At 43.3% G+C, this 64,675-nt stretch overlaps 2 protein-coding genes, 1 long non-coding RNA gene and 1 pseudogene across 4 annotated transcripts; 1 reads left to right on the forward strand and 3 right to left on the reverse strand.

Moving 5' to 3' along the window:
- The window catches only part of LOC135558091 (serine/threonine-protein kinase PRP4 homolog), a 28,865-nt pseudogene extending 16,278 nt beyond the window's left edge, over positions 1-12,587 (forward strand).
- Positions 12,588-29,109: 16,522 nt separating this feature from the next.
- LOC135558123 (uncharacterized) lies at positions 29,110-30,921 on the reverse strand. The gene is made up of 3 exons (XR_010458305.1): positions 30,910-30,921; positions 30,278-30,427; positions 29,110-29,203 (listed from the first exon to the last, which is right to left on the reverse strand). It is a non-coding gene; the product is annotated as an uncharacterized LOC135558123 (long non-coding RNA).
- A 5,810-nt stretch (positions 30,922-36,731) lies between these two features.
- On the reverse strand, positions 36,732-41,221 carry LOC135558353 (C-C chemokine receptor type 9-like). Its single transcript, XM_064992098.1, has 3 exons — positions 40,910-41,221; positions 40,775-40,819; positions 36,732-38,786 (listed from the first exon to the last, which is right to left on the reverse strand). Exons 2-3 carry the CDS (start codon positions 40,817-40,819, stop codon positions 37,725-37,727), a joined length of 1,107 nt encoding a protein of 368 aa, XP_064848170.1. The 5' UTR covers positions 40,910-41,221; the 3' UTR covers positions 36,732-37,724.
- A 7,753-nt stretch (positions 41,222-48,974) lies between these two features.
- On the reverse strand, positions 48,975-57,366 carry zgc:136930 (uncharacterized protein LOC563946 homolog). 2 transcript variants are annotated; one of them, XM_064992100.1, is made up of 9 exons: positions 56,461-57,366; positions 55,996-56,056; positions 55,748-55,843; positions 54,894-55,073; positions 54,311-54,436; positions 52,821-53,041; positions 52,418-52,464; positions 49,885-49,929; positions 48,975-49,191 (listed from the first exon to the last, which is right to left on the reverse strand). In XM_064992100.1, the coding sequence occupies exons 1-9, from the start codon at positions 57,294-57,296 to the stop codon at positions 49,136-49,138; spliced, it is 1,668 nt and encodes a 555-aa protein (XP_064848172.1). In that variant the 5' UTR covers positions 57,297-57,366; the 3' UTR covers positions 48,975-49,135. The 2 variants fall into 2 exon arrangements, with proteins under 2 accessions (XP_064848172.1, XP_064848173.1); XM_064992101.1 differs by having other exon boundaries at positions 52,383-52,464.
- Positions 57,367-64,675: the final 7,309 nt, after the last annotated feature.

Genomic DNA, 64,675 nt, shown 5'->3' on the forward strand with positions numbered 1-64,675 from the left:
TTGTTTACTTGCCCCAGGCAACAGGGAAACGCTTAAGGTCAATCCCTACTTATTCATAACCAATTAGCTAATACATTCAATGTCTTTTGCTATTTGACAGGACTCAATATCGGGGAGAAACTGGACAAGCGGTACAGTGTGTACGGCTACACGGGGCAGGGCGTGTTCAGCAACGTCATCCGAGCCCGTGACGTGGCCCGCGCCAGCCAGGAGGTTGCTATTAAGATCATTCGGAACAACGAGCTCATGTGAGTGTCGTTTACCAATAGCTAGTCTTGGACCCGGTTCTGTAGGCAGACAACATTTTGAAACTGGGGAGATACTACCTGCTGTTCATTGACTACAGCTCAGCGTTAAACACCAAGCTCATCACTAAGCTAAGGACCCTGGGATTAAAACCCCAGGTTGTTTATTTTATTTAGGATCCCCATTAGCTGATGCCAATGGCGACAGCTAGTCTTCCTGGGGTCTGACACATTACGAAAAATACATTAGAGAAAGTGGTGAGGGTAGGCGACAACACATCCGCCATGGGGGCCCCTCAGGGGTCCGTGCTTATTCCCCTCCTGTACTCCCTGTTCAGCCACTACTGCGTGGCCACGCAAAACACCCAACACCATTAAGTTTGCCGATGACACGATAGTGGTAGGCCTGGTCACAGATGATGAGCTGGAATATTGGGAGGAGGTCAGAGACCTGGCAGTGTGGTGCCTGGACAACAACCTCTCCCTCAACGTCAGCAAGACAAAGGAGCTGATTGTGGACTACAGGAAACCGAGCACGCTCCCATTCACATCGACGTGGCTGTATTGGAGCGGGTCGAGAGCTTCAAGTTACTGTGTCCACATCACAAAGGATCTATCATGGTCCACATACGCCAACAGTCGTGAAGAGGGCATGACAATGCCCCCCTCAGGAGGGTGAGTAGATTTTGCTTTGGCCCTCAGATCCTCAAAAGGTTCTACAGCTGCGCCATTGAGAGCATCTTGACTGGCTGCATCACCGCCTGGTATGGCAACTGCTTGGCATCCGACCACAAGGCGCCACCGAGGGTAGAGTGTACAGCCCAGTACAGTGCTCCTTGCCATCCAGGACCTCCTATACCAGGAGAAGGCCCTAAAAATTGTCAGACTCCAGCCACCCATGTCCTATTGTCTCTGCTACCACACGGCAAGCAGTACCGATGCACCAAGTCTGGAACCAACTGTTCCCTGAACAGCTTCTTCTACCACCAAGCCATAAGACTGGTTAATAATTAGTTTGGTTTGGTTAACTATTTAACTATCTGCGTTGACCATTTTTTATTTTGCACTCTTTTTTTGACTCATAACTTACACTGCTGTTACTGTATCTGTCACTGTGTTCCTAGTTACATATCTACCTCAGCTACTATTGTGGGTAGATATTGTACAGGCTTTTTGTTATAGCCCTGCTCAAACACACCATATTCCACTAACCTGTACTTATTAATATCTGAGTCAGGTGTGTCAGAGCAGGGCTGGAACCAAAACCCTGTCCACCCAATAGCTCTCCAGGGGGACCTGTACTACTGGCACACCAGTGTGTCCATGACTTTAGACTCATCGAAGTGGTCTCTTTGTCCCAAAAGGCAGAAGACTGGGCTCAAGGAGCTGGAGTTCCTGAAGAAACTCAATGATGCCGACCCTGACGACAAGTTCCACTGCCTGCGCCTCTTCCGACACTTCTACCACAAGCAGCACCTCTGCCTGGTCTTCGAGCCTCTCAGGTACCACCCTCCCGGTTACTGGCACCCCTAGATTGAGAACAGTGTTTCCCTTCTCATTGTATAGGCAGGGTGGGCCTAGGGCTGTTACGGTCACGAAAGGTTGTCAGCCGGTGATTGTCAAGCAGATAACTGTCGGTTTCACGGTAATTGACTTAATTAATGAACACATTTAGCATCTCCTGGTTTCAAGTCATTGATGCAGATCTTTTGAACATCTACATTTTAAAAAGTATAATCAATTAATTTAATATAGCCTACACCTTCACAATAAAGCCATTTTTTATTTATTTTAGACCGGTTTTATGAAGCATGATTTGAAGAACTTGTAGTCTATTTCAGAACAGAATAGCGTACTCTGAGTTGTCCTGATGTGGCTATGCCAAAAGGCTGTGGGCTTCGCTAGTTCATTTAGCAGACAAGATTTGCTTAGAATTCCGTAGTTAAGAATAAAATTGAACAAAGCTGAATAAAATAAAGGATATTTTCTCCAAACGATTGGAGGGAATGCTGAGTTGTGTTGAGCGGTTAACAAAGAAATAGGTATTCTTATACATTAATAACTCTAAATTAAGCATAATTTTAGTTGTTCTACAAATGTCGGGCTATATGTTTTGATTTTTAATAAATTTTAATGCTGCATGATCATCTTTTTAGTAGAGGCCATCACTCTGTTTTCTTGCACAATTGCATAGCCTGTAGAGATGTTGCGCAACATAAGCTCATGGGCTCTTATTAAGTGTTTAATTAGATGTTCTATTACATTTACATTGATGTCAGGGTGATTTAGAGGGACAATAGAGTGCTGGGTACCAGGCAGTTCGAAAGTTTGGTAGGCTACTAATGACCAGCAGCGGCATCAGAGCTTGGAGAAACCTTGACTCAACGAGGTAATTACCGCCGGTGTGGCGGCAATACGGTGATCACCGCAACACCCCAAGGTGGGCCCCTTGCGCATAGGTTTGCTCTCCCTGTGTTAAAGAATGTGGTTTCAATTGATCATTTTTTGTTGTAAAAGCCTTAGCTGCTGGAGATGGAGTCTGAAGAGAGGTGGTCTTATTGACGCAAAAGGCTGTTTTGAAGTCTGAGGGAGTCTGCTGCTCTCTGTCCTGGGGATGGGGGAAATCGATATGGAATGGTGGTATTATTTTTGCCCATTTTATATCAATACTGTGACTCCCAAGTATCGATTTCTTTTCTTTTGCTGGGCAGTTAACGTTAGCTAGCACTAGTCGGCTGTACTTGCAAAATACTTCCAGTATTTCTCATCCTATAGCTTGTTCTTTTTAAACACTAGAACCGCCTGGCCTTTCGTCCTACAGGTACCCGCTAGAGAACGTTGCCGGTCATCTCCTTTAGCATCAGATGCATATCAACCCACAAGGTGCTGAAACATAAGCACCAACGCGTGATAAATAGTGCATCAACTATTGTGAAGGATTAGTTGCATGAAGAGATATTTGTGGAACTATATCAATTTTAAACCAAAAATAACAACAATAGTTATTTGTTTTTTTTATAGTCATGGATATGTTTTGTCCTAGAAAAAAAAAGCATAGGCCTATAGCCTATTTTAGTTTCCCTTAAAATGGATTACAGTAATGTTTTTAATTGTAATAGCATATTCATAAGTTTAATGTTATTTGTTTTTGCCTTGTAGCCAAAGCAATGCTGCTGTGTGGGGGGTCATGTGCTGAATGCAGGGGCCGCATGTATATTCTTTGAAAATGTGACATTAGAGCTGCACCTCTTGAATTATGAGAGTTATTTGACAGAGGTAAATGTCATAGAAACGGCAGAATATGCTCTTTCTGATACTGTATAGAAATCAAAATGTGTTTGTTTTTTCTGCATGTGACTCTGAAGAAGGATTTGTCATTCTCCATTCTATGCATTTGTAAATGACAAGATTGGGCCATTTTCTTCATGTACAATTTGACAACTGATAGGCCTAATATTGTCACTCGTCAGATTGTCTGTCATGTGTGAAATTAGTTTCGGTATCGTTTATTGTGTAGTTTCGATGGGCCAGCTGTGCCGTCTGACTGGCATCGTTTTTACTTCCTGTTCATCAACTTAGAGTCCAGGATATGTTTTGCATTATTCTAAAGGCCTACTGCAACAAACAGCATTTCATGCAATTAATTTGATTAGTAATAGAGTTATAGTAAATAAAAATGTATTGTAAAAGGTTTTTATTTTTTTAATTGTTTACATAAAATAGAATGGTAGCAAGCCTCAAGGTGCGCGTTCAAATTATTATCATGAGTGCTAACGCTGATCAATAGGCATAACACACACACTCATTATTACACTATAGTTGTTCTAAATCAAATCAACCTCTTCACCCTCATCATCCAGTTAGGCCGAATTTAAATTCAATTGTGTGAAGTAAAGTGCACAATTATCGCCCATTGAGAGAGAGAGAGAGAGAGAGTAAAATAAAAATATAGTCTTGGGTAAAATTAGGTAAATAGGATCAATACTTTTCTGTTTGTGGTTTTTTATTTTTTATTTCGACAATAGAGTAATGTAAAATACAAAAGTATCGTGAGGTTGCTGGCAATTTCCAGTCTAAGGTGTTTTACCTCTGAGTAGATATTGTTTTGTTGTAACCAGCATCTCAAATCCAGACTGATTACTAAACTGTCTGAAATGGCTCCATACTCATAGTGAACTTCTTCTTCTTCCGTGATCATATTTTTTTCACCTACACGTGTTTTAGCAGACGATATGCTTGTGTTTCTAGCTTGTAACCAAGCATCTCAAATCAGTATTTTTAGGGTGCCATTTTGGGCTAATATTGTATGTGGTGACTGAATTAGGTGCTAAACTGTCTGAAATGGCTCCATATTCCCTACATAGTGAACTTCACCTTCTTCTTCTGTGGTTAGACAAGTAGTGCGCTAAAATCGATCATATTTTATTGGTCACCTACACAGTCTCTTGTTTTAGCAGACGTTATTAGCCCCCAGAGAGAGCGGGTGGAACGTAAATGCTTGTGTTTCTAGCTCCAACAGTGCAGTAATATCTAACAACGGTTAGCCCCCACAACAACACAGCCCCCACATCTAAAAGAATGGATATATAAATATTTAGCCCCAGAGAGAGACGGTCACCTCTAACCCACCGTAGCACATCATGTCGGACAGTATTTAGTCACCTGACCCATAGGGTAGCCCCCAGCCAGTGCAGTCACCTTTGGGTCACCTAACCCACCGTAGCCCCCAGAGAGAGACAGTCACCTGTAACCCACCGTAGCCCCCAGAGAGACAGTCACCTGTAACCCACCGTGTCACCTCTAACCCACCGTAGCCCCAGAGAGAGACAGTCACCTCTAACCCACCGTAGCCCCCAGAGAGAGACAGTCACCTCTAACCCACCGTAGCCCCCAGAGAGACGGTCACCTGTAACCCACCGTAGCCCCCAGAGAGAGACAGTCACCTGTAACCCGTAGCCCCCAGAGAGACAGTCACCTGTAACCCACCGTAGCCCCCAGAGAGAGACAGTCACCTCTAACCCACCGTAGCCCCCAGAGAGAGAAGTCACCTCTAACCCACCGTAGCCCCAAAGACGTAGCCCCCAGAGAGGGTCACCCTAACCCACCATAGCCCCCAGAGGCGGTCCCCAGAGAGAGACAGTCACCTCTAACCCACCGTAGCCCCAGCCAGCAGTCACCTCTAACCCACCGTCTTCCTGGTCACCTGTAACCCACCGTAGCCCCCAGAGAGAAGCTGCTAACCCACCGTAGCCCCCAGAGAACGTCACCTCTAACCCAAGCCCCAGTCACCTTAACCCACCGTAGCCCCCAGAGAGACAGTCGGTCACCTGTAACCCACCGTAGCCCCCAAACCTAACCCACCGTAGCCCCCAGAAGACGGTCACCTCTAACCCACCGTAGCCCCCAGAGAGACAGTCACCTGTAACCCACCGTAGCCCCCAGAGAGAGACAGTCACCTGTAACCCACCGTAGCCCCCAGAGAGACAGTCACCTCTAACCCACCGTAGCCCCCAGAGAGAGACAGTCACCTCTAACCCACCGTAGCCCCCAGAGAGAGACAGTCACCTGTAACCCACCGTAGCCCCCAGAGAGAGACAGTCACCTCTAACCCACCGTAGCCCCCAGAGAGACAGTCACCTCTAACCCACCGTAGCCCCCAGAGAGACAGTCACCTGTAACCCACCATAGCCCCCAGAGAGAGACAGAGAGACAGTCACCTCTAACCCACCGTAGCCCCCAGAGAGACAGTCACCCACCCAGAGAGAGACAGTCACCTCTAACCCACCGTAGCCCCCAGAGAGAGAGACAGTCACCTCTAACCCACCGTAGCCCCAGAGAGAGACAGTCACCTCTAACCCACCGTAGCCCCCAGAGAGAGACAGTCAGTAACCCACCGTAGCCCCAGAGAGAGACAGTCTAACCCACCGTAGCCCCCAGAGAGAGACAGTCACCTCTAACCCACCGTAGCTCCAGAGAGAGAGACAGTCACCTCTAACCCACCGTAGCCCCCAGAGTCACCTGTAACCCACCGAGTCACCTCTAACCCACCGTAGCCCCCAGAGAGTCACCTCTAACCCACCGTAGCCCCCAGAGAGAGAGACAGTCACCTGTAACCCACCGTAGCCCCCAGAGAGAGACGGTCACCTGTAACCCACCGTAGCCCCCAGAGAGAGACAGTCACCTCTAACCCACCGTAGCCCAGAGAGAGAGACAGTCACCTGTAACCCACCGTAGCCCCCAGAGAGAGACAGTCACCTCTAACCCACCGTAGCCCCCAGAGAGAGACAGTCACCTCTAACCCACCGTAGCCCCCAGAGAGAGACAGTCACCTCTAACCCACCGTAGCCCCCAGAGAGAGACAGTCACCTCTAACCCACCGTAGCCCCCAGAGAGAGACAGTCACCTGTAACCCACCGTAGCCCCCAGAGAGAGACAGTCACCTCTAACCCACCGTAGCCCCCAGAGAGAGAGTCACCTCTAACCCACCGTAGCCCCAGAGAGAGACTGTCACCTTAACCCACCGTAGCCCCCAGAGAGACATAACCCACCGTTAACCCACCGTAGCCCCCAGAGGAGAAGTACCTCTAACCCACCGTAGCCCCCAGAGAGAGTCACCTCCTCTAACCCACCGTAGCCCCAGAGACGGTTTATAGCCCCCAGAGAGAGAGGTTAACCCACCGTAGACGGTCATAACCCACCGTTCACCTGTAAACAATCCATCATGATATGATGCCCCCCTTGTTGACAGTCACCTTATGAGCCCCCAGAGAGAGACAGTCACCTCTAACCCACCGTAGCCCCCGGACAGATAACTAGCCCCCAGAGACAGTCAGTTTAACCCCCGTAGCCCCCAGAGAGAGACAGTCACCTCTGTAGCCCCCAGAGAGAGACAGATCAGGGTCACCTCTAACTCTAGTCACCTCTAACCCAGTTTCTCCCGGTCACATTAACAAACACCGGCCCCCAGAGTGGAGTCACTCAGTTCAGTCTAATAGCCCCCAGAGAGATAACCTGTAACCCAGTTTTGATCAGTCACCCACCCAGTGTGAACAATGTGCTGTTTGACAGAGCTAATTGAACCCACCCAGTGTGAACAATGTGCTGTTTGACAGAGCTAATTGAACCCACCCAGTGTGAACAATGTGCTGTTTGACAGAGCTAATTGAACCCACCCAGTGTGAACAATGTGCTGTTTGACAGAGCTAATTGAACCCACCCAGTGTGAACAATGTGCTGTTTGACAGAGCTAATTGAACCCACCCAGTGTGAACAATGTGCTGTTTGACAGAGCTAATTGAACCCACCCAGTGTGAACAATGTGCTGTTTGACAGAGCTAATTGAACCCACCCAGTGTGAACAATGTGCTGTTCAGCTGTTTTAAACCTGTTGGTTGGAGTTTTTATATAGGTCAAGTGGCATATATATATATTTTTTTTTAATTGATTTGTTTTCAACAGGTGAACAGTCGAAAACCATCCTCAAGCTCTGCGACTTTGGTTCAGCGTCGCACGTGGCAGAGAATGACATCACTCCCTACCTGGTTAGCCGGTTCTACAGGGCGCGGAGATTAGTGAGACTCCTCTCTTCTTGTCTTTTCCTACTCTTCTCTTTTTGTGTTCTTCTCCTCCTGTTCTTTTTTTTTCTTATCCTGTCACGAGCCTTGACCCGGAGAGCTACTGGGTTCAGGCTTTTTCTCCAGCCCAGTTATATTAAACTGATCACCTGCTCATCAAGTCCTTGATTGGTTGAATTAGTGCAGCAGCTCTCCGCGACCAGTTGGAGAACACTGCTGTAGGTCTTAACTAGAAGGGAAAATATTCAACTGTCGTGTTTAGTACTCGCCAAACGGAATGAAAAACTGTGTAAAATAGGGGCCATCCCCATTATAAAACATTTTGAATCTTTTGAAAACGGTGTGCCCTTATGAACACAACGCTCATCAAACATACTAATTTTCCATAGTTTGACCCAAGTCTCCTAAAGCCTTTATCTGTCCTTGCAGTCATCGGGAAGCTTTACGACCACGCCATTGACATGTGGTCCGTTGGCTGCACTCTGTATGAGCTGTACACGGGCAAGATCCTTTTCCGGGGAAAACCAACAACCACATGATTAAGCTCGCCATGGACCTCAAGGGCAAGATGCCCAACAAGGTCAGACCAAAATCCACCAATCACAGAAACTCTCCCTTCACCCTGCTACGGGACATTGTACAGCAGAAAAACCATTTATTCAGAAGTGTTATTGAAATTCCAAACTTTTTTAAAATCTGAAGAATCTAAATTCTGAGTTTCTGGTTCGTTCCTGAATGGAATCATTTGAAATGGAATTGACCCTAACTATTTTCTTTCTATCCTGCACAGATGATCAGGAAAGGCGTGTTCAAGGACCAGCACTTTGACCAGAACCTCAACTTCCTGTACACCGAAGTAGACAGAGTTACTGAAAGGGTAGGAGGTTGTTGTTTTCTCTCATATTGTCTCAGTGGGAATGTTCATGGAGGATAGTAAGCTAAGCCATGTGTCTATTTTTAAGGACCCTACTTTTCTGAGGATGACTCGAAAACCTTGTGATCTGCAAAAAAAGTCAAACGAACCCCAAATGATGTGATGTATCGGTATATGTCCATCTCATCTCTATGGTGTCATTGCTCTTGCCTTCTGCCCTTACTCCTTTTCCACCCCACCCCCCCCTCTTTCTCCCTCTCTTTTTCTCCCTCTTTCTCTCCCCCTCTTTTCATTCTCCATTTCCTCCTATTCCAACCCCCCCTTCCATATCTCTGCTAATTTCCTCTCTACCATCTTTGTTTTCTTCACTCATTTCTCCTTTTAAAACTGTTTTTGTTTTCCTCTCGTTTTCTCTCCTTTTAAAACCGTTTTGTTTTCCTCTCTGGGTCTTTTTTGAACTCTGATCTCTTGCTCCGCCCCATCCAACTCCACGCCACTTATCTGTTCTGCTTCTCATCCCAACTCTTTCTCTCTCTCACTCTACCTCCTGCCCTCCCTCCATCGCTCTCCCCCCTCCCCCACTTGTTCTTCTTCTGTCCCACCCATTCACAGGAGAAGGTGACAGTGATGAGCACCATCAACCCCACCAAGGAGCTGCTGGCTGACATGGTGGGCTGCCAGCGTCTGCCCGAGGACCAACGCAAAAAGGTGGCCCAGCTCAAGGACCTGCTGGACCAGACACTTATGCTGGACCCGGCCAAGAGGATCAGCATCAACCAGGCCCTGCAGCACCCCTACATCCAGGAGAAGATCTTCTGACCACTTCGTACTGTATCCACTCAGTCATGCATTGATTGCTGCAACCAGTACTGAGTCCTTAGTTTGACTATGGTTGGACCCCCATCCCATCTGGCACTGCTGATGGAGAGGAAGTAGTATTATCTATCTTCCCCTGTTTGACACACACACACACACACACTCTCCCGTTTTTCATCGATCTTCTGGATTGTGTAAATAACCGTAGTAGGGCTCCAAGCAGAATGCCTGCTGCATAGCATATGTTCAGTTTCAGCCTACCTGCAAGTCAGATAGTTCTGTCTCATTATAAGCCCTCTATCTCATGGACAGTAAGCCACTCGAGTTGGACTTTCATCCAATCAGATCTTCCGTTTTTTGATTGGCCCCTTGCAGGTGACTGAAGGTGGATGATATTTTTTGCTGTAAAAAAAAACAATGTGAATTCTGATTGGGTTAAGTAAAATGTGAATTCTGATTGGGTTAGTCAAATGTGAATTCTGATTGGGTTAGTCAAATGTGAATTCTGATTGGGTTAGTCAAATGTGAATTCTGATTGGGTTAGTCAAATGTGAATTCTGATTGGGTTAGTCAAATGTGAATTCTGATTGGGTTAGTCAAATGTGAATTCTGATTGGGTTAGTCAAATGTGAATTCTGATTGGGTTAGTCAAATGTGAATTCTGATTGGGTTAGTCAAATGTGAATTCTGATTGGGTTAGTCAAATGTGAATTCTGATTGGGTTAGTCAAATGTGAATTCTGATTGGGTTAGTCAAATGTGAATTCTGATTGTTGGGAAGGGTTTTTGAGTTAACGGTCATTCATGAGTTGCCAAGGCAATGACAAGCAGGGAGGGTAACCCAGTACCCTTACCCTTTTGAGTGGGATGTTTGTACAGTGGGTTGACTAAACTCCTGCAACCTTGTCAGCTCCTTTGACTTACTGTTACCTGTGATGTGGTGCAGGGCCAGCATAAATGATGTCTATATCCGCGTCTCCCCCAGGTATTGAAAGCCCCCATCCACCCTGTCCCCACATCCTGGTGTCTGTGCAGGCCCTGGTCCGCATGCCCGTTCTGCTGCTGCCTGTAGGTCTGTCAGTGCCGAAAACCCAAACGGTTGGGGGGGTCCTTGGGTTCTACTTGAGCACACCTGCAGGGATGGCCCCTCATGTTTAAAGCAGGTTGTATACCACTTACAGTACATTGAAGGTAAGCTATCTCCCCCCCCCTCCTAAAAAACTAAACTCATCAACTCCAACTGGTTATTACCTCATGTTTTATTTTATTTTTATATTACACATGGTTTTAGCCAGATGTCCCTGTAGACATGGTTATGTCAAGAAATATGGTTTCTATAAGACAACTATATATTCCTTAAGCATAATTCAAATCACTATGGCAAAGCTGGATTTAAAAAATCCAAATCGGTCATGCATCTAAATTGTAGAGAGAAAATTGAGGAGGGGGGGGCTTTATCCAACAAGCTGTCACCTTCAGTGTACTTCTCTTAATGCAAAAGCTACATTTTATTTGCTCTACTGTGTAATGAATACCTTTCTTTTCCTGCGCTCCCTTTACGGTGTTACGATGTTAGAAACTGTGAGGATAGCAGTCTTGCTATGTACACAAAAGCATGTGTTAATTGTTTCTAGGTGTGTTCTCTAAAAATAATAATAATAATAAGGCTATGTAGGTGTTTTGTTTCCCTCTGTTATCTGTCATTGGTTTTCATGTTTTGTATGACCATGGTGTCTTTTGATACAGGGATATTCCTGCACTGAGCTTTGAGTCTGCTTGTTATGATCGGTAATTGCCTCTACTTTATTTGGTGTTATACATATATAATGATGATCTTATAGGACCAAAACAGAAATAAAACAGCCTAAATGAGTAGCTAATGCAGTATGTATGCCTTTTCCATAAAATGTCTTCCCTACATACAAATGCCAATGTTCAGGCCCCATAAAGTGTCAACAATGAACTGAAATGCGTTCTTTTTAAAGCTAATTCACCAAACCTAAGCTAAGAATACTTTGGTGTTCAGCGACTTTTAGGCTGGAATCCAAACTTGAGATCTGTGCGCCAAAACTTGACACGTACAGATCGAAAGTTAGAATTCGGCCCTCACGTGCTAGATTTAGTTCAAACCAAAGGAGCAGAAGAAGACAACATTTTGTGTGCTGTTTCACTGACTCTGATGTTTGTGCTGTTTTCCCCCACAATGATGTTTCCTGTGGTGGCTGAGAGCGAGACAAGAGTCCAGCACTTCCTTCTCCAGCCCGGGCTCCCCTTTCAGAGAGACAAGACCTCCACAAGGCCACTTATCAAGGTCATTTCTGATGGCATGTGTAGATACTAAAAGCCGTAAAGCTATAGAAATAAATAGTCGCAAACTCGTATAACTCCCAGCGACTCTATTTAGTTGTATAGCTTCCAGTTAATTTGCCGATAGTCAGCACACGAGTGTTCTCTGGGGATGCTCCAGCTTGTTATTAGATACTAGAAGCCAACAACACTGGGGTTGATGTAAAATACAATATGGCGAATTCATTTTGCTTACTGTTTTCCTGGGAAGGCATTTGTCATAGACGCTCACCCACACTCAACCATTAAAAAGTTGTGGTTCCAAATGTTTCCTCTCACAAGATGTTAAGGATTTATCGTTGTATTCGTCTACACGTGACAGACACTTTTTGGTTAACAAAGAGTCATTACAAGCTGCACATGTACCTGAGTGTGTTTTGATTACGCATATGGCTCTAAACTGGTTCCAGATTACCACCAGGCATCCGGTAGCTTGACTTGTAACTGTCAAAGTTGAACCACCAGGCGTCCGGTAGCTTGACTTGTAACTGTCAAAGTTGAACCACCAGGCGTCCGGTAGCTTGACTTGTAACTGTCAAAGTTTAACCACCAGGCGTCCGGTAGCTTGACTTGTAACTGTCAAAGTTGAACCACCAGGCGTCCGGTAGCTTGACTTGTAACTGTCAAAGTTGAACCATCAGGCGTCCGGTAGCTTGACTTGTAACTGTCAAAGTTGAACCAAGATACTTGTTCATTTGTTCTCTATATGTTCTAGGTGCCGCCCTTTTAGAGAAGAGTCTGCAAGGAACCTCCTCTGGACAAAGGTTTCTGTTCTGAAGAGAGTTACAGTATTTGTAAAGGTGGACTCGTCAATATGACAACATCATACAAAGCGGGGGAAATTCCTGCATACAGAAATCAACAACAGCATTCAAATCTTCTGAGACTGACGCTTGTGGCTTTTCTCCATGTGGGCAAAGCTCAAGGGAGGGTGCAAATTAGGAAGAGGCAAATGTCGCAGTCTTGGCAGATTTTTATTCCATCGTTGATGTCTAAGCAGGAAGACGGGGGGCATTGTATGATGATCCCATTTTGCTCAGTCAATTATTAGTCGACATGACATTTTTCAAATATGTTATCAGTAACTACTTCAGTTATTGTAACGAGTCGGTGTTAGACACGTTATCGTAACAGTCGGTGTTAGACACGTTATCGTAACAGTCGGTGTTAGACACGTTATCGTAACGAGTCGGTGTTAGACACGTTATCGTAACGAGTCGGTGTTAGACACGTTATCGTAACGCAGTCGGTGTTAGACACGTTATCGCAACGAAGTCGGTGTTAGACACGTTATCGTAACGAAGTCGGTGTTAGACACGTTATCGTAACGAGTCGGTGTTAGACACGTTATCGTAACGAGTCGGTGTTAGACACGTTATCGTAACGAGTCGGTGTTAGACACGTTGTTACCGTAACGAGTCGGTGTTAGACACGTTGTTACCGTAACGAGTCGGTGTTAGACACGTTGTCACCGTAACGAGTCACTATTACACGTTGTCACCGTAACGAGTCACTATTACACGTTGTCACCGTAACGAGTCACTATTACACGTTGTCATCGTAACGAGTCACTATTACACGTTGTCATCGTAACGAGTCACTATTACACGTTGTCATCGTAACGAGTCACTATTACACGTTGTCATCGTAACGAGTCACTATTACACGTTGTCATCGTAACGAGTCACTATTACACGTTGTCATCGTAACGAGTCACTATTACACGTTGTCATCGTAACGAGTCACTATTACGTTGTCATCGAACGAGTCACTATTACACGTTGTCATCGTAACAGTCACTATTACACGTTGTCATCGTAACGAGTCACTATTACACGTTGTCATCGTAACGAGTCACTATTACACGTTGTCATCGTAACGAGTCACTATTACACGTTGTCATCGTAACGAGTCACTATTACACGTTGTCATCGTAACGAGTCACTATTACACGTTGTCATCGTAACGCAGTCACTATTACACGTTGTCATCGTAACCAGTCACTATTACACGTTGTCATCGTGAACGAGTCGGGCGTTAGACACGTTGTCATCGTAACGAAAGTCGGCGTTAGACACGTTGTCATCGTAACAGTCGGCGTTAGACTGAGATTTGTTCATGAACTCGGATGTTTTGCTTATGGATTCTGAGAAAGTATATGGAAATCATGATAAATTGTATTTAGTTCGATTGAACTTTGGTTATAATGTGGCTAAATCTATGCCAAAGTGATCAACAATAAAGGTAATACTTTTTCTTGTTATTGATAAATATGGCCAGATTCATGTTATCACCTGGTAACATTGCAATTTTGTGTTTTGTTTTTCAGGGTAAGTCAGAACTTCTCTTCCCTGCCTTGGTTCCTTCAGTCTCCTCTTTCCGCTTTGGTGCCCATGTAAGACTTGAGACCAGGGAAGATGTTCCATGAATGAGCCCCTGTGGATATTTCTCAAATAGAAAATGTTAAAACAGAAATGTTTTATTTTTTTAATGTTATGTAACACATTTGTCTACATCCTTCACTTTATTCAATGTAATCTTGTACACTACTGTTTCCTTATGATATAACATCAATGTGCATGCTCTGTCCTTAATTGAGAACATAACCAACATGTGTTCATTTTTCATTTGGCATATTAATACAATAAACATAGGCACAGACTATCTGAAGATTTTGAGTTTCTTTGGTAACAGTTTACTTGGAGGCTGCCATAGCCTACATTAATCGTGTTGCCATAATGACAAGATGTCACAAAAACAATCATGACTTAGCCCGTCTGCTTAATGACAACTGACTAAAAACAAACATGACTCAACCATGGTTTGAATTTAAGGGGGTGCTAGAATATGAACTTAAACAGTCAGTGAGGACACCCTCAAAATAGTCAAGATTTTGACACCCCAAAGAGTTCGTATAATTTGAACCCTGAACAGAGTGTTATTTAGACATGCTAACTCCCACTAGTCAACTAGCATCCAGTACCTACGTAGATAACAGTGCCTGAACTTTGACATGTTATATCGTTATGACACCAAAGGGTTCAGGTAAGGTCTAACGAGATATGTTGTACATTCATTGACTGGCACACTAGTTCACTTAGCTGTCATGTTCTACTTTGAGAACTTTGGGCAGCGATCAGGAACCCCCTGGCAAAGGAAAAGGCTTTCTAAATGCACAGTCTGTGTAATCCCCAATGTGTTAAGCTTTTCTCAAGTCCCTGGCTTTAGTTGTCTTTGCAGAGCTTGGTGGTGACCCTCTGTGGGATGTCAATGTACCTTTCTTGCTCGCTTTGGCTTTTCTGATTTTGGTGCAACCTGTAGGTTTTGGTGTTGATCCCTCACCCCAAGACTGGACCCGGACAAGGGTCTCTGTCCTGTTTAGTTTGGCTGAGCTGGAACAAGGCCTCTTAAAGACTGTATGTGGCCTTGCACCCACCCTGATGCGATTCTGTTTGTAAGGAGCACAAGTCGGCCTAGTGCGTGAGTCTCGAGACAGGCTCAGTTCCGTAACACTGGACACAACTGAATCTGCTTTCCTCAAGCGAGAAGTGCTCCTGGTCAAGCTGACGGCCGTAGCCGGCCGACAACGGCCCGTTTTGGTCAGCTCTCGCTGTACTGTCGCCGCCTGCAGATCCTCCATCTCAGATAGTCTGCTTACGATGGCAACCAATGAAGGCTCTCGCATGTACAGGCTCTGGCGACTTTCCCAATCGGCCGTGCTGGGCAGACTCCGGGTCAGATCCAGCACTTTCAGAGATGCTGGGAGCACCTCCGCAAATGGCGACTGGGCCTCCGACTCCGAGAAGTGCAAGTTGGAGTCCAGGTCTAAGTCGAAAGGTTCAGGCCTCAACTGGAGCTCTACTTCGGGCGTAGCCCACTCGTGGGCCTGGGCGCCCCTTTCTCTTGGTCGGATAGATCGCTGGCGTCAGAGTGGATGTCCGCCGGTGTGCTGCTACCGTTTCGCTTTGACCCATCGGTACTGGTTCCTGACACAAGCCCTGCTCTGTCATTCATTGGGCCCCAACAGTAGAATGTCTTTACCCTCCTCTCCCCATTGCCCCTTCTCCTGTCCCTCGAATTGATAGTGTAAGCCGCCTGGACAGGTGTGATTTTCAACAGAGACTCACTGGAGCTTGTGTCCCGGCCCTCCCCTTGGTTATGTTTGGTGAAACTCGGGTGCCGTAGCCTGCTGTTGAGATGATGGATGTTGATTGTTGGACGTCTGTGGATCATCCTGCACTGGGCTCTCTGTGATTGGCTCTGGCTAAAGATAAAGAGGGAATAAAAATAAGTAGTATGGCGATCTTAATAAATAATGACATAAAACACGTATTTTAATTTCATCAAACTCCATAAACCTGAAAGGTGTTTTAATTTACACCTTTGGAAATACTGACAACCACGTGGTGTTTTTAAGTAATTTATCGAAGCAAACGGATACCTAAAAACTGTCTTAGTGAATTGACTATAGCCAAGGTAAATCATGTTTGGTTATATTTTGAGTGGAATATTCCCTTTTGATTATCAAGAAATGGGGGTGAAGTAACCTAATATTTGAGTTTGGATACACAACATTTAAAAAATTTTTTTTTTTATTGATTCCAATGAAAAGCTAGTCAATTTAAAGTTTGGTATTTTGGCGACGGCAGAACAAACAAGACACCAAATTCTGTCAGACGGGCTGGCATACATTTCTGATTGATTTTCCCTCCATCAAGGTAATGGCCGGCCCATTGTTTAATATCCCATTGTCCTCTATACAGGTGACTGGTATACAGAGGGTAATATTCCCACACTGAAGATCTCATTCAGCCCGTGAATAGCCCAGCTGTCACCAAGTTAGGGTAGTAAAGCAGGCATTTTAAAATATTTATCTACTTACACTGATGCAGACTCTGATGGGCTATGGCAGGTGGTCAGGTAGATACTTGAATTGAGTGTTGATGGAAATATCTAAGAAATTAAAAAGATGATTGTATTAAATGCATTTGAAAGTAATTTGTATTATTGAAAGCATTAAAAACAACAGTACGCAAAAGCAAAGTAATTTGTTGAAATGGTCACACACAACCGGTAACAATTCCTTGTCTGGAGACATCCAGAACCGTTAAAATGGATTAGACTTGCTCATACATGCTGTACATCTAATTGCTCTAAACTATAGTAAGTACTTTTACAGTTATCACCTTCTGTGCTCTGACGCCACTTGACATGTCCAAGTCCTCAAGTTGACGAATCAGATGAGAGATATAGAAGTCCTGTGGGCAATAAACAGTTCATTCATTATTTTCTAAATTAAAGCTGACAGTTAGACTTTGTCCATTTGAATTCGAGAGCAAGATCTGAGAAATAATAACTATTCATTCTTATTATTTTATAAAGCCCTACTTTAAATATGAGATTAGCATTAGATAAGTTTGGACAGCTGTTGTGCAATATAAAAAAAGCATGTTAAGTAAAGACTGACATATTGCACAAGTTTTAATTAAGGTCCCCAATGAGTTTTTCTCTAATTAATTAAACCATGTGATCTTTTTTCCCCATTTAGCTGAATATGCAATGGGGGAAGTTTCTCAAGGCAATGTACCTATCTATATAGGTTATGGAAAGCTACAATCACACTTTAGTAGCACTTCATTAACCTAGAAGGTAGGTATAATGACATAGTCCAATTGTAATTACACACAAAGTATGCCATCATTTGTTTTTCTTTTGGTAGCCTTTAGTATACATAGGCTACAAACAGCTCTTGTGTTTACAGGTGCATGGAGAGAGAACAAATATATAAATAAAATGGAAAGTCCATCACACTGATGTTGGATGCTTCACAAACTAAGATAGCACACCACCGTTTCAGTCAATAGACCTTTATTGGTCTTTGGATCTAAACATTTGTGAGATCCCTTTAATTATTTGTGGAGCATCCCATATCTTTTTTTATATATATATTACTGGCAACATTTTGACTACCAGTTTGCATCCTAATTTTGCACCCTAATTGTTAGCACACTGAGAAAATGTTTATCAGAATGAAGATTTAATTGTTTAAGATTAACGTTACACTGCCTTTAATTTGCTTTTATTGAAAAAGCGGAATGATGAGCCTGTTTTTTTGTCACTCACCTGGTGTATTTGGCCAGATACAGCTCCTAGAAAAATGAAAGCGCAACATTTCAGTTAAGACGGGCATAAGTCGGGTGAAAATAATTATTTCATAAAAATAAAGATAGGTTTAACCTACCTGGCGTCGAGAGATGCGTCTCCGCTAAACCGTGCCTACGAGCTGTTGACATGTACCGGTTTGACATGTTGAGGTTTGTCGTTTTGTCGGACTCTTGCCGTTTGATAATTGCAGTGAAACTGTTGGATTCCAGACGTCGTTAATATTTATTTGGACATGCACTTGACACGGACATGATCAGATATCTCTCTTTCTCTCCGTTATCATTTTACAACACAGTATATCAATTCATATATCTCTCTACCTGTAACAATAGGAGCTCGTTTTCTCTACTACACTCTCTGTCCTCGTAGCGTCATAGGTATAGCCTATTGACTTGTATTTCCCGAAAGATTTAGCCAGATACAATGTTACAACGCGTGCCCAAAAGTTATCTTAAATGATCTATGTGTGTTTTGTCTTTCTGTCATATGCGACACAGATGGGCTCCATTAGCTTGCTTCATGTCTCAAAAACGAAAATGGTGACTGAAACCATGGTAACACATGAACTATGGTAACTTCCCAGTCCTGGGAATGTAGCCTGTTTACTCCAGCCTCAAATAGATTAAAATCCCATTGGTGGTGTTGGAGGGCAAGTAGGAGCCACCTTTTCCTCTGCTCTAAAAATATATATATATCCCAAATGCCCCATGGCAATGATTGGGGACATTGCCCTGTGTAGGGTTCTGTCTTTCGGATTGAGACGTTAAACGGGTGTCCTGACTCTGTGGTCACCTAAAGATCCCATGGCACTTATAGTAAGAGTTGGGGTATTAACCCCGGTGTCCTGGCTAAATTCCCAAATCTGGCCCTCATACCATCACGGTCAGCTAGTCATCACCAGTTTACAATTGGCTCATTCATCCCCCCCTCCTCTCCCCTGTAAATATTCCCCAGGTCATTGCTGTAAATGAGAATGTGTTCTAAGTCAATTTACCTGGTAAAATAAGGATACAATTAAAAAATAAAGATAGGCTATTCCGTTTAGCCACACAACTATCTATACATTTTTCACATTTTGTGTTTTTCTTCAGAAATGAATGAGTAGAATCCTTAATGAAATTATATTAAAGCGGACTGTGTTTTGATGAAAAGCTTGGGGATGAGCCTGGAGATTTTTTGTATTATTATCATTAAAAAAAAATGTTAGTAATTTTGCAGACAGTCTTATCCAGAGCAATTTACAGGAGCAATTAGGGCTAAGTGCCTCGCGCAAGGGCACGTTGACAGTACAAGGGCACGTTGACAGTACAAGGGCACGTTGACAGTACAAGGGCACGTTGACAGTACAAGGGCACTTTGACAGTACAAGGCACATTGACAGTACAAGGGCACTTTGACAGTACAAGGGCACTTTGACAGTACAAGGGCACATTGACAGTACAAGGGCACATTGACAGTACAAGGGCACATTGACAGTACAAGGGCACTTTGACAGTACAAGGGCACTGACAAAACAAGGGCACTTTGACAGTACAAGGGGACATTGACAGTACAAGGGCACATTGACAGTACAAGGGCACTTTGACAGTACAAGGGCACATTGACAGTACAAGGGCACTTTGACAGTACAAGGGCACTTTGACAGTACAAGGGCACATTGACAGTACAAGGGCACATTGACAGTACAAGGGCACGTTGACAGTACAAGGGCACGTTGACAGTACAAGGGCACGTTGACAGTACAAGGGCACGTTGACAGTACAAGGCACATTGACAGTACAAGGGCACTTTGACAGTACTTGGGCACTTTGACAGTACAAGGGCACATTGACAGTACAAGGGCACATTGATAGTACAAGGGCACATTGACAGTACAAGGGCACATTGACAGTACAAGGGCACATTGACAGTACTTGGGCACATTGACAGTACAAGGGCACATTGACAGTACAAGGGCACTTTGACAGTACAAGGGCACTTTGACAGTACAAGGGCACGTTGACAGTACAAGGGCACGTTGACAGTACAAGGGCACGTTGACAGTACAAGGGCACGTTGACAGTACAAGGCACATTGACAGTACAAGGGCACATTGACAGTACAAGGGCACTTTGACAGTACAAGGGCACTTTGACAGTACAAGGGCACATTGACAGTACAAGGGCACATTGACAGTACAAGGGCACATTGACAGGGTACAAGGGCACTTTGACAGTACAAGGCACATTGACAGTACAAGGGCACTTTGACAGTACAAGGGCACATTGACAGTACAAGGGCACTTTGACAGTACAAGGGCACATTGACAGTACAAGGGCACTTTGACAGTACAAGGGCACTTTGACAGTACAAGGGCACATTGACAGTACAAGGGCACATTGACAGTACAAGGGCACATTGACAGTACAAGGGCACATTGACAGTACAAGGGCACATTGACAGTACAAGGGCACATTGACAGTACAAGGGCACATTGACAGTACAAGGGCACTTTGACAGTACAAGGGCACTTTGACAGTACTTTGACAGTACAAGGGCACTTTGACAGTACAAGGGCACATTGACAGTACAAGGGCACATTGACAGTACAAGGGCACATTGACAGTACAAGGGCACATTGACAGTACAAGGGCACATTGACAGTACAAGGGCACTTTGACAGTACAAGGGCACATTGACAGTACAAGGGCACATTGACAGTACAAGGGCACATTGACAGTACAAGGGCACATTGACAGATTTTTCACCTAGTCGACCAAGGGGATTTGTTACATTCCCCAGTTTCTGTGTTGTTTCTGTGTTTATTTCAGGAAATGGCTTTCTGGATTCTAAGCAGGTGATTTGTCCGCCCCTCCATGATTGGAGCTCTGAACCCTCCGTCTTGTCAGAGGAAACAGCAGTTTTCAATTACAGACTCCTTCTGCAGCTTGAAAAGCCAGTGTTCCATTGTTAGGAGAGATAGCTTCTTTGTGTGTCCTGTGTTTGGTTGTGGGTCTGTATATTTTGTTGTAAAGTGTTTTGTAGCCGGTCCTGCAGAGGTATGCTAATGTCAAAAGGACTGTTTTTGATTTTTGAAATTACTCACTTTACGTTAGTAATTATTCTGTTTTTGTTCCCGGGGGGAAGGGGAATGCACCTTAAGAGTGCTTAGGCAAGAGGCCTGCGGGCATACAGATAGCAGAGTACTATGTAGGTATATGCTGGGTGGACCACCCCCTGTATTTTGGTTAGCGCAACAGGTGGCATTAAGAATAGGTAAGATAAGAGAGGGGGCTCTTTTACTTTCTTTGCTTTGGTTCCATCCAGCCCATTTCCCCCAAATTGCTGTGTGAAGGAAGAATAAATTCCCTGTTAAAGGTAATATTCTCATCCTCTGTCATCTTTACCCGCACCTACAGTCACAAACCTCTTTCACTCCATTGGGAGTTGAGTGTAGCGGGGTGTTGCGTTCCCTCCAAGAGGCATACGTAACATGATTAAAATAATCAACCTTTCAGTTATTGGCCCAATGCTCTTAACTGCTAGGATACCTGCCACTCAAATTCATAGACTGCTATGGATGTAGAACTGACCGTTCATGATATCAAAATTATAGTTTTACCCATGTGTTGAGGCTATAGCCTACAGTGTTTGTTGACATTTATATTGTTTACAAACATTTGTTGTAAAACAAAGCTTGTATTTTCGGTTCTGATGGGATACTACAGTTGAACTAAGCTCATGAAACATTTCTTCAAGAATCAATTTATTTATTTTGGGTAACAGACACAAAATGTACAATGTCTACGCCAGAGGATATCACTTGAAAGTATTAATTAAAAGCTTGTTTCCAAAGTGGTCCTCGATGGTAAAAACAATAACACATAGGCAAAACAAAATAGCAAACAACCATAAATACATTAGTTTATGTTGACATTCTAATAAGTGGCACTATTCACTGTACTTCTCCCTAACCTTAAAAATCAACCATTAATTTCAAGTTAAAACTATCTAATCATTGCACATTGTACCGATCCTTCAAATAAATACACCAGACCAGCAGTAGGGGGCGCAAGAGGTAGTAGAGTGGTTTCTCTTACTGAGACAACATTTTCCAAATGAAAAACTTTTCCTGCTTTATAAAAGCTATTTCTACTTTTTTATTTGCTTGATCTCCAAAGGTAGGCTATTCCACAGACAAATACATGTTTACTCTTGGGATTTTCCTTGACATAACACTAGCTCTGGTATTGTAACTGGGTTGGTTATAGACAATATCAATGTAGTTTTTCATATAACCTGGGGCACAATCATTTAAGGGACATTCAGCATAAACCTGATAACATTACGTGGGATAACATTATTTTGCATGACCTGCATTCTCTTTTTCAGCTTTTTTGATAGCCCAATATACCAAGCAGAGCAGGCATAATCAAAATGACACTGAATCAAGGTTGAGACGAGCAGTTTCTTAACTTTGATGTTAAAATATCCAGTGTTACGATTTGTTCGCCATTTTAGAATGAATTTTAGCAGCAATCAGGTCTCCAGAAAGGGATTGATCTTGGGACAAACACCATGATAAATTACACTTGTTTTAGATTCAATATCCTTCCCTGCACAGTTTTGTCTTGTCAGCCCTAAGCAAGCAATCTATATTTTGTTCCAAACAAAATCAGTTTTTCCCAAATGTAGCGACAATTTGTTGTCAGTCAATCAATCTCTAACAAAATGCAATTCCGTACTCAAGATCTCTTCTGTTATCTGTATCCTTCCCTGACACCAGTATGACTGAGTCATCAACATAAAGCACGAGTTTGCACTGTATTATTGACTGTATGTTTGTTTTGTTTGCGTCGCACTGTTTTTCTTTATCTTGGCCAGGTCGCAGTTGTAAATGAGAACTTGTTCTCAACTAGCCTACCTGGTTAAATAAAAGTAAAATTTAAAAAACTATCTGGCATATCATTAACATATATATGAAATTAGAGTGGCCCTAAAATGGATCCCTGCGGTACTCCACAGGATATTTATTTGGCCTCTGACAGAACATCACCAACATTACATACTTGTGTTCTGTTGATCAGATAAGACCTAAACCAATTCACTGCTAAATGCTGACCATATTATCTCCCAAGAGAATTCTGCTCCATCATCGCCACGGCCATTTACATCCCACCTCAAGCCGAAACCTCGACGGCCCTCAAAGAACTTCACTGGACACCACATATCCTGAGGCTGCATTTATTGTATCTGTGGATTTTAACAAAGCAAATCTGAGGACTAGGCTGCCAAAGTTCTATCAATATATTGACTGTCCTCCTTGTGCTATGAACTCTCAACTATTGCTATTCAAACTTCCAGAATGCTTACAAGGCCCTCCCCCGCCCTCCTTTCGGCAAATCTGACCACGATTCCATCTTGCTCCTCCCGTCTTATAGGCAGAAACTCAAACAGGAAGTGCCCATGCTTCGTACGATTCAACGCTGGTCTGACCAATAGGAATCCACGTTTCATGATTGTTTTGATCACGTGGACTGAGATGTGTTCCGGGTAGCTAGTGAAATTAATCAAGACGCATACACGGATACTGTGACAGAGTTTATTAGGAAGTGTGTAGGAGATGTAGTACCCACTGTGACTATTAAAACCTACCGTAACCAGAAACCGTGGAGAGCCTCTTTAGCCCCAGGAAGCTAAATAACTTTGGCTTGTCACCTAAAACACTCACATACTTTTACAGATGCACAATTGAAAGCATCCTGTCAGGCTGTATCACCGCCTGGTTTGGCAACTGCACCGCCTGCAACTGCAAGGCTCTCCAGAAGGTGGTGCGGTCTGCCCAACGCGTTACCGGGGGCAAACTACCTGCCCTCCAGGACACCTACAGCACCCGATGTCACAGGAAGGCCAAAAGGATCATCATGGACATCAACCACCTGAGCCACTGCCTGTTCACCCCGCTATCATCCAGAAGGCGAGGTCAGTACAGGTGCATCAAAGCTGGCAAAGAGAGACTGAAAAACAGCTTCTATCTCAAGGCTAACACTTGCGCATTAGAGGTTGCTGCCTATAGGCATAAACTAGAAATCACTGACAATTTTAAGGAATGGAACACTAGTCACTTAGCCAAATATACGTTAGCCAAATACATTTAAACTCAGTGTTTCACAATTCCTGACATTTCATCCTAGTAAAAATTCCCTGTCTTAGGTCAGTTAGGATCACCACTTTGTTTTAAGAATGTGAAATGTCAGAATAGTAGAGAGAATGATTTATTTCAGCTTTTATTTATTTCATTACATTCCCAGTGGGTCAGAAGTTTAGATACACTCAACTAGTATTTGGTAGCTTTGCCTTTAAATTGTTTAACTTGGGTCAAACGTTTCGGGTAGTCTTCCGCAAGCTTCCCACAATAAATTGGGTCAGTTTTGGCCCATTCCTCCTGACAGAGCTGGTGTAACTGAGTCAGGTTTGTAGGCCTCCTTACTCGCACATGCTTTTTCCAGATCTGCCCACAAATTTTCTAAAGGTTTGAAGTTAGGGCTTTGTGATGGCCACTCCAATACCTTGACTTTGTTGTCCTTTAAGCCATTTTACCACAACTGTGGACGTATGCTTGGGGTCATTGTCCATTTGGAAGACCCATTTGCGACTCACTTTGTTTCATCAGACCAGAGGACATTTCTCCAAAAGTACGATCTTTGTACTCATGTGCAGTTGCAAACCATAGTCTGGCTTTTTTTATGGCAGTTTTGGAGCAGTGGCTTCTTCCTTGCTGAGCGGCCTTTCACGTTATGTCGATATAGAACTCGATTTACTGTGGATATAGATACTTTTGTACCTGTTTCCTCCAGCATCTTCACAAGATCCTTTGCTGTTGTTCTGGGATTGATTTGCACAGAACACGTCTCCTTTCTGAGATGTATGGCTGTGTGGTCCCATGGTGTTTATTCTCAGGTACTAGTGTTTGTACAGATGAACGTGGTACCTTCAGGTGTTTGGAATTTGCCCCCAAGGATGAACCAGACTTGTGGAGGTCTACATTTTTCTTCTGAGGTCTTGGCTGATTTATTTTGATTTTCCCATGATGTCAAGCAAAGAGGCACTGAGTTTGAAGGTAGGCCTTGAAATACATTCACAGGTACACTACACTACACGATCATTTTCTGTAATTTTCCAAGCTGTTTAAAGGCACAGTCAACTTAGTGTATGTAAACTTCTAACCCACTGGAATTGTGATACAGTTCATTATTAGTGAAATAATCTCTCTGTACACAAATGTTGGAAAAATTACTTGTGTCGTGCACAAAGTAGATGTCCTTATCGACTTGCCAAAACTATAGTTTGTTCACAAGAAATTTGTGGAGTGATTGAAAAACGAGTTTTAATGACTCCAACCTAAGTGTTTGTAAACTTCCGACTTCAACTGTATCTGGCATTATTCATCTCATATGTATATACTGTATTGTATACTATTCTACAGTATCTTAGTCACTTAATACTGTTAACATATCTTTCATTACTCATCTCATTTTTTTATTTCACCTTTATTTAACCAGGTAGGCTAGTTGAGAACAAGTTCTCATTTGCAACTGCGACCTGGCCAAGATAAAGCATAGCAGTGTGAACAGACAACAACACTGTAAGGGTTTCCCTCCTCTTCGTCTGAAGAGGAGGTGTAGCAGGGATCGGACCAAAACACAGCGTGGTAAGTGTCCATATCGTTTTCAATAACAAAAACACTGAACACTATGAAATACAAAAACAATAAACAAATACGTGAAATTACAAAACCGAAACAGTACCGTGTGATGTAAAAAACACAGACACGGAAACAAACACCCACAAACAAACAGTGAAACCCAGGATACCTACGTATGATTCTCAATCAGAGACAACTAATGACACCTGCCTCCGATTGAGAACCAAACTAGGCCGAAACATAGAAATCGCAAAATCATAGAAAAACAAACATAGACTGCACTCCCCAACTCACGCCCTGACCATACTAAATAATGACAAAACAAAGGAAATAAAGGTCAGAACGTGACAAACACGGAGTTACATATGGAGTAAACAATTAACAAGTCAATAACATAGTAGAAAAAAAATAATCTATATACATTTTGTGCAAAAGGCATGAGGAGGTAGGCAATAAATAGGCCATAGGAGTGAATAATTACAATTTAGCAGAGTAACACTGGAGTGATAAATGATCAGATGAACATGTGCAGGTAGAGATACTGGTGTGAAAAAGGGCAGAAAAGTAAATGAACTAAAAACTGTATGGGGATGAGGTAGGTAAATTCGGTGGGCTATATACACCGATGGACTATGTACAGCTGCAGCGATCGGTTAGCTGCCCACCAGTTCTGGTTTGTATGGAAGCAACCAGTTTCAAGATGTATTATGTAGAGTTAGGGGTTCAGTTTGTATATTAACGATATGAAAGATAATTGTTCTTGTCGCGGATGACTCTACACTTCTCACAAAAGTAAAACTATGTTGGAGAGCATACTTAGCACAGAGCTTACTAACATTAACAAATGGCTTGGAGTGTAACGGCTCTCGTTTGTAGAATGAAGAGTGGACCAAGGCGCAGCGTGGTAGGCGTGCATCGTAACTTTTGTGATGACGCCAAACAAATTAACAAAGTAAAAAAAAAAACGAAAGCGCACATTTCTGTCAGGCTACAGAAACTAGACAGAACACAAGATCCCACAAACTCAGTTGGAAAACAGGCTGCCTAAGTATGATTCCCAATCAGAGACAACGATAGACAGCTGCCTCTAATTGGGAACCATACCCGGCCAACAAACAAATCGAAAACTAGAATGCCCACCCAAATCACGCCCTGACCTAACCAAGGAGAGAAATAAACAGTCTCTCTAAGGTCAGGGTGTGACATGGAGATAATAAGCTATCTCTGCACTTTGGGAAAACTGAAGCAATTATTTTGGGATCCAGACCTAAATTGTGTTGGTCGTCTGAAATCAGGGTGGAGTTAGGGGGTGAGGTGCAGACTACTAAAACCTCTGTTAGCTACTTGGGACGTATCCTTGATGGAAGCTTGGGAGGTATGAGCATGACAAATAAGGTGCTAGGGAAGGTTAATTACAGGATGAAGTTTTTGGCTAGAAAGTCCAAGCTGCTTGATAAGGACTCCATGAAAGTGCTAGCTACTGCCCTCATTCAATGCCATTTTGACTATGCTAGTATTTCCTGGTTTGGGGGCTTATCTAAACTTATGAAGGGGAAGCTCCAGATAGCCCAGAATAAGCTGATCAGGGTAGTATTGAAGGTGAGTCCACGTACTCACATAGGCAGGAGCTGCTTTCAGGAATTAAACTGGCTGCCTGTTGAGGCTAGGGTGTCCCAGATTAGACTAGGTCTGGTTTACAGCAGTATTTATGGTCTTGTTCCAGAAATCTAAGTGATTACTTTCCTCGTGTTAGTGATGCACACACAGCACCAGATCAGGTGTTGCTGAGGTGTGCTTATACAGGTTCAGGAGTAATGCTGGGAAAGGTACGGTCTTGTATACTGGAGCCTCAGAATGGAATGAGTTGCCTCTGACTATAAAAACAACATCCTCTCTGGGCAGCTTTAAACATAAAGTAAAAACATGTTTGATGTCTTCTGTGCCCATATGAATAACCCTTATGATGTAACTGGAATGATGAGATAGATGTTCTTCTTCTATGTTTTTATTTTATTATTTCACTGCCATACCGTGTTCGATCTTGTCGAGCCATTCGACCATTTTAAAAAACAAGCGCACATAACACTTAAAAGCCATACATGCACATGAATAAAATCATGGAGGATAACACACAATAAAGTCCCAGACTTATTTCCATTGACACATCAAGAGGACCACAATGGAAATAAGACCCAGACTTTATTGTGTGTTATCCCCTCATAATACTAGAATGTGCCATGGCCGTCTCTGTTTTGGTGCACTACTCCAACAGGGCAATGAATGGGAAGGTATGGGATCCATTCTAAATATATGGGTTCCACCTATTGTCCATCTCTAAACTGTCAAGGCTGCTTCAGCCCCTCACTCTGATGCAGCATCCTTACATCTTATAGTGGATGTTAACTAAAGTATCATCTATTCGTGGCATGTTGTCCCAACCTGCACATATCCATTTAGGGATTGAATTGGGTTTAACTCATTTGAAGTGCATTACTTACTGTCTGTCTACCTAGTAAGTGAATAGTTGAGGTAAATGTATAGGCCTATAGCTGCATGAGGAATCACAATAAGAGAGACACTTGTTGAATCACAAGTTTAGAAACAGAGCCAGGTCGTGGACAAAATGGATGACAAAATTCAGTTTTTATTTGCTAACCAAGCAATGCGTAATGTCTCATCTTTCAAACAACTGAAGCAATATCAACACCATTCATCCAGAAAATGGATAGGGTTATGTTATTTTCTGACAAAATATAGCATTCTCAAATGCAATGTGTTTAGAATATTCAAATACAACCATTATCAGAAATTCATACATTGGGTGGATTGAAACTGACTGTGATGTGGAAATCTTTAATCCAACAAAGGCTTTGTCTTTGAGCCATGGGTTTTCTCTAACATTTTACAGGGTCCTGGTGTCGTTGTGAAGTCTGAGACTAAAGCTATATAAGGCAAAGCGTATCTGACAGGTATATACTACTCATCTGTCAACGGCTTCAACTGAGACACCTCATGCTCCAATCTATCGGTAGCTTCCACTCTTGGATGGCCTCTGTCAGGTTTAAAGGCACACACAAAGAAGTTATTCTGGCTACATGGTTTATCATTCCATTTGTCGGTTTCTGAGAAGATGATTAGAGATGGAGACATTAAATTAATAGTATTCTTAGAATATGTCATCATATGTCAGAAACAAAAATTAAAATGAAGCATTTTCTTGCCTCCCAACCCCACAACACCTTTTGGAATCAAATAAAAGGTCCCAGAATATTCTAGAAGTGCCAGCACTCAAGCATTAGAAATGTAAGGGTTTCACCAGCACAATTCCAACCACAATTCAAACCACAATTCCAACCACCATTCCAACCACAGACAGTTATCCCTTGCTTACCAAGCCAGTTCATCTCCATGCAACGTCCGTCACCGGATGGTTGCTTGGGGTCCTGAATCCAGGCAGAGAAATTCATATCAGACCCATCGACCCAGAGGAAGTTGCTAGCCTGTGGGAGAGAGAGAGCAGGACATATAACTGACCAAGCGAGGGGGTATAACTGCTGTTGCTCACCTGCTTTTGCTAATGATGGCCAATTTGAACAGTGAACACTACTTGTTTTGAGATTCATTTTAGTCAGTTCATATTAGTGATGGGCACCGATATGAAAAAGTAGATGTCAATACAGTTGCATTTTTCCCCCAAACAATATTGATATACAATGAGTGTACAAAACATTAGGAATACCTGCTCTTTCCATGACATAGACTGACCAGGTGAATCCAGGTTAAAGCTATGACCCATTATCGATGTCACTAGTTAAATATTCTTAAATCTGTATAGATGAAGGAAGGGAGACAGGCTAAAGAAGGATTTTTAAGCCTTGAGACAATTGATTCATGGATTGTGTATATGTGCCATTCAGAGGGTGAATGGGCAAGACAAAATATTTAGGTGCCTTTGAACAAGGTATGGTCGTAGGTGGCAGGTGCACCGGTTAGAGATTGTGAAGAAAAGTAACACTGCTTGGTTTTTCATGCTCAACAGTTTCCCGTGTGTATCAAGAATGGTCCATCTCCCAAAGGACATCCAGCCAACTTGACACAACTGTGGGAAGCATTGGAGTCAACATTTCCCTTGCCAGCATCCCTGTAGAATGCTTTCAAAACCAATATTAGGAAGGTGTTCCTAATGTTTTGTACGCTCAGTGTATTTCCTGGCTTTATGACAACCTTGCAACCACATGAATGTTCACTTTTCTGTTGACTTCCAGGGTTCTATGAAGTCTAGACAACGGCTTGCTGATTGCCCATTGGGCCAGGTGTGAATGTTCTAGGAGCTTAAACCCACTCAACCAGTTTCCATCCATTGTCGATGGCCCAATAACAGGCAATTATGTATGCTCAGTTGAGAGCCTGTGAAGATCTGTGAGGCACAATCTTTATGTCTTTTTACATAAAACTGTATGTTAACAGGAAGGGATAAACCAATATCACGATATGCCTTGCTCATATTGATACATCAAGCGATATCGATATCATGGATTTTGGTGCCCAACGCTAGTTATTATGATTATTAACACCTGTGAAGGGTCATTTACTGCATGACCACCGAGCCAGATGCGAGGGTTATGTCGGCTGCTCCACTGACTGAATTCATCCACAGCATTGTTGTCCTCAGCACTGTGGATTGATACCAGATGAGCACCAGACTTCACAGATTTGCAGTGATTCTATGTGATGTAGACATTAAGGAAACAAAGACAACACATTTAGAGTTGGATTAATTTGGATGACGCTTTGAGAGTTACTTATGGAGGTAAAATCACACAGCATACAGTAGATATAGACCCAGTGGGCACACACTTGTTAAATCAAATCAAAGTTGTTACCATGTCATTTCGATCAAACAAATCTATGTTTTTCCTTCTGATGACATTGAATCAATGTGGAAAACTGGTTGGATTATGAAAAAGTCATCAACGTACAGTATAGGAATTTAGGATTTTTATCACCCAAAGTTTAACCATTTAATTCCAATGACATGGTTCAAAATGTTGATTATTTCACTTTGAATTCACGTTAGTTGACAACTCAATCAATCACAGCTAGATGTGACGTCTGTGCCCAGTGGTGAGGTACACTACTGTATGTCTACCTTTAACTGAGACATCATGGATATGTGGGATAAAACCTGAGAGAAGTCTGAATTTACCTCAGCTGACGTAAAGTCCAACATCTGGTTGATGTGCTTAACACAGTAGGAGCCCAATTTGTACCAAGCAACATGACCAGTGCATGGCTCAATAGCATAATTCCTTCGTAGTTGAACTGTTGAATTATCTAGGAGAGAGAAAACAAGTGATACAAGCAGACAGAGCTCATAATACAGCAAGTAAAACAGGTAAGGCTGTAGGGGAGAGTGGGGTATGTTGTGCCAACGGGTTAGTTGAGCAACACCTTGTTTCTAGGAAACCATACACAACATTAATTAAATGAATGTGATCACACATTTAGGAAGTGGTCATCATTTCATGAAGGAAGAAACATGGAGAAAGTGTTGCTCGCTCCAAAAACGGATTTCCACAAAGTCAGATAAATGTATTGTGTTATAGGTTTCATGGTGCTTGTATCTAAAACAAAACAGGTTATTTTAAGAATCTTTCATATATCAGTTGGGGTCTCTATAAGCTACAATATGAGGTCCTCAACCTAGCATGAAAGTGCATCCCTGTAGCTGTGTGAGCTAATACAGTGAAAATGGATGCTTTGGGGTAAATTGAGTCATTTGGACAGGGTTCAAGTTGAGCCAATAGCTCAACACACCCCATACAAATGCTAATTACATTTAGTCAGTTTTATACATAATATGCATAGTATTTTTTCCATATGAACTCAAGATAGTGTCTGCTCTGTATCAATAAAAATGCACTATAATGCGCCGTGTACACAAATGTAAAACAACTAGGGGTCCAGCCTCCCTTGAGGTTCTTGAAAGAGCAGCCAAGGAAGTGAGAGAAGGGAAAAAGTCCATTCAAGTAACAGTTAGGAAGGAAAAATAGACAGAGTGACACTGAAGAGGAACATTGACAAACAAGAAAATAAACATGATCCTGTGAGAAGGAGAGGCGTTGATACCAGAGGAACACAGGGTGTTTGTGATGACATGGAGTCTGAGCTTGCTAAACATATCAAGAATCTGGCAGACATTTTCATGGGCTTAGTAGACTCAAATGTAAAGAACTTACCTATGAATTGGCACAACATCCCTGTTCAAGACAACTTGCGGCTCAATTTACCCATTCCCTATTCTCAATTTTACCCCATTCCCTGAGACCACTTTTTTTGGACAAGCTATGTTTTTAAAACTGTTATGTTTACATGAATTCTGATTATTTCCAGGGATACACAACATCTTGAAATATATGTAGATATACAGTGGGGAGAACAAGTATTTGATAACCTGCAAAATCTGCAGTGTAGAGGTCTGTAATTTTTTTCATAGGTACACTTCAACTGTGAGAGACGGAATCTAAAACAAAAATCCAGAAAAATCACATTGTATGATTTTTAAGTAATTCATTTGCATTTTATTGCATGACATAAGTATTTGAGACATCAGAAAATCAGAACTTAATATTTGGTACAGAAACCTTTGTTTACAATTACAGAGATCGTACGTTTCCTGTAGTTCTTGACCAGGTTTGCAAACACTGCTGCAGGGATTTTGGCCCACTCCTCCATACAGACCTTCTCCTGATCCTTCAGGTGTCGGGGCTGTCGCTGGGCAATAAGGACTTTCAGCTCCCTCCAAAGATTTTCTATTGGGTTCAGGTCTGGAGACTGGCCAGGCTACTCCAGGACCTTGAGATGCTTCTTGCGGAGCCACTCCTTAGTTGCCCTGGCTGTGTGTTTTGGGTCGTTGTCATGCTGGAAGACCCAGCCACAACCCATCTTCAATGCTCTTACTGAGGGAAGGAGGTTGTTGGCCAAGATCTCACGATACATGGCCCCATCCATCCTCCCCTCAACACGGTGCAGTCGTCCTGTCCCCTTTGCAGAAAAGCATCCCCAAAGAATGATGTTTCCACCTCCATGCTTCACGGTTGCGATGGTGTTCTAGGGGTTGTACTCATCCTTCTTCTTCCTCCAAACACGGCGAGTAGTTTAGACCAAAAAGTTATATTTTTGTCTCATCAGACCACATGACCTTCTCCCATTCCTCCTCTGGATCATCCAGATGGTCATTGGCAAACTTCAGACAGGCCTGGACATGCGCTGACTTGAGCAGGGGGACCTTGCGTGCGCTGCAGGATTTTAATCCATGACGGCGTAGTGTGTTACTAATGGTTTTCTTTGAGACTATGGTCCCAGCTCTCTTCAGGTCATTGACCAGGTCCTGCCGTGTAGTTTTGGGCGGATCCCTCACCTTCCTCATGATCATTGATGCCCCACGAGGTGAGATCTTGCATGGAGCCCCAGACCGAGGGTGATTGATCGTCATCTTGAACTTCTTCCATTTTCTAATGATTGCGCCAACAGTTGTTGCCTTCTCACCAAGCTGCATGCCTATTGTCCTGTAGTCCATCCCAGCCTTGTGCAGGTCTACAATTTTATCCCTGTGGTTGGAGTCTGTTTGATTGAGTGTGTGGACAGGTGTCTTTTATACAGGTAACGAGTTCAAACAGGTGTAGTTAATACAGGTAATGTGTGGAGAACAGGAGGGCTTCTTAAAGAAAAACTAACAGGTCTGTGAGAGCCAGAATTCTTACTGGTTGGTAGGTGATCAAATACTTATGTCATGCAATAAAATGCAAGCTAATTACTTAAAAATCATACAATATGACTTTCTGGATTTTGTTTTAGATTCCGTCTCTCACAGTTGAAGTGTACCTATGATAAAATTACAGACCTCCAAAATCTGCAGTGTATCCACTGTATTTGTTAGAAAGAATACTACACTGCTCAAAAAAATAAAGGGAACACTAAAATAACACATCCTAGATCTGAATGTATGAAATATTCTTATTAAATACTTTTTTCTTTACATAGTTGAGTGTGCTGACAACAAAGTCCCACAAAAATGATCAATGGAAATCAAATGTATCAACCAATGGAGGTCTGGATTTGGAGTCACACTCAAAATTAAAGTGGAAAACCACACTACAGGCTGATCCAACTTTGATGTAATGTCCTTAAAACAAGTCAAAATGAGGCTCAGTAGTGTGTGTGGCCTCCACGTGCCTGTATGACCTCCCTACAATGCCTGGGCATGCTCCTGATGAGGTGGCGGATGGTCTCCTGAGGGATCTCCTCCCAGACCTCGACTAAAGCATCTGCCAACTCCTGGACAGTCTGTGGTGCAATGTGGCGTTGGTGGATGGAGCGAGACATGATGTCCCAGATGTGCTCAATTGGATTCAGGTCTGGGGAACAGGCGGGCCAGTCCATAGCATCAATGACTTCCTCTTGCAGGAACTGCTGACACACTCCAGCCACATGAGGTCTAGCATTAAGAGGAACCCAGGGCTAGGAACCCAGGGGTCTGAGGATCTCATCTTGGTACCTAATGGCAGTCAGGCTATCTCTGGCGAGCACATGGAGGGCTGTACGGCCCCCCAAAGAAATGCCACCCCACACCATGGCTGACCCACCGCCAAACCGGTCATGCTGGAGGATGTTGCAGGCAGCAGAACGTTCTCCACGGCGTCTCCAGACTCTGTCATGTATGTCACATGTTATCAGTGTAAACCTGCTTTCATCTGTGAAGAGCACAGGGCGCCAGTGGCGAATTTGCCAATCTTGGTGTTCTCTGGCAAATGCCAAACGTCCTGCACGGTGTTGGGCTGTAAGCACAACCCCACCTGTGGATGTCGGGCCCTCATACCACCCTCATGGAGTCTGTTTCTGACCGTTTGAGCAGACACATGCACATTTGTGGCCTGCTGGAGGTCATTTTGCAGGGCTCTGGCAGTACTCCTCCTGCTCCTCCTTGCACAAAGGCGGAGGTAGTGGTCCTGCTGCTGGGTTGTTGCCCTCCTACGGCCTCCTCCACGTCTCCTTATGTACTGGCCTGTCTCCTGGTAGCGCCTCCATGCTCTGGACACTACGCTGACAGACACAGTAAACCTTCTTGCCACAGCTCGCATTGATGTGCCATCCTGGATGAGCTGCACTACCTGAGCCACTTGTGTGGGTTGTAGACTCCGTCTCATGCTACCACTAGAGTGAAAGCACCGCCAGAATTCAAAAGTGACCAAAACATCAGCCAGGAAGCAAAGGAACTGAGAAGTGGTCTGTGGTCACCACCTGCAGAACCACTCCTTTATTGGGGGTGTCTTGCTAATTGCCTATAAAATTGCCTATAATTTCCACCTGTTGTCTATTCCATTTGCACAACAGCATGTTGAAATTTATTGTCAATCAGTGTTGCTTCCGAAGTGGACAGTTTGATTTCACAGAACTGTGATTGACTTGGAGTTACATTGTGTTGTTTAAGTGTTCCCTTTATTTTTTTGAGCAGTGTATATTTCCCCTGACATAGTGATTCTGAATGTAAAAAAAATAGCTCAACATTAAAATGAAGATGTGACTCCGGGATGCTGGACTTCTAGGCAGAGTGAATGTTAACCACCTAACTGAGGAACTCAATTTAACCTTGTGCAATACCCTAGATGCAGTAGCACCCCTAAAAACTAAAAACATTTCTCATAAGAAACTAGCTCCCTGGTATACAGAAAATACCCAAGCTCTGAAACAAGCATCCAGAAAATTGGAACGGAAATGGCGCCACACTGGAAGTCTTCCAACTGGCTTGGGAAGACAGCACCATGCAGTGTCGAAGAGCCCTTAGTGCTGCTCGATCATCCTATTTTTCCAACTTGATTAAGGAAAATGAGAACAATCCAAAATGTATTTTTGATACTGTCGCAAAGCTAACTAAAAAGCAGCATTCCCCAAGTGAGGATGGCTTTCACTTCAGCAGTAATAAATTCATGAACTTCTTTGTGGAGAAGATGATGATTATTAGAAAGCAAATAACCCACAACTACACCATTTGATCTGTAATATTTACCATGAGGATTTGAACCCTATGGGGATCTTCATGCACCATTGACCTCAATGAGAAGAAGAAGAAGAAGAAGAAGAAGAAGAAGAAGAAGAGTCACAGGCCGTCCGGTGGGGGTAAATGGGGCTGGTACAGGCTATATATCAGCATCATTTTCAAAACGGACTTTGGTCTTTTGGAATATTCACTAACACTGGCATAAGCACATTTTGAAAACAGTCATAAGGATAACATTACTATGTCACTGTGCAATTACATCTATTAAGATACCTAAATATGAGCTATTGCATAGGATGACATAATTTAATCTACATTTTGGAAAACAGTCAAGGTGCTAAATGCTGGAGACTCCACGTGTATCCACAGAGTTGGGTAAATCTGCCTTTACCTACCAGGCCCCTGTCATGTGGAATAATCTCCAATTAACGTTTCATTTGGATTGTTGTCTCTAGGTCAGTTTAGGAGAAAGGTCAGTTTAGGAGAAAGACATTTTTATATTGATAAATGTGTTTGCTTTGTTTGATTGTTTATTGTGTATATAATAATTGCCATTTATTACAATTTTGGGTTTTAAATTGTGTTTAATTGTATTTTCTGTATTGTTCCCAGCACACATTTGCAAATGAGACTTAGGTTTCAATGTGTTTGTCCTAGGTTAAATTTAAAAAAATGCACTATAAGATATGCTATTGATATATTTCATTAACATGTAATAATGCAGTTAGGACCTGTTATAACACGTTCATGAGACGCTTATAGATGTGCAACTGCATTATTACAGGTTAATGAAATATATCCATAGCACATTTTATAAAGCTTTTTTTTTAACTAAGGAAAAACACATTGAGACCTAAGTCTCATTTGCAAATGTGTCCTGGGAACAATACAGAAAATACAATTAAACACAATTTAAGACCTGGATATGAAGTAAATCGTTACCAAATTTGGAAAATTCAATAACAGTGACCTATAACAGTATATATATTTTTTAAATGCATTGTTTATTTACAATCATTACAGTCACAATCAAAGACATTTTATACAACTTTTTGTTTATGTCACTTGTTCACTCACACTGTGAAAGATAAACATACTCGTCACAAATAAGGGCTTTCCTACTAAGAAAGTGTCTCAAATAATTGATCAGCTCATTGATATGGTCCGACCAAAGAGATTGATGAACTAATATCAATATTAGTTAATATTGCCAAATAACTTTATAATATAGAGATGGATAGAGGGCGCACTTGCCCACAATGGAGATAGCCTACAATGGAGATTGCCCACAATGGTGATTCTGTCACAGAAATCATCATTGTAAAGAAAAGACGTGTTTTCTCTTTCCCATCTCTATACTTTCTAAACAAATGCAACAATAACAAGGCACAAAACAGCCTGGCTGACTTTACAGAACCATAAAGACCAATGAAAATGCATTGTACCAGGACAGGCCCAAATGCTGTCATGGTTAGCTCTTTTCCCATCACTGCAATCGTCAAACACAAACCCTCAACCAGACTTCCACTGTCCAGCCTTTGTGGTCATCAGCTAAAACTGAGAAGGTCTTTAGGCCAGCTAAAGAAGAGTCCTATCATGACCAATGCTTCTAGCAATGTACACAAGAGCCAAGAGTTTATCCAGCTCTCAGAAAGGGACCTCTTCTCCCCATGTCACTGCCTCAGACATGGTCAGATAACGAAAGAAGTCTAAGTCTGATGCAAGAGTGGGCAACCGGGGGAGTGGGAGGGGGGCGACGACGACAGTACATCCTCTCTCACTGGGACTGTTAGCCATATGGGTTTGTCTTTCCGTTACCAGACCTTTCTGTTACCAGACCTTTCTGTTACCAGACCTTTCCGTTACCAGACCTTGCATTGTGAAACAGAGCGTGGTTGCACAGCCCCTCGATTGTTATGAGGGACTTCTGGTTGCACACAAAAGGTTGTACTATGACTGTGCCTTCAAAGCGAGAGTGCCTGTGTGGTGTCCGTGTCGGACATGACCGATGAGCGGCCAGGTCCTCCCTGGATCTTGCTGAGTATCCCCTGGGCCGGCCAGCAGTGGTAGATGCGGATAAGCTTGAGGAAGTCTCTGCGGAAGCGTTCGCCCACAAATACATACAGGAAGGGGTTGAGGCAGGCATGCATGTAGGCCAGGCTCTTCAGTACCTGACCGGCCACGTCGAAACGCTTTTCCGCATCGCAGTCCATTCCGGTGCGGTTGACCGCCTTGGTGGCCTCCACCACCAGCACGCTGTTATATGGCAACTGGGAGAGAACAAACACAGCCACCACCACCATGATCACGCGCAGCGCCTTGTGCTTCTTGAAGTTGCGGGTTTTGAGCAGGGTGCGGATGATGCCGGCGTAGCAGAACACCATCACCAGGAGGGGCAGGCAGAAGCCCATGCAGATCTGAAGCCCCAGGACCAGGATCTTGGTGCGGTTGTTCTGGTTACTCCAGTAGACCATGGTGCAGTAGAACCGGCCATCCAGCTCTTTGACGTTGGCGAACATGAACTCGGGCAGGGCCAACAACACGGCCAGCAGCCAGACGCAGGCGCACACGAACTTGCTGCAGCTCAGCCGCTGTCTCTTGGAATTCTGGGCCATGGTGGTCTGGACGATGACCACGTAGCGATCGACACTGATGCAGGTGAGCAGCAGCATGCTGCTGAAGAAGTTGATCTTGTAGAAGGCAGAGGTGACCTTGCAGAGGCCCAAGCCAAAGCTCCATCCCTGGTTGGCCTCAACGGCCCATAAGGGTAGAGTGCCCAAGAAGAAGAGGTCGGCCACAGCTAGGTTCAACAGGTAGACATCGGTCATGGTCTTGAGACGCTGGCGGAAGTGCAGGTAGATCCACACCACGGTCAGGTTACCCAGGCCTCCCAGGATGACTATGGACCAGTAGAGAGGCGGTTCATACTGGCCTCTGAAAGCCCTAACGGCAGATTTGTCACACATAAAGTCATCCAGACCATCCTCACCAACCGTAGGGGTGAAGCTGGAGTCGTAGTCGTACACCTGTGTGTAAGACAGGACAACATAGCTTGTTGGACATGTGGACCAATTGTGCCAGTAAATTATGAACAGAATATACGGTTGCGGACAGAAATATTGGCACACGTTTCTTAAATATTTTCCTATTTATTGTCAAATAAAAAAATACCATTATAATAACTTTGTCAGATTCTCAAATTGCAGAATACATTTTATTTTTGCAATTTTAAATCAGGGCCGGATTACCGAACAGGAACGCAGGGGGGTTGGGGGTCCCCTGGAGGTAGGGGGGCCACCAAATAGCATATGATAACAAAATATGTTTAATTGCAGGAAATTAGCTTTGAAAATGCTAAAGGTTTTCTTAGCCTCATGACAAAATGTGTAGAATAGCATTATAAAACTCAAAATGTTTCTCTCTGCACTATGAGGGAATCAGTTTTCCTAAAAAAGGACAAAATGATTGGCAACCCCAGAGCTAGTGCTTGGTGACACCGCCTTTGGACAAAACTGCAGACAAACGCTTCTGGTAGCCGTCAATGAGCATGCTGCACCTTTCTACTGAAAATGTGACTTTTCAGCATCAAATTGCTCTAAATCCATCAATATTTGAAGGGGGCCCTCCACCAACTGCTGTTTTCAGATCTCGTTTTGGATGTGATTCAGATCTGGATTCCAGAACAGTCCAGCATCTTTTCTTAACCATTCCAAGGGGCTTTTTTTATGTGTGTTTGGCGTCGTTGTCCTGCTGGAAGACCCACAACCGTCAAGGAAGACCCGGTTTTTGGTTGACGACAAAACACCTGATAATCTGCTGATTTCATGATGCCTTGTGCACGTTCAAGGCCCCCAATACCAGAGGCAGCAGAGCAACCCCAAAGCATTATTAAATCTCCCCCATCTTTGATTGTAAGGTGGGAGTTCTTTTAATTGAATTCTTCATTTGGCCATCAATAAACACAGCGCTGATTTGTATTGCCAAAGCGCTCTAATTTTGTTTAATTGGTCCACACATTTTTTTGTGGGGTGTAGGCTTGTTTATGTGGGTTTTTGAGAAGTTCAATCAGTTTCCTTCAGCATTGTGGTCTTCCTATGTTTAACCAACGACCAAATGAAGCGTTCAAAGAAAATAACACCTTCCTCTACAATCAGATTTGATAATGCTAATGGATTGCTTTGCTGCCTCTGGTACTAGGGGCTTTGAATGTGTGCAAGATGTCATGAAATCAGCAGATTATTTTGGCTTGCAATGTTCAACCCAGTGTCCAAAAAACTGTGTCTCTGTTGAAGGTTTTGTGTCTTCGATTGGACAACAACCCCAAAGCACCCTGAAAAGGTTCTAGAAAAGACACTGGACTGTCCTGGAGTGGCCAGTGAAGAGTCCAGATCTAAATCACATCCATAATCAATGGCGAGAGATGAACACAGCAGTTGGTGAATGGGACCCCTTAAACGTAGAAGATTTAGAGCGGTTTTCTGCCGAAAAGTGGGCCAAATTGCCAATAGAAAAGTTCAGCAAGCTCATTGATGGCTACAAGAAGCATTTGTTGGCAGTTATCTTGGCCAATGGCTACGCAACCAAGTACTAGCTCCAAAGTGCCAATCATTTTGTCCGTGCCATTTGTCTTTATTTTTAAAATTAAAATGGTCAACTTAACTTTTCAATGTTTAACATCCAATCAGGTGGGGAGACCAAAAGTTTTTGTTCAATTCCAAGTACTTATAGAAGAAATAGGGAATTATTTAAGAAAAGTGCAATGGTGCCAATATACTGTACACATACTTATATAGACCAGGGGTCTCCAACATTGTATCTCATAAGAGCACGGGGGCAAAACATTGATATACATGTCATTTAACTGTTATGAATAAAAAGAATAAAAATTTGATGTGATTTTTTTTGTTGCTATTTCCTACCAATATAAAACACACAATATTTTACACAAATGCTATAAAAAAGAACAAATTAAATATATATATATATATATATATATAGTGTACAAGTTGTTTACCTCTGAATCCATTGGTGAAGTCACCATGTCACCTATAACTGGCATCTGAAAAGAGACGGGAGAGAAACAACAGATTAGTCAGGAAAATAACACACAGTGCAGTATAGCATGATGAAGTAGATACTTTATACTTACATTTCAAATCTGCTATCTTAAATGTTAATACATTTGAGAACACTACACGAGACCAGCTGTTCAGACAATTTTACTTAGTTGTTCTCTGCTAGTGAGATGTCAAACAGGCGCTTAAATTCAAGATGCTTGTTGGTTGCTTCCTTATCAAGGAGTTGCTTTAGAGAACTGTCTGGCAACTGTTTGCTCTCCAGAGGCTTATAAAGGTTTCAGTTAAACCACAATTGACGTCAGGTTGAAAAGCAGGGTGATATTCTGTAGTGCTCATTTGCGTGTTTTGCCGCGTCTCGCTAAAGCAAACCTGCAGCGTGCATACAACCTCATGCAACTTCTCGGGGATTTTAGTCGTATATGAAGATGTGTAGCTGCCTGTATACAATGGATGAGTCATAGGAAATCCCTTTCATTCTCAGCAGAAGTCTCCATTCATCTGAGATCTATGTCAAAAGAAGGCTTTCTCAGGACACCTTTTGTTCACATACTGATTTACAGTTCATTTCAGAGATCCCCAAAATCTCCAGGATGACAGCCACGTGCTTTGAATTTCTTGACTGTAGTATAAGCATAAGAAGGTGCATTATGCTTTTTTTGCCAAGGACGCACACACACACGCACACAGACACACAATCTCTTCCCTCCTGTTAAGATTAGGAATGAAGGGCTATTGTAACGATCCTCTTCGTCTGATGAAGAATTGTCAAGATCGGACCAAAACGCAGCGTGGTAAGTGTCCATGTTAATATTTATTTTAACTCAGACCACTAAGACAAAATAACAAAAATAGACCAACACGAACCAGTGCAGAGACAGAAAACAACTACCCACAAACACCGGTGGGAACAGGCTACCTAAGTATGGTTCTCAATCAGAGACAACGATTGCCAGCTGCCTCTGATTGGGAACCATACCAGGCCAAACACATAGAAGTACAAAACATAGAACAAAACATAGAATGCCCACCCCAACTCACGCCCTGACCAAACCAAAATAGAGACATAAAAAATGAACTAAGGACAGGACGTGACACCTATGCTGTGCTAAACTACTTAGGTTTGTTACTTCAGGCACCATAGTTACAATGGTTACCATTTCATTACATTACTGTAGTTGATTGACTAGAACCCACACACTTTGGCCAGAGAGTCTACTCACCTGGTGTCCCAGGTCTAAATCATTCCCTGATTAGAGGGGAAGGATGCAAACCAGCATTGCACAAAGAGCTGTCGAAGCCTATACAGTAGGTGTTTTCAAAAAGACACTGTAACATAAGGCTACAACATGGGTGGTTGTAGAATCCTATTGTGCCTTCTCCTGGATCCTTATTATACGTTATTATATATGATATGGGGATTTAGTAGATGTCTGTCTCTACTTGTCGAGGCGCCGGGGTCGACACTGGAGCAGAAGGGTAAGGTGATACACTCCAACCAGATGCTGTCAAGTTAAAAATTGCTCGAGGTGTTTACCATACTTTTGTTTTCTTACCGTTCAAGAGTACCACAGTGTCAGGCCTGCTGTCAATGTGACGATCGAGTCGTTTAAACAACCAGATGAACTGAAGACATGACAACGCACCGAGGGTATATTTAGTTGTAGGCACGGTTCCAAATACCTTTGTGTGCGTGTTTGCGTTACAACACTTTGAAAATATTTTGAATTTCGTAATGTACATGGGCCCTATGAACATTAATTATGGAACCACTCCCTCTTCAAATCAGGGTTGATTGGAAAAAGCTGTTCAGAAGAAGACATTGTATTATCAAATCTTTGTACTCCCCGACGAAGGCCAAAACACGTCAGAGTTTTTTTTTCCATCTTTGTTTCCATTGTCATACAAATAAAGGCATTTTTGTATTAATTATATGAAGAGTGCCTTGGTCCTCCCTTCTTTATGAGGTCATTTCAAAATGCCTAGTCTAGTAATATCATCCCGTCTCGGCTCACGTCTCTCATTGGTTCTGCCTGAATAACCCCTGGATGCTACCAGCTGTACGTTATATGGTGATTCGATACTGTCATGCTTGCCTTGACTCGCCTTTCAGGCCTCCGTTGCAACAGCTACTGATATATCACCTGTCTCTCATATCAATCTGCACATCCTTTAGGGCCAAGACATACTGAAAAACATGGGCAGGAAAAGTAGTATAACTTAATGGAAATTAGACATAAGTGTGTCTCCCAGTGTGTGTGTGTGTGTGTGTGTGTGTGTGTGTGTGTGTGTGTGTGTGTGTGTGTGTGTACACTACACTGTAATACGATATCTTTCTAAACTTTACTTGAACTCTTCATCATAAGGGACTGCTTGTAATGATGATAAAGCCTATAACCACTGTAAAGACACAAAACAGTGTTTAGACTAGCAAACTTGCTAACCAATAGCTAACCTTCAATCTTTAATTCAAGCCTACTAAAAAGTGAGTGCTCTCAGGCCTGGAGGGAAACAAAAGTAATTCCCCTATTGTACTTAAGAATAGTAAAGTCCCCTTAACTGGCTCAAATAGCCGACCAATCAGCCTGTTACCAACCCTTAGTAAACCTTTGTAAAAAATGGTGTTTGACCAGATACAATGCTATTTTACAGTAAACAAACTGACAACAGACTTTCAGCATTCTTATAGGGAAGGATATTCAACAAGCACAGCACTTTACACAAATGACTGATGATTGGCTGAGAGAAATTTATGATAAAAAGATAGTGGGGCTGTTTTGTTAGACTTTAGTGCGGCTTTTGACATTATAGATCATAATCTGCTGCTAGAAAAACGTATGTGCCATGGCTTTACATCCCCTGCTATATTGTGGATAAATAGTTAATAGTTGCCTGTCTAACAGAATACAGAGGGTGTTCTTTAATGGAAGCCTCACCACCAAACTCCAGGTAGAATCAAGAATTCCCCAGGGAAGTTGTCTAGGCCCCTTACTTTTTTCAATCTTTACTAACGACATGCCACACTGGTTTTGATTAAGCCAGTGTCTCCATGTATACAGATGACTCAACATTATACACGTCAGCTACCTCAGGGACTGAAATGACAGCAACACTTACCAAAAAGCTGCAGTTAGTTTCAGAACAGGTGTCAAGGAATAAGTTAGTCCTAAATATTTCTAAAACTAAAAGCATTGTATTTGGGACAAATCATTCACTAAACCCTAAACCTCAACTGTGAAGCAACACAAACACAGGCACATGCATACAAACACAAGATAACATATGCACTCACATGTACACATGTATTTTGTGTTATAGATAAGTAGTAGTAGAGTTGAGGTCCGAGGGCACCCACTTAATATGTTGTGAAATCTGTTATGAATGTATCGTAATGTTTTTCAAATGTATAACTGCCTTAATTTTGCTGGAAGCCAGGAAGAGTAGCTGCTGCCTTGGCAGTAGCTAATGGGGATCCATAATAAATACAAATACCTAGATAACAGTTTGTGTCCTGAGAGTGTAAACCCAGTTGCCATGAGCTGACACCAACTTGACTGTTTATAACATCTGTTATGCCATCATTATGTCGACCATATGTCAAAGGGTTAAAATAAAGTGATATTAAACAGATCAATGGGGGAGGGGGTCAAGTTAAATGCGAAACATGATTGTTAATGCCATTAGATATGTAACCTATTCTTACATCACTGTGTTTGGTACAACTGATTTGGTAATACTGAGATGTGATGAGAAAAGTGTTGCAATAAATCCTATGCAATGAAACTGGTATAACAACACAACAACTTGTGTTTTTTTTTTGTGAGCGAGAACTCGTGACTGCTGTCTATGATCGGGGGTTAAAGGTCAACACGGTGAAGCCATTGTAACAGAATAACCAGACTTCACACAATGGTGGGTTTCCAAAAAAGTTGTAACAGTGGGAGCAGCAGAGGGCAGATTTTAAACAAATTCAAAGGACTGAGAACATAACAAATATACAAAACTGTGTGGTGTTTACAGTCTTGGTAATTCCTCGAAATATGGTGCATTCGGAAAGTATTCAGACCCCTTCCCCTTTTCCACATTTTATTACGTTACGGCATTATTCTACAATGGATGAAATCATTTTTTCAGTCTACACACAATACCACATAATGACGAAAAAAATATATATTAAAAAAAAAATAACAAAACAGATTCCTTATTTACATAAGTTACATAAGCTTGAAATTGAGCTCAGGTGCTTCCTGTTTCCATTGATAATCATTGATGTTTTTACAACTTGATTAGAGTCCAATTGTTGTAAATTCAATTGATTGGACATGATTTGGAAAGGCACACACACCTATCTATATAAGGTCCCACAGTTGACAGTGCATGTCGGAGCAAAAACCAAGCCACGAGGTTGAAGTAATTGTCCGTACAGCTCCGAGACAAGATTGTGTCGAGGCACAGATCTGGGGAAGAGTACCAAAACATTTCTGTAGCATTGAAGGCCTCCAAGAACACAATGGCCTCCGTCATTCTTAAATGGAAGAAGTTTGGAAGCACCAAGACTCTTCCAAATCTGGCTGCCCAGTCAAACTTAGCAATCTTGGAAGAAGAGCCTTGGTCAGGGAGGTGACCAAGAACCCAATGGTCACTCTGACAGAGCTCCAGAGTTCCTCTGTGGAGATGGGAGAACCTTCCAGAAGGACAACCATCTCTACAGCACTCCACCAATCAGGCCTTTATGGTAGAGCGGCCAGACGGAAGCCACTCCTCAGTAAAAGGCACATGACAACCCACTTTTTTTGCCAAAAGGCACCTAAAGGACTCTCAGACCATGAGAAACAAGATTATCTTGTCTGATGAAACCAAGACTGAACTCTTTGGCTTAAATGCCAAGCGTCACGTCTGGAGGAAACCTGGCACCATCCCTACGGTGAAGCATGGTGGTGGCAGCATCATGCTGTGGGGATGTTTTTCAGCGGCAGGGACTGAGAGACTAGTCAGGATTGACGGAAAGATGAACAGAGCTAAGTACAGAGAGACCGTTGAAGAAAACCTTCTCCAGAGCGCTCAGGACCTCAGACTGGGGTGAAGGTTTACCTTCCAACAGGACAACGACCCTAAGCACACAGCCAAGGCGACGCAGGAGTGGCTTCGGGAAGTCTCTGAATGTCCTTGAGTGGCCCAGCCGGAGCTCGAACTTGAACCAAATCAAACATCTCTGGAGAGACCTGAAAATGGCTATGCAGCGACGCTCCCCATCCAACCTGACAGAGCTTGAGAGGACCTGCAGAGAAGAATAGGAGAAACTCTCCAAATACAGGTGTGCCAAGCTTGTAGCGTCATACCCAAGAAACTTGAGGCTTTAATCGCTGCCAAAGGTGCTTCAACATAGTACTGAGTAAAAGGTCTGAATACTTATATAAACGTGATATTTCCATGTATTTATGAATTTTCTAACATTTCTAAAAAACCTTGTTTTTTGCTTTGTCCTTATACGGTATTATGTGTAGATTGATGAGGGTGGGGGAAAAAAACATATTTATTCCAATTTAGAATAAGGCTGTAACGTAACAAAATGTGGAAAAAGTCAAGGAGTCTGAATACTTTCTGACCGTTCTATATATGTTTGTTTTGCTGTGTGCTTCTCTGCTTCATGCACATCTGACTCTAAGATTACATCATCCTTGTGGTCAACTTGAAATAGCTTCCAGGAAAGAAAGGTCACATTTTTTCCTGCACACTGTCTTTGAACACAATCAACAACAACAACAACACTCAAAACGTCTGCAACTCTATTGGGAGCTGATGGTATACTTAGGCAATATGTCCCGTGGGGTTGTTGTATATGGCCAATATACCACGGGTAAGGGCCTTTCTTAAGCACGACGCAACGCGGAGTGCCTGGATACAGCCCTTAGCCGTGATATATTGGCCGTATACCACAAGCCCCCCGAGGTGCCTTATTGCTGTTATAAACTGGTTACCAACGTAATTACAGCATTAAAAGGCAATGTTTTGCCATACCTGTGGTATACGGTCTGATTTGCCACGGCTGTCAGCCAATCAGCATTCAGGGCTCGAACCCCACAGTTTATAAAAGAGGTTATAGCTGCATTGGGTCCATCGCTGTCGAGTATGGGAGTAGCGACTTCCATCATAGGAAGTATAATGCCATTGAAAGTTGGTATGTCCTAAAATGTACACCGTATCAATGTCCATAATATTGTCATAGCATTGTCAACAAACATGTCATTGTGACCTGACATTTCTATTGGTGAACAATGCCATCTGTTTACATTCAGAAGAGAATGGCGCACATCAGAGGAAGAGGAAGTGGGTCAGTGTGGGTAAATCTTAGTTTTCTGTTTATGTTCACAGAGGACATTACACACACGTGCACACGACGCACACGTGCACACGTCTGGTGTGGGTAAAGATAGCAGTTCAAATCACAGAGCCCTCAGCCTCTGCTCAAAGGTTGAACAACTCCTTGAGAGCACCAAAATGAGCAGCTATTCAACCGAGTAAAGTTTATTGAACTTTTTACAATATTTTGTAGAGAAAAAGAATAAGCTGCAATCCTGTGGAAATGATACTGATGACAGTATGATTTATTTTCTAATGTGTGCACAAGTTTGGTAAAAAATGGAATGCCGTCAAGCCATAACGGTTCATTCAAGATATTTACAGACAGAAAAACTGTGGCTAAGGTATACCATTGTTAATGATTTATACTGATATGTTATTGAAGTCGCTAATTTATCTAAACCTACTTAGGTCTAATTTTGTATTTTATTTTTGCATATCAACGGCATGCAATGTAGCCAATGTAGCCAATACCCACTTTTGTAAACTAATGTCACAAAATGTTATTTCGAGCTCACCTTTTAAAAAAATGTTTTATTCCAAACGTGTAACCTTGGTAACCACATGCAGTCACAAACAGAAAGTGAAGAACAAGGGGGGGGGGGGGGGACTGTGGCCAAAGCTAGTAGCCAAAAATAAGCTGTGGTTAGAACATAGCAGCAAGGCAAGGAGGTTCTAGGCACATCTTTTGGAATTATATTGGCAGCTCAAGTATGACAAGCCAAAGCCTAATTTGGTTTATTACACTTTTTTCAATAGTTAGTTCATCTTTCCTAATGCATTCTTGCAGTACTTTTAAAACATATTTTGAAGTTTGTAATTTTGGTAACACTTTGCAGTATTACTATAACGTTATACAAATGGGCAAATATACCCCAAAAAATATTATCTCCGGGCATACCACATCTGTAATCTCTACCCAAACCAGACGTGGGCACGTGTGTGTCATGTCGTCTGTGAAACATAAACAGAAAACTACCTGCTCATATAAGTCATTACAAAACGTATTGCATTGTACTTACGGTACAACATTAGGTCCACCGTAATAATAAAGCGAATTGTGTAAATTTGTAATTTTTCCATTATCATGTACAGTAAACACAATAATTACCTACAATAAGCTAATACTATATAATATATATATTATATAGTTATATAATATATATTATATAATATATATATATATAATCTTAGCTAATTGTTTGCTAAAATATGCAGTATATCTGCAGGTTCTTAACTAATATTAAATAAATGAATAGATTTTAACTAGTGATTTTTTTTTTTTACCAAACCTCAGATGAACAAGCACCCTCTACGCACAACAGGGTTGTCGTGACAACAGTCCGTCCTGTATAATTACTGTGTATGACACGCTGTGTAGCGTGACAAACTTTCACAGCAGTTGCGTGTGGGGGTTGGTGGCTGTCCTGTTTAGAACATTGTATGGTGTACTTTATCTGGGGCCTTTGCATGCCAAGCGCAGACCACAAAAATAACGATATTTGAGGAACAGGATAGAGATGACAGAGAGAAGCGTACACACACACACACACTGACATTCTCACATGCACTCTCCAACTATCCTGTTTCTACTAACAAACACAAATAATTATGCAACTAATGTAATTATGCAATTTCTAATCAAAACACAGTAAATTGATGAGTGCACAGACACTCAGTCACACATATAAAATTACGAGTTTGAAAAACATGTAGAAAATTATAATAACATTTCCAAGACTTTATAATGTAACAGAGCCAACATAAATGAGCAGGGGGTCAGATGTAAGATGCAATATTTATTGTGTAGTCTATAAATCAGGGAAAGTGGGGCATAGATTGACAGAGAAGCTCGAGGGGGTTGGGGGTGGGGGGGGTGGGGGTTAAAAGAGTTGCTTGAGCATCTGAACGTCCAACGTTCCAGAGGTACCCTGGTGGAATCAGGTGGAGTCATCTGCGGATGCGGTTTCAGAGATCAGGGAGGTCTCTGTGTGTTCTTAAGGGGAGCAAAGTGAGTGAAGTACAAAAAAATATATATATTACAACTGTTAGGGTAGTACTGTAATTAGATTTGGCATCAAAAATTAACTCAATATTAGGAAGGTGTGCATCGGTTTTGTGTACTCAGTGTGTATTGACTAATGGCTTTACATGATGACGTGATGACTTGTAGAAGGGCATGTAAACGTTACACGGAGTGCACAAAACATTAAGTACACCTTCCTAATATTGAGTTGCACCCCCCCCACCCCCTCCCCCCCCTTGCCCTCAGAACAGCCTCAGTTTGTCAGGGTATGAATAACAAGGTATCAAAAGTGTATCGCAGGGATGCTGGTCCATGTCGACTCCAATGCTTCCCACAGTTGTGTCAAGTTGGCTGGATGTCCTTTGGGTGGTGGATCATTCTTGATACACACAGGAAACTAATTACCATACCTTATTCAAGGGCACTTAAATATTTTGTCTTGCACCATTTCACCCTCTGAATGGCACACACGCACAATCCATGTTTCAAAAGGGTTAAAAATCCTTCTGTAACCTGTCTCCTCCTCCTTCATCTACACTGATTGAAGTGGACATCAGGTGACATCAATAAGGAATAATAGCTTTCACCTGGATTCACCACATGTTATAACAGGTTGTCATGACACATGTTATGACAGGTTGATACCGTACCAAAATGACTGACCTGTTATGATCTCTTTAACTTGTATTCCCCCTCCTCCACCTCCAGCTAGAAAGACAGATATGAAAGGAAAACCAGATGAGGGGATGGAGAAAGAGCACAGAAGAGATAGCGAGGGAGATACCTTGTTTAGCCATATTCAAACATTTTTACTCATGAGATGTTGTGACCCCCAAAGCTGTTCAGCAACTTCCCCATTGCTAAACGTGTTACAGACTTCAGCGGAGAAAATAATATGACCAGAGTGGTAGTTTTCCATTCTCCTACCCTGAGGCTCCCTCTATGTGTGTGAACTTGCCTTTGTATCTAGCCTGGGTAGGGGAGGTAAAGGGGAGCCCTGGGGAGTGCTGGAGCGGGGAGCGTCCCAGCCTGCAGGATGGAAATGTGGAGGTGAATGAGGGCTCTGTCTACCCCTACACTCTCCCTCCACACTCCCTAGGGCTCTGTCTACCCCTACACTCTCCCTCCACACTCCCTAGGGCTCTGTCTACCCCTACACTCTCCCTCCACACTCCCTAGGGCTCTGTCTACCCCTACACTCTCCCTCCACACTCCCTAGGGCTCTGTCTACCCCTACACTCTCCCTCCACACTCCCTAGGGCTCTGTCTACCCCTACACTCTCCCTCCACACTCCCTAGGGCTCTGTCTACTCCCTCCACACACTCTCCTCCACACTCCCTAGGGCTCTGTCTACCCCTACACTCTCCCTCCACACTCCCTAGGGCTCTGTCTACCCCTACACTCTCCCTCCACACTCCCTAGGGCTCTGTCTACCCCTACACTCTCCCTCCACACTCTCCCTCCACACTCCACACTCCCTAGGGCTCTGTCTACCCCTACACTCTTCCTCCACACTCCCTAGGGCTCTGTCTACCCCTACACTCTCCCTCCACACTCCCTAGGGCTCTGTCTACCCCTACACTCTCCCTCCACACTCCCTAGGGCTCTGTCTACCCCTACACTCTCCCTCCACACTCCCTAGGGCTCTGTCTACCCCTACACTCTTCCTCCACACTCCCTAGGGCTCTGTCTACCCCTACACTCTCCCTCCACACTCCCTAGGGCTCTGTCTACCCCTACACTCTCCCTCCACACTCCCTAGGGCTCTGTCTACCCCTACACTCTTCCTCCACACTCCCTAGGGCTCTGTCTACCCCTACACTCTCCCTCCACACTCCCTAGGGCTCTGTCTACCCCTACACTCTCCCTCCACACTCCCTAGGGCTCTGTCTACCCCTACACTCTCCCTCCACACTCCCTAGAGCTCTGTCTACCCCTACACTCTCCCTCCACACTCCCTAGGGCTCTGTCTACCCCTACACTCTTCCTCCACACTCCCCAGTTCTCTTGCCCCCTACACTACCCCTACACTCTCCCTCCACACTCACCAGTGCTCCTGCCACCTACACTACCCCTACACTCTCCCTCCACACTCCCCAGTGCTCTTGCCCCCTACACTCTCCCTCCACACTCGCCACTACTCCTGCCCCCTACACAACACCTGCCCTCCACACGCCCCAGTACTCCTGCCTCCTACACTACCCCGACACTCTCCCTCCACACTCCCCAGTACTCCTGTGCCCTACACTACACCTGCCCTCCACACTCCCCAGTACTCCTGCCCCTTACACTACACCTGCCCTCCACACTCCCCAGCACTCCTGCCCCCTACACTACACCTGCCCTCCACACTCCCCAGCACTCCTGCCCCCTACATTACCCCAACACTCTCCCTCCACACTCCCCAGCACTCCTGCCTCCTACACTACCCCGACACTCTCCCTCCACACTCCCCAGTACTCCTGTGCCCTACACTACACCTGCCCTCCACACTCCCCAGTACTCCTGCCCCCTACACTACACCTGCCCTCCACACTCCCCAGTACTCCTGCCCCCTACACTACACCTGCCCTCCACACTCCCCAGCACTCCTGCCCCCTACACTACACCTGCCCTCCACACTCCTCAGCACTCCTGCCCCCTACACTACCCCAACACTCTCCCTCCACACTCCCCAGTACTCCTGCCCCCTACACTACACCTGCCCTCCACACTCACCAGCACTCCTGCCCCCTACACTACACCTGCCCTCCACACTCCCCAGTACTCCTGCCCCCTACACTACACCTGCCCTCCACACTCCCCAGAACTCCTGCCCCCTCCATGCCAGCTCCAGTGGTCCTACTGATAAACAATCCGTCAGGTGGTCTGACTGGGACATCTCCAGAATGGATTAGTTAATATAAATCGATAAATCGATTAGTCAAATGTAAAATAGATATAGGATTTTAGAAAGGGCCCATCCTGAGTTATTTAAAAAATATATTTTCAATTTTAATATTATTTAAAAAAACAAATTTGTACTGTTGTGTGACATCCATTTGGGTACTTTTTAGGGGGTGGGGGTTAAAAAGTCGCCACTCACTGAAAGCCTATGGGTGCTCGCACCGCCATTTTGATTTGTATTTTCCCATATGGTATTTTTGGCCACTCTATTCACCTCCACTATACTCCCTTGTTTCAAATGTTTCTCACCCGAGAAACTGTAGGAAGATGTTGTAAATCCGGATGTCTCAGGTAATCTGGAGGAAAAAGAGTGAAAATATGACAGTTCAATCCTTCCTTATAGTCTTTTTAGATTACATTATATATTATGTTAAATTTGACTAAAAACCAGTACACATGCCTTCATTTACACCACTTAAATGCAAACTGAACACAGAGACATAAAAATGGTATCAATAACTTTTATAACTAGTATAGCTGCTTTAATTGCCTTACGTTTGCTGGACGTCAAGAAGAGTAGCTGCTGACTTGGCAGCCTTATTCTAATTATTTATATTTATAATAAATACAAATCTGACTCTGGGGAAGTAGAACATTCTTTGCCAGAATCTCACAGTATCCTTTTAATACTGTATGTATTTATTGTACTGACTTGAGGTGGTCGCCTTCCAGCAGGGTCCTGTAAGTGGAGATCTCCACGTCTAGAGCCAGCTTGACGTCCAGAAGCTCCTGGTAGGCCATGATCTGCTTGTGGAGGTCAGTTTTGGCCACCTCGATGGCCGACGTCAAGCTGGAGATCTGACCCTGGTACCCGGCCACGCCCATGCTTGACTGGGCATGGGCTTCTGCCAAGCTCTGCTCCAGGGACATGTTCTGGAGAGAAGGGGTGGAGAGAGAGCAGAGGAATGGAGGTGTGTGAGGGCTGGGATTCCGGACAGAGTAAGGGAGTGAAGGGTAAAGGAGTGAAGGAGATTATGTGAGAAAAGTAGAAGTGAGACAGGGAATACATGGAAAGTAGAGAGTTGAGAGATGGGGAATAATTAGAGAGATGATGAATTCTACACCAGTATTTGGCTATAGTAACTATTGTATTTGCATGTTGTAATGTCTTGGATGAGCAAAGATCTTTAGACAGTGAAAATCATCTCTTGTTTAAGAAAGGAACAGCATTTTTTTTTCAACAGAAAAAAAACAACAACTGCAAATGAATTTGTGCAAGTTCCCTCTGAGGAAGTCTGTCTGGCGCATTCAGAGCTGGTGTCATCTGTGGGACTTTCCTGTCACTCAGAGAACCTGATACAGATTCAACCACTTCCTGCATCTTCTGCATTCTACTTCCTGACGTGATTTATCATAAAGTCTGAAGGTGATCTGCTGGGAAGCAGTGTTCTGAAACAGCAGTTAAACAGTCGGTGTAGCTGGTGAACCGTGTGAAAATGTTTTTTTTTTTTTTTTTTTTTTTTGCTTTGTTGGCTGAAGTACATTTTGCACAAGGTCTTTACTCAGTTATTTAAATGCAGGTGGTTTCTCTTCTGAAATTGGCCTTGTGATTAGCACTCTGGTGGGGATTCTCCACGTGGTCATAGTGAGGCATTTTATTTGCATTTATTGAACGAGGGAATACAGTTGAGAACAAATTCTTATTTACAATGACAGCCTACCCCTTGCCAAACCTAAATGACACTGGGACAATTGTGCGCTGTCCTATGGGACTCCCAAATCACAGCCGGTTGTGATACAGAATGGAATCGAACCAGGGTCTGTAGTGAGGCCTCTAGCAGTGAGATGCAGTGCCTTAGACCGCTGCACCACTCGGGAGATAAGACCAAGACTTTGAGATCAAAATGTTAGGTGTCCCCTCCCACCCCCAAAACCTTACTGTAAAGAGGATACACTAGAGGGACCCAAAATACATGTGGGTACATGTCGACATGCAAATAGTGAGAGAAAGACAAGATAGACAGGTCTCTACATAAATCATGCATTGATGTCAAAGGGAGATTTGTTTTTTGCATGAAAAAAATATATTGACGACTATCCTAATATGGATGACGTACGCAGATCTCAAGTGGCGATCTTGGCCCAATAGTGCTTTTTTTTTTTAGTGTGAGGTGAAGTAGTAAGATGGAGGGTCCCACTCACTGCAGTGACCAGGCCTTGGAGCTCTAGACCGAAAGTCTGCAGCTCCTTCCGGGCCCCTGAGATTTCCATCTTGGCCTCTGAGACAGCCTCCGAACTCTTGGCGGTAGCGGTCTGTATCTCTTCCATCTGCAGGAGGAGAGAGACGCTCCCTGTTAAAACACTATTTACGTTCTTTGGGATTAGCTCATTTAAACAAGCGCCATTTTGTCACTTGGTACCAGGTAGTTGCCACTCAGTAGTGTTAAACTATACAGATTACGAGAAAGTATCAAAAAGTAATCTTTGTTATGACAGACAGTCAGACAGACAGACAGACAGACAGACAGACAGACAGACAGACAGACAGACAGACAGACAGACAGACAGACAGGCCAGGCCCGGCTAGACAGACAAAGACAGACAGAGACATACAGGCTAGACAGACAGACAGACAGACAGACAGACAGACAGACAGACAGACAGACAGACAGACAGACAGACAGACAGACCAGGATTGGCAGACAGACAGGCCAGGGTAGACATACAGGCTAGACAGACAGGCCAGGTTTGGCAGTTAGATAGGTGCAGTAAATTGTTGAAGAACCTTCAGTTTGTAGTAGGCGTCCGCCTCATCTCTGTGTTGCTGCACAGACTTCTCGTACTCCACCCTGATCTTGTTGAGAGCGGTGGAGATGTCAAAGGACTTGCCCGTGTCAACTTCGATCATGGACACGGACGTGTCCATAGACGTGGTGCCCAGTTTGGACTGCAGAGTAGACAATTCCTGTGTGGATAGAAGTTGGACAGTGATGTACAGAGTCAGCTAGACATATTCAGCTAGACAGATTCAGCTAGACAAAGAGTCAGCTAGACAGAGAGTCAGCTAGACAGAGAGTCGGTTAGACAGAGAGTCAGCTAGACAGAGAGTCAGCTAGACAGAGAGTCAGTTAGACAGAGAGTCAGCTAGACAGAGAGTCAGGTAGACAGAGAGTCAGCTAGACAGAGAGTCAGTTAGACAGAGAGTCAGGTAGACAGAGAGTCAGCTAGACAGAGAGTCAGCTAGACAGAGAGTCAGTTAGACAGAGAGTCAGGTAGACAGAGAGTCGGGTAGACAGAGAGTCGGGTAGACAGAGAGTCAGTTAGACAGAGAGTCAGCTAGACAGAGAGTCAGCTAGACAGAGAGTCAGCTAGACAGAGTGTCAGTTAGACAGAGAGTCAGGTAGACAGAGAGTCAGGTAGACAGAGAGTCGGGTAGACAGAGAGTCAGTTAGACAGAGAGTCAGCTAGACAGAGAGTCAGGTAGACAGAGAGTCAGGTAGACAGAGAGTCAGGTGTGATGAACACACACTTCGACAACCAGATATCAAAATAATGACATTGTTCATTTACTATACTCATACTTAATTTACTATTACTAATTTACTATACTCATGAACATAAACACTTAATTCTCTGTACCTCTTCCTGCGTCTTGCTGACAAAGTCCAGTTCGTCCTTCAAGCTGGAATACTTGGCGTCCAAATCAATGCGTAGTTCAGATGCCAAATCTATGTCCTGGAAAGAGAGAGCGATAGTGGTACATCTACACGCTGAACGAATTCGGAGGGAGAGTAGGGAATTTTTACATGTGGGAGGAGGAGTACGTCCGTAAAAATGTACACATTATCCCAGTAAAAAAAAAAATGCCTCTTTGTTTCTCTCTTTACCTTCTTCATAGCTGAAATGTCAGACTCCAGCTGAAACTTCACACCTTGCTCAAAGTCGAACCTGCAACAACATGCAGCAAAGACAAAAAAACCTTTTTCATGCACCATTCAGCTGTACAAGGAAGTTACATCTAACCGTCAAGCTTGTCTATAGAGGGGCCAGATGAATATGGGACGAGGATTTTTTTTTTAAAGTGGTGCTATGCAAAATAAAAGCTATCTGGTCAAGAGGCATATTTTCAACAAATTGAGGAATCTTAAAGGATCACGGTTTAGAGTTTTCATATAGTTTTATCAAACCGAATAAAGTAATAACTGCTTCTTGAATGTTCAATTACTTACAGTTTTTGGCTAAATAAAGGTGGACTAAGTTAGAATATTTATAGTTGTATTGTGCTAGTACTCTAACCAATATATTAAATCATTCTCTGAAAGTGAAATAAAATATGTGAAACGGACACTCACTTGGCCTTGAGTTCGTGGGCAGTGCCACGAACGTTGTCCAGCTCGATCTCCAGTTTGATGGTGTCCAGGGTGAGCGTCTCCAGGGCAACACGGTACTCGCCGAGCTGAGCCTCGTACTCCGCTGTGGTGGTGCTGGAGGACTCTGGAGACCCCATGTCCGCACCCCCCGACAACTGGGACAGTCTGGCCTCCAGGATGGCGTTCTCCTGCTGGAGGACTCTCACTTTGCCCATGTACGAGGAGAAACGTTCGTTGAGGCCGGACAGCATGTTCTTTTCTGCCTGCCGGGACCGCATAGGAGCCAATGCTGGGCCCAGAGAGGTACCCAATGCCATGGCCGACCCGCCACCGATCCCCCCTGCTGCCATGGTGCGTCCCATAGCGAAGGCAGGACTGGCCATCAGGGCTCCACCACCACCATAACCTCCACCTCCACCATAACCTCCACCATAACCTCCACCATAACCCCCACCTCCACCATATCCTCCACCATAACCTCCACCATAACCTCCACCACCACCACCTCCACCTCCACCTAAGCCACCACCGAAACCCAGCCCACCCCCTGCTCCCCCACCCAACCCCAGCCCAGACCCCATAGCCAGTCCACCTCCCAAGCCCATCCCCATGCCCAAGCCTCCTCCGCCACCTCCCCCAAAGCCACTGCCACCTCCCCCAAAGCTACTGCCACCTCCCCCAAAGCTACTTCCACCACCCCCAAAGCCATCTCCAACTCCCCCAAAGCCAAAGCCCAACCTGGCTCCACCGCCTCCTATTCCCCCAGACAGGCCATGGCCACCACCGGCCGACGTCCTGGAGGACCAAGTCACGGACATGATGTGCAGCTGAGGATCAAAGCATATGCAGCAGATGTAAGAGAATGGGAGATAGAGCTGTCTATGAGAGTCGATTCCCCAAAGAATGCAGATCTGGATTTATATACTGTGGAGCCAGGGAGTGTGGGGGGGGGTTGTGGGAGTGGAGGAACAGGACGAGGCTTGTGACTGTGCCACACCACCACTCAGGCACAGACAGAGCCCTCGGGGTGCTGGAGCACCTGCCCTTTCGATTGGTGGTTAAAAAAAATATATAGACAGTTGAAGTCGGAGGTTTACATACACCTTAGTCAAATACATTTAAACTCAGTTTTTCACAATTCCTGACAATTAATCATAGTAAAAATCCCCTGTTTTAGGTCAGTTAGGATCACCACTTATTTTCAGAATGTGAAATGTCAGAATAATAGTAGAGAAAATGATTTATTTCAGCTTTTATTTCCTTCATCACATTCCCAGTGGGTCAGAAGCTTAAATGCACTCAATTAGTGTTTGGTAGAATTGCTTTTAAATTGTTTAACTTGGGTCAAAAGTTTTGGGTAGTCTTCACAAGCTTCCAACAAGTTGGGTGAATTTTGGTCCATTCCTCCTGACAGAGCTGGTGTAAATGAGTCAGGTTTGTAGTCCTCCTTGCTCGCACACGTTTTTTCAGTTCTGCCCACAAATTGTCTATAGGATTGAGGTCAGGGCTTTGTGATGGCCACTCCAATACCTTGACTTTGTTGTCCTTAAGACATTTTCCCACAACTTTGGAATTATGCTTGGGGTCATGGTCCATTTGGAAGACTCATTTGCGACCAAGCCTTAACTTCCTGACTGATGTCTTGAGATGTTGCTTCAATATATCCACATAATTTTCCATCCTCATTATTCTATCTATTTTGTGATGTGCACCAGTCCCTCCTGCAGCAAAGCACCCACACAACATTATGCTGCCACCCCTGTGCTTCACGGTTGGGATGGTGTTCATTGGCTTGCAAGCCTCTCCCTTTTTCCTCCAAACATAACGATGGTCATTATGGCCAAACAGTTCTATTTTTGTTTCATCAGACCAGAGGACATTTCTATAAAAAGTACAATCTTTGTCCCTATGTGCAGTTGCAAACCGTAGTCTGGCTTTTTTATGGCGGTTTTGGAGCAGTGGCTTCTTCCTTGCTTAGCGGCCTTTCAGGTTATGTTGATGTAGGACTCGTTTTACTGTGGATATGGATACTTTTGTACCTGTTTCCTCCAGCATCTTCACAAGGTCCTTTGATGTTGTTCTGGGATTGATTTCCACTTTTCGGACCAAAGTGCGTTCATCTCTAGGAGACAGAACGCATCTCCTTCCTGAGCGGTATGACGGCTGCATTGTCCCCTGTTGTTTATACATGGGTACTATTGTTTGTACAGATGAATGTGGTACCTTCAGGCATTTGGAAATTGCTCCCAAGGATGAAACAGACTTGTGGAGATCTACAATTTTTTTCTGAGGTCTTGGCTGATATCTTTTGATTTTCCCATTCTATCAAACAAAGAGGCACTGAGTTTGAAGGTAGGCCTTGAAATACATCCACAGGTACACCTCCAATTGACTCAAATGATGTCAATTAGCCTATCAGAAGCTTCTAAAGCCATGACATTTTCTGGAATTTTCCAAACTGTTTAAAGGCACAGTCAACTTTGTGTATGTAAACTTCTGACCCACTGGAATTGTGATACAGTGAATTATAAGTGAAATAATCTGTCTGTAAACAATTGTTGGAAAAATAACTTGTGTCATGCACAAAGTAGATGTCCTAATCGACTTGCCAAAACTATAGTTTGTTAACAAGAAATTTGTGGAGTGGTTGAAAAAACAAGTTTTATTGACTCCAAACTAAGTGTATATAAACTTCCTAGTTCAACTGTATATATACGTATATTTTAAAAAGTGCTTGTAATTGTATTTTTTGGTCTCTTTTCGCTCGTAACTTTAAATGCAAATGCAACGAATTGCCTGCCATTAACTCATTAATCTTGAAAGAAGTCCCCTCTCATTGGCTTAAGCTTTTAGTTAATGAGGGATACAACGTATATTGAAAACATGTGCTTCCACACAAGTGTGGTTCCTTAGTTAATTCAGCAATTAACATCCCATCATGCTTAGGGTCATGTAAAAAAAAAGCCCAGTTGCCCAGTTATTTTGGCTACCATGGATAGAAGAAGAGATCTCAGGGACTTTGAAAGAGAGGTCTCAAAGGAGTATAGGGTTTTAAAGGATGTGTGTGTGTGTGTGTGTGTGTGTGTGTGTGTGTGTGTGTGTGTGTGTGTGTGTGTGTGTGTGTGTGTGTGTGTGTGTGTGTGTGTGTGTGTGTGTGTGTGTGTGTGTGTGTGTGTGTGTGTAAATCATCAGATCTCAACCCAATTGAACAAATTCTGGAGCGACGCCTGAGACAACATTTTCCACCAACATCACCAAAACACTAAATTATGGAATTTCTCGGGGAACAATGATGTCGCATCCCTGCGATTGAGTTCCAGACACTTGTAGAATCTATGCCAAGGTACATTGAAGCTGTTCTGGCGGCTCGTGGTGGCCCAACAACTCTATTATTAAGACAATACCTTGGGGTTTCCTTTATTTTGTGGCAACCTGTATGTCAATTATGTTGTTTTTAATGCTCAAGTTTGAATTCAGCCTTTAATAATTGTTTAAAAAACCATGTACAGCCTCACTTCGACACGACATCAGTTACAGTACTATAACTTTGTTATAAAATGTATAATGCCTTTTTCCTCCTGGCTGTCTCCCAACTATGCAATATGTCCCAACGGGTTCTCATTCCTGATGCTCATAAAAACCTGGAATTCAAGTGGTGATGCAAAGGATACTGTCTGGTCTTGAAAAGCCTCTGCGGGCGTTTTTAGGACGCCGTTTTAGGGAGTCTTCCCATGTAAGAGGGTATATGTAGCGTGCCTACCTCTCTATGTGGCAGGTGGGGCATACCTGCACGGTGTGTGAAAACATGTATGCAGGATTTCAGCTTAAATCGACCATAAGCTATCTGTGCAGCCGGCGCTTCACTAGCTAATCAATCATACTGTAAAGATTGCCCCCGGGGTCAAATACTATTTCTCTCATATTGGATGGTTGAATGCCACATCACTAGTTAGCATACATGTGCTCTTTAATACAGAATCTAGATTGCATACGTCCTGCCATTACTGGGAAATGTTTTCATTTGTTCTCATTATTACATGTAAATTGCTGAAGTTGATGTTAATGTGTGACCTTTATCTAACTAGGAAATTCAGTTAAGAACAAATTGTTATTTACAATGACGGACTATCCTGGCCAAACCCGGACGACGGTGGGCCAGTTGTGCACCGCCCCCTATGGTATGCATGTTGTATAACCATTATGAAGCTCTGTACTGTTTTTGGAGCACATTTATTTACATGGTTATTAACCGGACAACCTGCAGTGGTTACTACCTTAATTTACTGTAAATACCACTTTTTCATTCTTCATGGTCCTTTGATCCCCCACATATCCTTCCTATTTTTTTACCAGTATGATGCAGAAAAGAAAGGAAGGTTGTTATGTTACAAACTTGTTAAGATATCCTGAAAATACCAATAACCTGTACAAAACCTGGCCCTTGTTGAGCAGGTGGGGGCTAACCTGTGTTGGCTTGATGTAGGTTAGCCCTTGTTGGACCGGTGTGGGCTTGATGTAGGTTAGCCCTTGTTGGGCCGGTGTGGGCTTGATGTAGGTTAGCCCTTGTTGGGCCGGTGTGGGCTTGATGTAGGTTAGCCCTTGTTGGGCCGGTGTGGGCTTGATGTAGGTTAGCCCTTGTTGGGCCGGTGTGGGCTTGATGTAGGTTAGCCCTTGTTGGGCCGGTGTGGGCTTGATGTAGGTTAGCCCTTGTTGGGCCGGTGTGGGCTTGATGTAGGTTAGCCCTTGTTGGGCCGGTGTGGGCTTGATGTAGGTTAGCCCTTGTTGGGCCGGTGTGGGCTTGGTGTAGGCTAGCCCTTGTTGGGCCGGTGTGGGCTTGATGTAGATTAGCCCTTGTTGGGCCGGTGTGGGCTCGATGTAGGTTAGCCCTTGTTGGACCGGTGTGGGCTTGATGTAGGTTAGCCCTTGTTGGGCCGGTGTGGGCTTGATGTAGGTTAGCCCTTGTTGGGCCGGTGTGGGCTTGATGTAGATTAGCCCTTGTTGGGCCGGTGTGGGCTTGATGTAGGTTAGCACTTGTTGGACCGGTGTGGGCTTGATGTAGGTTAGCCATTGTTGGGCCGGTGTGGGCTTGATGTAGATGAGCCCTTGTTGGGCAGGTGTGGGCTTGATGTAGGTTAGCCCTTGTTGGACCGGTGTGGGCTTGATGTAGGTTAGCCCTTGATGGGCCGGTGTGGGCTTGGTGTTGGCAAGCCTTTGTTGGGCCGGTGTGGGCTCGATGTAGGTTAGCCCTTGTTGGACCGGTGTGGGCTTGATGTAGATTAGCACTTGTTGGGCCAGTGTGGAATGGAATGTTTGTATACTACAAAATAAAAAACAATTGAATCCATTTTTAGAATAAGGCTGTAACGTAATAAAATGTGGAAAAAGTCAAGGGGCCTGAATACTTTCTGAAGGTGCTGTATATCCATTGTTCAGCTGGAATGGAACTTTCAGATCCTGTATATTTGACTGTGATATGCGGTTGTCTCACCTGGCTATCTTGAGATGAATGCAAGTGTAAGTCTCTGGATAAGAGCATCTGCTAAATGACTAACATGTCAAATATAAATACAGATCTAATATTACTGTATTGATTTACAACAACAAAAAATAATAATAATAATATTGGTGTCACAGATGTGTTATTTGTAAAGTTCTTTATTAAACATTTGTGTAAAACCTAACAGTACTACTTATTTCTCTGAGAGTGAAGCAGATAATGTATATAGCGTTTTAATAAAAAACAAGATTATTTGTCCCCCCGAAATGAAACCATCAAGTGGTAAATTTGAAACCAATACACGGTAGACATTGAACAACCCCATGCCATGATTAGATAGTGAAAAGACACCCCAATCCTTTTCATAAGTTCTTTAAACAATAAAAGCCTATTTACAAATGTTTTTGAAAAAGGTTTTGGAAAGAAATTAAACTATATAATTTTGGTTCAGTAATTATCAGTTTTGAGCAGTTTCATTAAAGCTGGAAACCTTTGGGGTGAAACAGCCACATCTGTTTACGATGGTACAACAACAAAGAAGCTACTTCAAACAATGAACTCTGTTTTTTCCCCTCTGACATCATTGCACGTCTGATAGAAGAGCATAATATGTACTGCAATTTTGTAAGTACTGGTCGGCCTCTTTTTTTTTTTTTTTACCACGGTTGTAGGACGACCAGTGGTGCTTTTTTCTGGCAGATTCCATTTTAAGTCATAGTTAAATGTCGAGTCACAAATGTTAAGAGTTGTGAAAATGTACCATATACTTGTGAAAATTGCATCAAAGGTATAAAAAAAAGAATAATTGATTAAAAAAAAAAGAAAAAAACAGGAACGCATTTTATGGGCTCAATTTTAGCAAAAACGAATGCAAGAGTAAATCTTAGCTCTGGAGGTAGCGCTATAGGTTCGGGGGTGTGCTAGAAATATTTTTGCTAATACAATAGGCCAACTTCTTGCACATTGTTGTGATGAACAGGTGGCCTTTTAATTAGGCTGACACTTGGTCAATTCATATTCTATAGTAAATATATTGTAAATCAATAAAGATCTTGCAATGTATGCATAGCATGTAATTCTACAATATGTTCCTTTGTATTTACTTAGTATTATCAAACGTCATCCAGATATTACACTATTGATGAGTCTGGAGTACAACATTACGAGTTAGCTTGTATTCCTTTTAATACCAGTGTTCCTGTAACAGAATGTGTACATTGTATATACAAGAGTATGTGGACATCCCTTCAAAATAGTGGACTGGGCTATTTCACCCACAGCCATGCAACCTCCATAGACAAACATTGGCAGTAGAATGCCCTTACGTGAAGAGATCAGTGACTTTCAACGGGGCACCGTCATAGGATGCCACCTTTCCAACTAGTCAGTTTGTCAAATTTTTTGCCCTGCTAGAGCTGCCCTGGTCAACTGTGCTGTTATTGTGAAATGGAAACATCTAGGAGTAACACTGGCTCAGCCGCAAAGTGGTAGGCCACAACAAGCTCACAGAACGGGACCGCCGAGTGCTGAAGCGTGGTTGCAATACTCACTACCGAGTTTCAAACTGCCTCAAGAACTGTTCATCTGGAGCATCATGAAATGGGTTTCCATGGCCGAGCAGCCACACACAAGCCTAAGATCACCATGTGCAATGCCAAGCGTCGGCTGGAGTGGTGTAAAGCTCGCAGACATTGGACTCTGGAGTAGTGGAAACGAGTTCTCTGGAGAGATGAATCACGCATGACAATGCATCCGTGCACAAAGTGTGGTCCATACAGAAATGGATTGTCGAGATCAGTGTGGAAGAACTTGACTGGCCTGCACAGAGCCCTGACCTCAACCCCATCAAACACCTTTGGGATGAATTGGAACGCCGATTACAAGCCAGGCCTAAACGTCCAACATCAGTACCCGACCTCACTAATGCTCTTGTGGCTGAATGGAATCAAGTCCCTGCAGCAATGTTGCAGTGGAAAGCCTTTCCCAGAAGAGTGGAGGTCGTTATAGCAGCAAAGGGGGAGGACCAAGTCCATATCCCTGATTTTGAAAATAGATGTTTGACGAGCAGGTGTCCACATACTTTTGGTCATGTAGTGTATGTACTGTAGGTTATATCCAAGAGAGGAGGAAGTCGTGGCTTCTTTCGAACACAGACATGGATTGAATTTTCCATGGTGCTTATTATAACATAACCCTGTAAAAAGATTGTAACATTGTAACATCACTATGCGATAGAACCCTGAGTAGACTATAATGAACAATTTGTTTTCCATTTTATTGTTTGCTCAGAGAGAACAGCCATCATGCTCCTGTAGTAAGAGACACACACACACACACACACAACCATTAAACATACTAACAAACACCTTTATATATTTGTTCACACTGTGTATTTGCTGTTTTCTTCAAATAGCTCATTCTAATATACAGTATCTACTATTGTACAATACATTTTTGGTTACACTGTTTATACACACACTGCATATTTATATACTGGATTCTTCAGAACAGGCATTGTATGACAAACAAAGCAAAGCATGGACCCATTTTGGGAGAGAAAAAAAAAGTACAATGTCATCCACAACTCACTTTATGTCAATAGAACAACATCGCTACTGAGCGTCCGTAAGACACATGAATGGCACAGGTAGGTTGTTGAATTTGTCATTATGTCTGTCACGGGGTTCAGTCCATACCATT

This window comes from Oncorhynchus masou, chromosome 17, assembly GCF_036934945.1.
Source record: "Oncorhynchus masou masou isolate Uvic2021 chromosome 17, UVic_Omas_1.1, whole genome shotgun sequence".
Classification (NCBI taxonomy): Eukaryota; Metazoa; Chordata; class Actinopteri; order Salmoniformes; family Salmonidae; genus Oncorhynchus; species Oncorhynchus masou.

Coding starts and splice junctions, on each gene's coding strand:
- LOC135558353 (XM_064992098.1), bottom strand. CDS start 40,819: ATGCCAGTTATAGGTGACATGGTGACTTCACCAATGGATTCAGAG. Junction 38,787..40,774: donor CTTCACCAATGGATTCAGAG/GTAAACAACTTG, acceptor TCTTACACACAG/GTGTACGACTACGACTCCAG.
- zgc:136930 (XM_064992100.1), bottom strand. CDS start 57,296: ATGTCCGTGACTTGGTCCTCCAGGACGTCGGCCGGTGGTGGCCATGGC. Junction 55,844..55,995: donor ACATTTCAGCTATGAAGAAG/GTAAAGAGAGAA, acceptor CTCTCTTTCCAG/GACATAGATTTGGCATCTGA. Junction 55,074..55,747: donor TCAGCAAGACGCAGGAAGAG/GTACAGAGAATT, acceptor CTATCCACACAG/GAATTGTCTACTCTGCAGTC.